At 34.7% G+C, this 52457-nt stretch overlaps 8 pseudogenes; all 8 read left to right on the forward strand.

Moving 5' to 3' along the window:
- Positions 1 to 19766: 19766 nt before the first annotated feature.
- LOC129232697 (small nucleolar RNA SNORD10) lies at positions 19767 to 19830 on the forward strand (annotated as a pseudogene).
- Positions 19831 to 20066: 236 nt separating this feature from the next.
- LOC129232702 (small nucleolar RNA SNORD10) lies at positions 20067 to 20130 on the forward strand (annotated as a pseudogene).
- Positions 20131 to 20366: 236 nt separating this feature from the next.
- Positions 20367 to 20430, forward strand: LOC129232704 (small nucleolar RNA SNORD10; annotated as a pseudogene).
- A 236-nt stretch (positions 20431 to 20666) lies between these two features.
- LOC129232701 (small nucleolar RNA SNORD10) lies at positions 20667 to 20730 on the forward strand (annotated as a pseudogene).
- A 236-nt stretch (positions 20731 to 20966) lies between these two features.
- On the forward strand, positions 20967 to 21030 carry LOC129232703 (small nucleolar RNA SNORD10; annotated as a pseudogene).
- A 1248-nt stretch (positions 21031 to 22278) lies between these two features.
- Positions 22279 to 22342, forward strand: LOC129232700 (small nucleolar RNA SNORD10; annotated as a pseudogene).
- A 243-nt stretch (positions 22343 to 22585) lies between these two features.
- Positions 22586 to 22649, forward strand: LOC129232699 (small nucleolar RNA SNORD10; annotated as a pseudogene).
- Positions 22650 to 22938: 289 nt separating this feature from the next.
- On the forward strand, positions 22939 to 23002 carry LOC129232705 (small nucleolar RNA SNORD10; annotated as a pseudogene).
- The last annotated feature ends 29455 nt before the right edge of the window (positions 23003 to 52457 follow it).

Raw genomic sequence — 52457 nt, forward strand, 5'->3', positions numbered from 1 at the left:
AGAGCAGAAATTCTGACCAGGAGATCATACTACCAGGACCCTACAAGTGGCATGAAATGGAAGGATCAGACATCAACGCGCCAGAGGTGACAACATCCAAACCCTTCATCTCTGCTACAACTAGACAGAGAATAGGAGATGTCTTGCTGTATTTGGGAAGCTTTTTTATACTGCTGTCAGTGGTCCTTCTAGCTATGTACGTGAAGACCAGTAACAACTATCACTCAAGAACTGGTAAGTATTTTTCTTTGCATCAATTACTTGATTGTAGGATATTATAGGCAGGGCCCCCCCCATTTAGGGGGGGTGAATCATGCCCCCCCCCTCGAATTTTAGGAGCAGGATATAACTATGCATTTGTATGTGAGTTTTTCCTCTTTTACCCCCTCGCCCGAAAAATTTTGAAATGATGGGCTCAATTACAGGATTTCTCACTAAAGGCTGTCCTATCAGTGAAGAGTATCCACTATTAAAACATGTTCGTCATATCAAAGTTTTCCAAGGGTTTGAAATGTTCAACGAAGGGGAGGGGGGTCAACTGATTGCCCACGTTGGGGAGGGTAGCTCATTAACTGATATTTATTTTGACAACTTTTTTGCGGATTCAGATGTTGCTTAATTTATTTCATAACCATTTCACAAAAATTTTATTTCATAACCTTCAATCATAAACAACACTGCTTTGTCGATATATACTGGATGAAAATTTTTGTAATGCTTTATTGTGTATGAAATTTTGAAAACCAATCTTTATTTGAAGTCATGTTTATTATTTTAGGTTACATCCCCTTCCTCAAAAACGGGATCCTTTCTCGTAAATTCCTCATTTATAAAATAGCTCCGTCGCCGCACCTATTCTATTGTTGTTGTAACATGTAACAATTGCAAATAAGGAATTTTGGTTGTCATCATTTTACAACTCATACTAGATGTGCTTTGTTCGTTATCCTTATTATTTGCTGATTTTTCTTTTACAATATGCATCTGATTAAGTCATCAGGCAGGTTGGTTCAAGATTTTCCAGAAGGGTTAGGGGGGGAGGGGTAACCTATATACATTATATAATTTAAGAAAGACACTAAACTACATACTCTTGAAAAAAGTTGTGTTCTTCAAAAGAGGGAAATTGCTCCTCCTCAACTCCCGAAATAACAGGCCAGAATGTCATGACTTATATTCTGCTTCAATTTCTATTTCCTAATTCAATGGGCTCTCCGTCATCACTTTTTTCCAACATCCTCTTCCTCCTCCTTTTCCAGAAAGTCACACTTCACCATACCCTCTCCCCACATATAACGTTTTAGTTTTCATGAACAGAAAATTTGCATGGTTTTCACATTTGTTACCGTCTCCTAAGGCCCCTATAGGGGTTCTACCCTCTCCCTTCCCATCAAAGCTTGACATCATTTGTGGATATCACCTATCGCTATTTCACTCGAGTTTATTAAGTACTCAAAGTTAGCGAAGTGAAATGTAAGCATGAATGTATCAATTCTTTACATGTGAGGGAGAATATTGCTTGGGGACACTATTAAACTTATTTGACGTGTAAATCAAACGTTAAATATGTTGAGCTTTGTTCGTCTGTCGGAGGAGCACGGGGGGGGGGGGGGTATCAGGGGTCTGTCCAGGATTTTTTACAGGGTCCGTTTTTTGTGGAAAATCAAATAATTTTGTGAAAAATGAATTAATTTTGTAAAAAAATCAAAAAATTTCGCAAAAAAAAAAAAAAAAAAAAATTTGTTAAAACAAAATTTTAGAATTTAGAGATGGCACAAACTGCATCAATTAAACTTAAAGTTGAGTGTTTTCCTCTTCTACGTCGAGAAAATCATTCTGGATTTTTTTTCTGATATTTGGCGGGGAGGGGGGCATCACTCTTTCAAGTATCAATATTTATCTACCATTTTACATTATGTTAAATTATACTAGATATATTTCTGTACACTACTTAAAATAATTGTAACAAAAATATAAATAAATAAAAAAAAATTCAGAATAGGGTTCAGCATTCAACTTTTTGACCCAAGACACTCTTAAAAAAGCACAGAATTTCGTTTAAAACTTTTTATTTTAACAAAAATAAAAAAATATTTCAATTGCTTACCTCTTAACAAAGCGTAATAATCATCAAAAATTCGAAAAATCGGATTCCCATAGCGGATGCAAAGAGATCGCAATTCTCAAAGTGAAGGCATCAAAAGTATAAAAAGGGCTTGTAAAAGAAATATTTTTGATAAAATTATTTTAAAATTACATTTTAGAGTCCTATGATAAACATATCATTAATATCTGTGGACACAGTTGACCCAAAAAATAAAATAAAATAAACCATCTATTCAGCATTTTAATTTTTGACTCATAACAGAAAATGGAATTTTGCTTTAAAAACTTGAGAGTTCTAACAGAAATTAAGAGACTTTTCATTTATTTGAATCCTAACAAAGCGAAATTAGCTTGAAAAAAGAACAAAATATGATTCTCATATCGGATGTTAAAAGATTGCATTTTTCAAAATGTAGACATCTAAAGAAAAAAAAAACGGTAATTAAAAGAGTTTATTCAAAGTTAATCATCCTTGTTAGCATCGAAAAAACAAAACCCATATAATTTTCTCCCAAAATAACAATTAAACATCGCACCGCACTCACCACCATAAAAACGCAAATATTGACAAGCTGGTAAAATGATGAGAATATTTTCTAATCAAGTCATTATAAAGGTTCAACGCCAGACGCTAAGTGGTAATAATTTTGAAGTTGGTAACCCTATCTGAAGCGATCATATTTTCCCCCCACCCTTACTATCCCATTGCAGTTATAAGTTCATTTCGCAGATATATATTATTATTGTTTATTAAATCATGAGCAGGGAGAAAAGTGCTTACCAATGCCTTTTCATAAAAGTTTACAACAACACCGCTGCTAATTAGCTGTGATAAAACAAACAACCATTATATTTATTTGGCAGTAGCAATTATTTATCGCTTGCAGGAGCATCCCAAGAGTGCCGGTTTTTTTTTTTTCCAAAATTAGCCGATTTTGTATAAGTTGATCCCTCTAATTTGACTTAAAAAAAGGTTCCAAAAATTATCGGTTTATACATAGAAATATGAGATATTTTGCTTTCAGATTTGCTCTTTCAATAAACAATTTGTGACAGATCCGATCTTGTTTATCAGAATTTTGTGAAGCGTCTGTTTTGTTTGATTGGGATTTTGTGAAAGGTCCGTTTTGGTTGATCGGATTTTTGTGAAGGGTCCGTTAACGGACTCAAATATCCTCTGGCCAGACCCCTGGTTATATACTCTACATTTTATGGGGGGAAAAAACAATATATACATATGAATAGTGACCTTTGTTTCAAAAATCAGGGGGAGGGGGAGTGGGCTTGATCCCTAAATGACAAGCCTGATCCTAAAAGCTTTAACGAGTCACATTTTGACTTCATGATTTTGCAAAGGTGTCCTCAATGGGCAATCACTAAAATTTTTAGGGAGCCTAAATTTTTCAGGTCTTAGTTTCTATTTGTACGTTTTTGGTAAGGGAGGGAGGGGTTCTCTGTAGTGTTTGAATGCGTGCGCCATCGCTCTTAGGGGGTGGGTGGGATAGGCACCCCTAGACTTTTGCGTGTAAATTGTAGATGAGACGGACTGAGCCCGGGCCCGAAGCGGGCTCGGACTCTAGAACCGAAAATAGGTTTCGGGCTCGGATTCAAGCAAAGATATTCAATCGTCAATCTCCAAACAAATTCAAAGCAAATAAACATTTCCCTACTGTGAGAAAATGAAAGGAACATTTAAATCAGTTCAATCAATGTGAAAATTTAACCAAAAAATTAAATTTAATAATCTCTTATTTATAGTGTTTTTTTTTTCTTCCGCGATTACTATTGAATTATGTCATACAGTAGTGCATTTGAAGTGGAGCATTTTGAAAAAATTCAGGTACTTCTGTTAATGAAGAACATTTGACATAACATTTTTCATTAACAGAGAGATCATATCAGACTCAGACTGTAGAAGGCTCGGTTTTTGATACAAGAAAGTTTCTTGCAGGCTCGAGGGGGGGGGGGGGGGGCTCGGATTTTGATCCGATTCAATTATCACCCGGGCTCGGTTACAAATTTTCGGGCTCGGGCTGTAAGTACGTGTAAATACGTTCTCTAGTGTAAAATACGTTTATGTGGTGGGAAATAACGTAAAGAAACGTGAATTTCAATGAATGTCTGCCCAAAAAAAAATTTTTTTGTGGAAGGCAGTTAAAATAATAAGTGATTTTTCACTGGGGGGGGGGGGAGGGTTGTCTACGGGAGGAGGAGGTCCATGGTGTGGAATGCGCCATTAAAATTTTCAGGAGGGGCATAATTTTTAAGTTTTTGACCACATAGGTGGGGTTGGGGGATGCTCAGTAGCATTAATAAAAAAAAGTAGTTTCCAGATTTTAAAAATAATACAACGAGATTGAACTAAAGCTCATAATTTTTCTCTCAATGCTCTCAATTTCCTTCTTAAATTTGAACTACGATCGTTTCAATAAATTTTTTACGAATCAAAGTGCGCCGAAAAAATGTAGATTACGCTTACAGTAGGCATTTTATGCAAATGAAACCCCATCTCGCTTACTCATGACTTCGCATCTGGGAATCGACCGTGGGAACCAGCAGGGCGGCCTTGCTGAACTTCGCTTTCCGCTCGTCCAGTTGTTGACACATCATGCCTGATTTATCAACGCATATATCTCTTCGTAGTTTACATTCGACGCTCTCTGGCCATCTGCGAAAGCTTACGTTGGCGAATAAATTTTCCGGATAATATTTACCCTGAGGGTGTCAAACATTTATTTGCTAGGAAGAAGCAATTTAAATTCAATGAAGTAGTTACCCATTTGATGGAATATTTTTATTCTTAGGAATCGGGTGTTTTGATTAGGTAAGTAGCTCCGCGAAGTGTTTTAGGAAAAGAATGCAATCAAAATCATCTTCTGTGGTGTAAGGGAGGATCCAGCTTCTGGTTTTCTAAGGAGTCCTTGTCGGAGGAGGAAGGAGGGGGAGGGATGTCAAAGTCTACTATTCAGGCACATATTGGGACTCCTGGGCACTTATTTCGAAATATGTCCCACAAATGCAGTTTTGGGCTGTATTTGGCCCATGGCCCTCCTTTGCGGGTTTTGCATTTTCCTAGGGAAAAGGGGGGAGGGAGGGGGGGGGGGGCAATTCTTAATGAGTGATGCCACACATTCTTACAATATTTTGACCTCCCCTTCCGCATTTCTCAAAGTCAACTTCTATCGCATGACACGCTACTATTACACAAACATAGTTCAGAAACTGAGGAATATGTTCTAAGTGTGATGACAACCCGGGTGGGGGGGGGGGGCAATTTTATTCAATTTGAAGGGACTTTCATAGCCCTGGGGGGGGGAGCTACTTCTGGTAGAAGATCGTATTTCGCATTTTTGTTTTTAAGCTCTTGTTAAGTGTTAAAGACACACACACACACCTGCATGAGTATAAAAATAAGTAATAAATATGTATGGGACTTATTGTGCATGAAATAAGATTAAAGATCAAAAAACGCAATTGAGGCAGTAAGAAGTAAAGGGATGTAAGTGGACATTTTCAAGTTTTGAGTTAAACGCGTATAAAGATTACGTCCTAGGTAGGCTTTCATTTATTTATTTTTTCTAAATCATGCTATACAGCAGCATTACCAGGGCTACTAGTACTCTTTCTTGCCCCAAGACAGAGGAGGGGTTCACCTAGAATTTGTACTGGTTATCTCCAAATTTTTAATTCCGCCATTTGCACCCCTTTGCTTCTCACTACCTAAATTAATATTCAATAGTGATTTTTTTTTTCAATGTAAGAGAGAGCAATTAAAAACAGTATCATATTACAAAATTTTAGGATTTGAAATATTTTGCTTTAAATTCTATCGTTACTTCTTGAGCATAAAGTATTCATTTGCAGAATAAATTTAATAATTTAAAGAATAATAAGAAAATTTTTTGCTTAAGAAATCACTCATATGTTTGATTTCTGAAACGACGAAATTTTGTTCATTTCCTATTATTAAATTTTTAATGAAATATTTTAGCTGGCTCGTGAGTAGCAAAATACCTGTTATTAAAAATATGGATACCAATAGATTTTTTTTTTTGTGACATTATACACGAATGCCCTGAACTTAAATTTCTGGGAATTGGGACATCTAAGGTTCTAAGGCGAAAAGCGATTCGACACCATTAAAAAAAAAAAAAAAAAAAAAAGAGGAAAAAAAAAGCAATACTGCACTATTGTCTCCAAATTTGCCTGATCGTAAGACACAATTTTCGGAATTAGGAAATTTTTTGTAAGGTCATAGCGACTTCTCATCTGACTCCCGTGCTCTTTTCACATAAAATGTCATTTGTATCGACAAATTGGTGAACCCCGAGAAAATGCTGTTTTAGTTAATTACAATAACGTTAAAAAACTTTATTATTTTTTGTTTACAAATAAATGGTTGCATTGCATAACTAAAACTTGTGCTTTATTGGCAAGCATTTTTTTGACTATTAGAATTAACTCAATCTTTCCCGTGTAAAAAAGAAAAAGTTTCCATAGGACAAATAAAACGCTCAAGGATCCAATGATATAAATTTTTATGATCAATTTTTTTTATTTTTTAATAGAATTGCTTACCGACACCTATCGCTTAAATAATTTATTTATTCATCCATTCATTTATTTATTTTGCTTTCGTGAGGAATAATTATTCATTAACGCACGATCGACACGTTTTTGGAAAATTAGCAGTGACATAGTCAACAAGCGTAATTTGAAAAACAATAGTCGTAGATTTGCACACATCCGAATTTAGCTTTTTTGTTTTGACTTCCCAAACACGTCACTCAGCAAGAGACCATGGATGATGTAACAGAATTCTAATTTCATGGCTTTGCTTGAAAGGCTTTGATGGCTATTACGAGCCAATACATTTCCTTGCAGACGATAAATTTACAAATGCCTGAAAAGCTAGCGACGCTCTGCCGCTAGCGCGTGAATGCCGAAATTAGAGCTGACCTCGTGGGGCAGGGAGGTATTGATAAAGAAAATTTTTTCAGATGATTTTTATTCTATGCATGTGCTACACAATTTGTTTATTTCTGCGACAGACCATACTGGGTCGAATGCTCGAGGAAAAGCTATATTTTCTTTGTAAGTTCCAATTCCCTCGTTCGCCATTTTTTTTTTCATTGGATGAAGCGTTTGATAATTTAAAAACCAATCGTTTATTTCTGTCAATTTGCGCCATAGATAGAGTTGAAGATTATGAACTAATCATATACATGAAGTTATTTAAAAATCTTATTTTCAAAGAATCTTAAAGGCTTGATACAAAAAACAAAATAAATAAATTTACCCTCCTCCCCTTGATTGCGATTCTGCAGACTCGCTTTCCGGAGATCCACTGAACTACACTACAACCCCCTCCCCCAGTCTTTTTTATGCATTATTATCCAAATTTACTTACTTTCAGTGGTGTTCTCATAGGGGTATACGCCGTATACTCTCAAATTTTTTTTAGACATATAACGTATACCCTCAAACTTCATAAATTTTCTTAGTATGACATACTATGTATATGATCACATACACAAATTGTGTGTAATGGGTTACTGGGAGTATACCTTCAGAAAATTTGATGGGAACATCACTGCTTACAATTATACAAGCAGGTAATCTTATATGTCTCATTGATTATTGATTAGAAATCATGAAAATGAAGGGGTAGTCCACAAATAATGCCACGATTTGAGGGGGATAAGCGGGTTCACGAAATTGAGAAATTGACAGTTTGTGATAAGGGGGAGGGAATGGAAAACATGGAAGTGTGACATCACGCACGCAACTTTTTACTAGAGTGTTTTATGAAAAACAGCGTGACATGTGTCGGGGGGGGGGGGTGCAAGGTGAAGTGTGGGAACTCTTTGATAAAGGGGGGAAGGGAGTTTACAATATTGAAAAAAAAGTGACTTCTTTGAACAGTCCTGTACTTCTTATAAAAGATCCTGAAGAATACTCGACCACATCGTTGCAGAGATGTAGTTCATCCACATACACAACTCCGTGGAGGCTGCCATTGGCCGCCATTGAACACAACACAAGAATCTTGACGTAATTGGGCAAAAGTGTGGCCTACAAGGATCAGAGACGAGGCTGCGACAAAAGTTATTTGCGCGCATACGCTTTTCGGACACTTGCCCGTCTACTTGATGGACTCCGGGTTCCCATTGAGCTGTTCTCGTTGTGTATCTATTTAATAAATACTTCATAATTCAGTTTTGCTTCTTTAACCAGACGTTAATTCAGCAAAATGTTGTGCCCAATATCTTCAAATAACGCCTGGAATCACGTTGTGTTATACCTAGTAATGTTTACTAACATTTATTTCTCAGCTGTTTAAGCCGCGCATCGTGACGCAAGAGATGATGTAGGTGATTAGCAGCGCGTTTCTAGTTACTCAATACGAAGTACTTCAGGCGCGTTTTTTTTTTTTTTTTTTTGATACAGATTATTTTCTCAATAGAAGTCATTATCTTCATTTCAGTTGCATTATCTGATGCTTAGGGGCTGTCCATAAATAATATCACTTTTTCATGTTTTTTGCTATCATGAAGTGAAACATTACACTCCACCGTCTCCCCTTGTCACATGTCAAACGCTATGCAGTAAACTCTCGATTATCCACAGGGGCGTGCTCAGGGGGGAGGGGGAGAAGGGAAACACGTTGGCCCGGGCCCGAGCCTGAAGGGGGCCTGCGATTTATAAAATAAGGGGTGAAATGTAGAGACATAGGGGTAAACAATATGGAGGGGGAGGCGTAAAAGTCATTTGTGACGGGCCCTAAAATTTCTGTGCACGCCCCTGATTATCCATAGAATTGAGTGACGGATGATGAAAATCGTGGATAACTAGAAAAATGGCTAAAAGGGAGGAGCAGACGAGGCAAAAGCTTTTCCTGCTCAAAAACTTGACTATTGATTTATAAAAGCAAGACCCGGCGTTGCCTGTGTCAGTAATAATTGTGAGAAACAATCGCTACTTTCTTTCGTTTTCTGTTTTAACTGAAAGAACTCAAAACACACCGCTTTGACGTGATTAAAAATTGAGCTTCTTCCTTACCCATACAAGTAAAATAGCAGTAAGTATAAAGAACGAACGAGTATTCATTTAGAAGCGAAAACACGAATTAAAGCATATAAAATTTGAAGAATTTCCAAAATATGAACTAACAAAGATCACTAAAAAAACCCTGCGCTTTATTTAATTAAATGGTACACACACACAAAAAGAAAAAAAGAAAAGCTCTCTACTATGTTTCCGTAAGTGTGCAAAAAGTAGAGTTTCCAAATGTTTAAATGACTTTAAACTCATGTTTGGCTCCGGAGAAGCCTTGATTCAAAATTTTCATTATGATTACTTTTAATATTGCTGTTGTAAGGCAACGAATTTTCGTAACAATGGGTTTTATATTTAATCATTTAATGGGGGAATTACATGAAATTTACTGTTTTCCATCATAACGTTTTTAAACTAAGTTTTTTAGAAATACATTATAGCCTAAGTTGCTCCCAGATAATGTAGCTATCTATGGTGAAAAAAAGGTTAAAATCGATGGAGTAGTTTTAAAGATTACCTTGGATATACATACTTACAGAAGTAGCCATTTATGTATAAAGATTAACATGTAAGTTTTAATGTTTAACTGACATTGTTTTGTTTACATTATTGAATTGTTAGTACAATAATAAGAATAAAAACAATGCAGTAAAAATTGTTTGTGTTTTATGGATAATACTGCCGTGTGACGTAAAGGCCAACATCTGCAAAAATGAGTTTTTGAGATAGCTGAAGAAACGCGTTATGATTTCAATTCAAACAAAAGGGAAATGTTGGAGCAGACGTCTTTTCGTGCTTTATTTTCAGCGAAAGCAAAATAAGTGGCTGTCCTTACGTGATGTCACACTTTTTCTCCGTTTGACCCTCTTCCCCTTTGTCAGAAAGTAGCACACTTCACCTCCCCCCCCGGTCACATGTCACCCTTCTTTCAAAAACATATCCTTTCAAAAATTCATGAAGTCACACTTCTAATTTCCACCTCCTTCGACTTGTCGCAAACTTACAATTTCACAACCCCCCCTCAAAGCATTACATCATTTATGGACAGTCCCCTCGCAAGCTTGTACAATAAAGCTTAAGTAAATAGATGATACAAAAGCAAAAAAAAAAAAAAAAATGCAGATACTGCTTTTTACATCCCACACGGTAGCAAACATTCAAACGATGAAAATGAAACAATAACAACTTCTATAAAATTTACAATTTTTCGAAAAAAAGTCATTGATTTTTGTTTCTTGCTGAAAAAATACGTTGTGTTGATTCTTGATTTACAATCGGATGTTCAGGATTTTGCTAACATATTGTCAAGATGTCCACAAATGATGTCGCGGGTTTAAGGGAAAGACGGGTTCGTGAGATTGTGACAGTTTGTGACAAGGGGGAGGGGGGGGAGTGACATCACTCAATTTTTTATAATTATATGTTTATGAAAAATGGCGTGACACGTGACAAAGTGGGGATGAAGTGTGACTTTGTAACCAAGGGGAGCGGATCTACATTGTTAATAAAACTGGAAAAGTCAAAATGCCGGACCTGTTTATTTTATTTATTATTATTACTATTAATTTTTTTTATGCAAAATTTTTCTTTCGTCAATTGGCAATTTTGTTTGTGTTTTGATTCTTCAAACATTTTCACTCGGACTGCGACTTTTTTCATTTTTACAGAAAAAAATAGTTTCTAAAAGAATTTGCTAAATTCTTTTCGAAACCCAAAAGAACTGTTAGATTTTGAACATAAAAAAATTGAAACGTCGTATTATACAAAAAAAGATAATACTATATTTTTAGACCTTTAGAGTAATTTAGCCTATTCTTTCACAAGTTGAAGTTCAGAACAATTTGCACTTTTATTTCCGAGTGAAATTATTTAGGGAAATTATTTAGTGTTATTTCCCAGCGCTAGAAAAATTTGAAGCGTTGCGTAGTGTACAAATAAAGAAAAGTGTTAAACCCTCACTGGTTTCACCTATTTAGCCAAGATTCCTTTTATTAGACGCAGTCATTGACGTTGAGTGATATCTTCTGCGACCATTGTATTTTTAATTTCCAGGTCTCCGTCCTGACGAAACGTGATGTGCATGTGTTGATTGAAAATGTGCTTTGCTGCGCATGTATTGATGTTATTTTAGGATCAGTTATCTGCGGGCCTTTAAAGGTTCATTTGTATGGTTGCAATTAAGCTGTCATAATATTTTTTTTTTCTAAATGAAACCCTTTGTAAATGTACATAAAGAATAGTGGTAGGAAAGTTTTTGCCATAACAATGAATTTTGAAGAGAAGTAGAGATAAACAATGTGATTCTTTTTAATGATCCGTTCAATAGAGGATCGTTCATGTTTGTCCCCCCGTACGCTCAACTCGTTCATTTAAAAATTTTTTTGGCAGGTGATAACTCTCTACTTGACTAACTTACGTACATTGAAAATGTTTTATTGGTTTCATTTTTCGTTATATTCTTTCAAGATAAAGCGACTATCTAACACTTTGAAAACATACCAATAAAAATTTTAATTAAAAAAATATTTTACTTATGTTTAGATACATAAAGCAATTATAGTTCTTTTTGTAAACTATTTCTGTGTAATCGAGTGCCAAGACGTATTCCAAAAATCGCAGGTTCGATTCCTGCATGGTAAAAAATAGATTCAATTTTATTTTTTAAAAAAAATTGACAAGACGTCAAAAATTTTGCGAAATTGATTTCAAGAGAAAATAAATGAATAAAAAATCGCCGAATACCACCCTAAAACTAATAAGAAAATAAAGCAAAAAGAAGAAAAAAAGATTTTGAATGTGTAAAATGAAAGTATCAAAACATTAAAAATAACTAAACAAATTAGAAATTAAATGAGACTGAGAGAACCATATAAAACAAATATCATCGTTCAAAGGTACGACCGATCATTTTTTTATGAGACCATATTGCATTGTTCATTTCAAAGAGTCGGTCCTTTATACCCGTTGGTTTATGAATGACACATCCCTAAAGAGAAGGGAAGTAAATTTTGCTCACTACGTGAAATGAGGGCGATGAATTGCATGTTTTGAGTTTGCTACTGCATAAATATCTCGTAGTAATTAATGTGAATAATAAAAATAATGAAACTTTTGAGTCGATGGAAAAAACTAGTTTTCTAGTTTTTTTGATGAGAAATTTTTTTTTTTTTACAAATTAAAATGCAATTTACTGGTTTATTTTCTTTGACAAAAAGTTAAATATTTTAAAATATGTATGCAGTTCATGTTACTTTTCCTTTTTTATCAGAAATATGCACCAAACATTTAAACCTGTTGTAAAAAATAGCCCGTAACTTTCTTTGTTCAAAACACCAAAGATTATCCAAATTATTCCAATTGTCAATTTTGAATAAGTTGTAATTTTAGCAATTCAATATATATATATATTTTTTTTGAAATTGAGGTTTTAAACACAGGTTTTTTTTTTTAGTGAGTTACATGCATGTGTGTATATATATATATAATATATATATATATATATATATGTGTGTGTGTGTGTGTAAAGGTACACACCCATCAATTGAAATTATGTATTACAAATTTTACTTCATCATTTCCACTCTTTATTTATATTAACTATTGATATACTTATTCTGTCCTGTGTACGTGTACATGACAGTTTTAGTGAGAAAAACACAAATAATACTTTGGTGAATACAAAATTTGATATATCTTACAGAAGCTTGCATTGTCAAAGTTTTCTTGTGCTATACTGAACATAAAAAGCTTTCTGAACGAAAAAAATAAAACCATAGGACTGTAAATTACTAAATGCATTTTGTGCCAGAAATATCGAAATCTTCAACTTTTCCTGGTTGGCAATAAACCCCTTCGTAAACAAACGAAGAAAAGCCCCCCCCCCCCCTTCCCCAAACCGTTCCCAGCTCTAGTTGTAAAACATTGCTTGCAGATGGGTCAAATTTAACGTATATTTTCAAAATTGTTATCTTACTTCCAAGTTTTTACTAATTACAGACGTTTAACTCTGAACAAATAATTTATTTTAGCTATTAAAAATGTAAAGAGAGAGAATTTTGAAATGAATTTTTAATGAATGCAATAACCTTTGAAGGGCAAGAATGTGATATGCCATATGATGTGAATTTTTCAGTAATGCCAATTTCCAACTTGTAAAAAATATTTGTAGAATTTTTCAAAGTTATTATGCATTCTATATTCTGCAATGCTAAAACCAAATATGTTTTTCTCCAAATGACATAATCCATTGTCGTGTTATTTCAATTTTAGTTATGAGAAACAAAAAAATTTTGATCGAAAAGTTACTCCTTGTGGCTTGTCACATTTCTGCCCTGAGCCCTTCATTTGTATTGTGCTACATACTTATAAAAAAGGTTAATCAAAGGAAAACAAATTAGAGTTATTAGTTTTTGAAATGTTTGCAACAGCTGGGGATTCAGTAATCCACATCTGACAGTACTCTTGGTCCTTTTAGGAAATAAAATGAGAAAAAAGAACAGTTGTAAAATTTTATGAAACCGCATTTGTAAAAAACGATCTTTATATTCAGTAGTCATGTGTTAAAAAAAAAAAAAACTCCCAAAAGGGAAATGTTAAGAATAGTTCAATTAAATTTGTACAACTAAAGAAAAAAAGTTGTGCATGGAAGTTAATCAGTCCAAACCACCCTCAAAAACCTCCAGACATTTTCCCTCAACCCACCCAGCTGCTTTCCGCTTTTTCGTGATAAACCGCCAGATGCGTTACCGAAAAATACAAAGGAATAAAATAATCGGAGAGAACGTGGTGACCACCTGGCGAATTCGACGACTTCTTTCTTTACCACAGCATCTGCCAAACCAGTTCTTCTAGTTTTGGGATCGGATTTGGGACTTCGACTTCGGACCTTCTCCAATGCATATATTATTTATTATTCATTTATTCTCATCCCCATGAGTCTTTACCAATGATATGTAGCGCATCTTCTGTCCATCAATCCGCTTTTAGAATTATCTGAATTGTGTGTTTTGATAGTTCTGAATAGCAGGTACGCTCATAAAGGGTAAACAATGTTTTTTTTCCCTACTTATATTTACCAATTGTTCGGTTTGGACAAAAGGTTGACTAAAAAGGAATGCATTCACTAATGTTCTTTAAAGCGAACGGGGGAGAAAGGTAGCTGTCAAGTCTTTTAATTCTAGTTTGTAGGGCCGACTTTTTATTTTGTGTTGACTGAAAATATTTTTCCTTTTTACTTCCTTTTACAAAAAAAAAAGGAAGTATTGTATTCGCGAAAAAAATTTCACTCAAAAATCGGCCTTAATTTCCATTTTTCTCACCCCCGACGGAATGTTGAGATTTTTTTCCGACCCGATCACACGTGGATATATGCCTAGGAACGTACAGACACCCGAAATATCGATTTTGACGACCCCTGAGTTAATTACAACGAATTTTCTCTTGACGTCCGTATGTACATATGTATGTGTGTATGTATCTCTCATACCTCAAAAAAGGTATGTCCTAGAAAATTGAAATTTGGTACGTAGACTCCTAGTGGGGTCTAGTTGTGCACTTTTCCTTTCGGTTGCATTCGGATGTTCCTGAGGGGATCTTTTGCCTCTTTTTTTGGGGAAATCATTGTTAATTTCGATATAAACTCAAGTTGTGTTATAATTTGTCGGACACTAGGCGATATATCCCCAGTCTTTTGGTCGCCAGCTTGGCGACAAATTTGGCAATTTTTTTTATTTAAATTTTGTTTCAGTTTGTCCACTGTTGGTGATATTTGGAGAGTAAACAATTGAATCACATTAAAATTGCCTATAATGGGGAAATGACATTAAATTGGAGTAAAAAGAAGTCATGTGATACACACGTCAGCTTGTTTTATCATACGAAATTAAAAAGGCAATAAACGAAAAAGTTAAGTTGATAGGTATAGTTGTTTTGATTGCTTTGTTTTCATGACCAAGTAACTAGTGATTTAGTCCTCGAAATATTGAGGAAACGCTTTCAGTTGCCAACGTAAGATTTATTGAAATTGAAAAGGAATTAATAGAAGCTTGGGTCAGAACAAATTATCTGAGTAGAGCCTTTTTCATAAAACGTCCAACTGGTCCGAATTTTTGATTATCCGAATGGGCTCCGGTTCCAATTGATTCGGATAATTGGAGCTCTATTGTACTACCATAGTCGTCATAATTCCTACATTTGTATTAACTGAACAAGTACATGCACGGCTAGAATGATAGTGGTATAAGTCAAAAAGAAAAAAAAAAAAAAATCACAATGTGAGTTGCGCATGGATTTAGGCTCCTCTCTGCGGAGTTGGACTGATTTTGGGGTAATGGAGTCTAGTCGGGAGAGGAAGATTTTAATTCCAGGAGTCGGAGTTAGTTTCCCCCCTCCCAACTCCGCAGCCCTGAGAATGGGTGTGATGTTAGTTTCCAAGTCGCTGATTGGAGCAGCTGCAGGATTTTCTTTTTATTTCTAACATTTACAGATTGCGACCGTATATGTGATTTTTATTTTCTTGTAAAAACGGTAGCTGTACCTCAAGCAAGTACATAATAGGGACTCTTGCCCATCTACCTGTAATTAATTTTTATCGACTTCAAAAAGGAAGCGGTTTTTCAATTCATACTGTACTCTACAGACTCGCTGACCGGTGGTGTTTTTTTATTATCATCTTTTTTGAATAATAATAATAAAAACTGCATTTGCGGCCATTTAAAAAGATGTCGATACGTTACGAAGAATTTTGTTCAATGTGAATTTAGATGTGAAAAAGATGAAAAATTTTGACTCTGAGACCGCTAAACACTTGTGAAAAAACGTTTGCGAACGGCTGAAGTTTTCTTTGATTTTTTTACCAGATAAAATAATAATAAATGAATTAATAAATATACTGTCAAAACTTTACTTGGTGTTAGAGAACTGTTACAAAACGAGCTGATGTGTGCATCACATGACTTCCTTTTACTCCAATTTAATGTCATTTCCTCATTACTGGCCATTTTAATGTGATTCAATAATTTACTCTCTAAATATCACAAACAGTGGCCAAATTAAAATCAGATTTAAAAAAAAAAAAATTGCCAAATTTGTCGCTAAGTTGGCGACAAAACTTGGCGACCAAAAGACTGGCGATATATCGCCAAGTGTCCGCCAAATTATAACACCGCTTGAGTTTACACCGAAATTAACAATGATTTCCCCCCAAAAAGGAGCAAAAGACCCCTTTAGAAACACCCGAATGCAACCAAAAAGGGAGGTACACAGACAACTAGACCCCACTAGGAGTCTGCTTACCAATTGAGTTTGTCTCAAAAAAGATTTCTCGTAATTTAGGTTTAATTAATTTTGTGTCTAATATTCTTCCTGCTGATGTTCTGTTTATTTTATATTTTTCTTTGATAAATTCAGTTCTCAATTATGGTGTTCTTGCTTGGGGCCAAACAACTAAAAATAATCTAAATAGAATAAATATTTTATTAAAAAGATTTCACAGAATAATTAATAGAGATAATATTGTGGGTAACAGTAATAGGAGCTTTTTAAAGACCGTGGAACAAATTTATAAATATAATGTTGGTATTTTTATGTATGATTTAGTAACAAATGGTTTGAATTCAGAAATAGTGACAATCCGTGAATTGGTTCATAACTACCCCACTAGAAACCGTGAAAATATTATACATATAAACGCAAAAACAAATCTATTGTTTAATGGCATTAACTCCTACGGACCAAGATTGTGGAACACCTTACCCAATTGTTTAAAAACCATTAATAATCGAAATTTGTTTAAGAATAGGCTAAAAAATTTTATACTCAATTCTACTGTAGCCAATTTAGGATAAAGTAGCATATTCGTAATAGTAAGCCTCGGTTCTGTTATAAAATTAGACGTACTTTAATTACATTACTTGTGTTGTGTTTATGTGTTCTTTGTATGATTATGCATTTATTTTTTGTTAATTTTATATTATGTTTTAAACTGGCTCTAAATTAAGCTCTTCTCTGAGTGGTGGGAGCTAGTCAGGCTATTGTATAGCCTTTACTTCCATCTACTCAATCAGGGATTCTCAATTCGACAGAGAGAAATATATTTCTGTTGGTAATTTCTTTTTATTTTATATGTGAAATGCATATTTGTAAAATATATGTATGTGTATGTATGTATATGTGTATATATATGTGTGTATATGTGTGTGTATATATATATATATTTCCCTGATTAAAAAAAAAAAAAAAAAAAAAAATTTCAATTTTCTAGGACATACCGTTCTTGAGGTATGCGACATACATACGCACATACGCATACATACGTACATACAGACGTCACGAGAAAACTCGTTGTAATCAACTCGATGATCGTCAAGATGAATATTTCGGGTGTCTTTACGTTCCTAGGCACATATCCACGTGTGGTCGGGTTGAAAAAAAAAAAAAAAACTCAACATTCATTTGAGGGTGAGCAAAATGGAAATTAAGGTTGATTTTTGAGTGAAATTTTTTTCGCGAAAACAATACTTACTTTTTTGTAAAAGGAAGTGAAAGGTTTAAATGCAAAAAATAAGATAATAACTATTGTAAATGTAATAAATATACATAAGTAATCTTAAACATTGCTGAAAAATCATAGAAAATCACGAAATTGAATCAAAAACACGTAAAAAAAGTTGTTTAGTACATTTGTTATTATTTTTATTGTGGTAGATTTTTTTTAAAATCTCTAAAGACCAGTCAAATTTTTCTGCAAACCGGTGCCGGACCACCGGTTCAGAATCGCTGGTATGTTTGTCCTTACTGGTTGAACAGATTTAAATGATTGTTTTTTTAATCGGTAGCGGGTGCTCTGACTTCTGATCCTTTCCTTCATTTTATACTATATTTGTTCTTTAGCAACAAACAGAAGTTATGACTGACAAATCAGGAATTTTCATGTGAATAATAAGGTTCACTTTGATATTTCCTTATTAAATAATAGTTGAGGAGGAAACTCATTGTTCAAGAAATTGTTTGTCCTGAAACAGTAATATTAATAGTAGTTTTGAATGAAGGCTTCATTTACACGAACATGAAATTCGTTCAGGCTCTGCTCTTTAGTGATCCCCCCTTCTTATTTCGAATGAAAGCTAGATAGGTTGCAACTTCATTCTTCTGCTTAAAATAAACATCATCTCTTTTTAATCAGCGTACCTAATGACAAATTAAAGTTTTGCAGCCTTTGAAATAAATTAACACAAAATAGAGCGTAGTAAAGCTATTGAGTTTTGCGAAAAATAATTTCGTTTTTTTTTTTCCTCGACAGTATTTCATTGTATTTTTTCACACCAAACTTCACACTTGCGCCGTATTATCGTTATGTATATTGAAAGCTTATGTATCAAGGCTTACTTGTGACAAAGTTCATTTGAATCTACGCAGTACTTTTTGATTAATAACTTGTCAAATATGAAGAATGAAATTAGAATTTTCATCGTATTTTACTTTTTGCTATCGAAAAGTCAAAACTTCTGTTCAAGAAATAAAAAATAGCCAATGTATATAGAGCAGATACATTGACAGCACGCCAGTACCAAAGCTGGTTCGCAAAATTTTAATTCGGCAATTTTGGTGTTGAAAAATCATTCGAATCATCTGGTTAGGACAAATCTAATTCATTTTTCTGAGAGTTACCATAGTGGCTGTCCATAAATGATGTTTCACTTTTTTCCCAACATTTTTGACCCCTGTCACTCCTTTAGTACATGCCACGCTATTTTTCACAAACATTCTTATAAAAAAGACGTGATGTCACTTGCTAACCTCTCCCTTGTCAAGAACTTTCAATTTCGTGAACCCCACTCCACCGGATCCCCCCCCTCTCAAAAGCATGTCATCATATGTGATCAACCCCATATTTATTTTTACGTTTGATGTGGTCTCACTGTTTTATTTTCAAGAAGCATGATCATTTTTCTAATGTTTGTTGCATGTTTAGGTTTACACAGCGTCGATGATATTATGTTCCTTGATGAAAATTATGCGCGTCATCTGATTATACACAGGATAATTCATTTTTCTGAAAACTATCATATTACTATTTCACAAATCTAGAACTAAGCGTTTGAGGCATCAATTATTTGTTCAAAGAGTTATATTATGAATATTATTTTGTAATTTCCATCACGTATTTTACATTGGAAAATCTTGCACTGCGTTTTCTTTATTTTTATGTTTTATCAGATCTCACTTTTTTATTGTTAGGAAGCATAATCATGTTCCCAATGTTTGCTGCATGTTTACACAGCATCTATGATAAGTCCCATGATGAAAATCATGCGCGTCATCTGATTATAAAGAGGATGATTCTATTTTCTGAGAACTATCACATTAGAATTTGAATTTTTCACAAATCTAAAACTAACCATTTGAAGCATTAATTTTTTGTTCAAAGAGTTACATTATTTTTTTGTAATTTTGATCTCATGTTTTATGTTGGAAAAACCTGCGCCGCGTCTTCTGATTTTAAAAGAATGATTAATTTTTCCGAGAAAAGTCGCATTTTGCTTTGACGTTTGAACTCGTTCGACTATTTCTTACACTTCATGTTCAAACACTGTCAATGTCACGTTCAATGATGAAAATCATGCGCGTCATCTGATTATAAAAAGGATGATTCATTTTTCTGAGAACTGTCATCATCATTCACAAATCTAAAACTAACCATTTGAAGCATTTATCATTTGTTCAAAGAGTTCCATTATTATTTTGTATTTTGTAATCGCTCGTTTTATGTTGGAAAAACTTGCGCCGCGACTTCTGATTTTAAAAGAATGATTGATTTTTCCGAGAAAAGTCGCATTTTGCTTTGACGTTTAAAATCGTCCTACCATTTCTTACACTTCATGTTTAAACATTGTCAATGTCACGTTCAATGATGAAAATCATGCGCGTCATCTGATTATAAAAAGGATGATTCATTTTTCTGAGAACTGTCATCATCATTCACAAATCTAAAACTAACCATTTGAAGCATTTATCATTTGTTCAAAGAGTTCCATTATTATTTTGTATTTTGTAATCGCTCGTTTTATGTTGGAAAAACTTGCGCCGCGACTTCTGATTTTAAAAGAATGATTGATTTTTCCGAGAAAAGTCGCATTTTGCTTTGACGTTTAAAATCGTCCTACCATTTCTTACACTTCATGTTTAAACATTGTCAATGTCACGTTCAATGATGAAAATCATGCGCGTCATCTGATTATAAAAAGGATGATTAATTTTTCTGAGAACTGTCATCATCATTCACAAATCTAAAACTAACCATTTGAAGCATTTATCATTTGTTCAAAGAGTTCCATTATTATTTTGTATTTTGTAATCGCTCGTTTTATGTTGGAAAAACTTGCGCCGCGACTTCTGATTTTAAAAGAATGATTGATTTTTCCGAGAAAAGTCGCATTTTGCTTTGACGTTTAAAATCGTCCTACCATTTCTTACACTTCATGTTTAAACATTGTCAATGTCACGTTCAATGATGAAAATCATGAGCGTCATCTGATTATAAAAAGGATGATTCATTTTTCTGAGAACTGTCATCATCATTCACAAATCTAAAACTAACCATTTGAAGCATTTATCATTTGTTCAAAGAATTCCATTATTATTTTGTATTTTGTAATCGCTCGTTTTATGTTGGAAAAACTTGCGCCGCGACTTCTGATTTTAAAAGAATGATTGATTTTTCCGAGAAAAGTCGCATTTTGCTTTGACGTTTAAAATCGTCCTACCATTTCTTACACTTCATGTTTAAACATTGTCAATGTCACGTTCAATGATGAAAATCATGCGCGTCATCTGATTATAAAAAGGATGATTCATTTTTCTGAGAACTGTCATCATCATTCACAAATCTAAAACTAACCATTTGAAGCATTTATCATTTGTTCAAAGAGTTCCATTATTGTTTTGTAATTTGTAATCGCTCGTTTTATGTTGGAAAAGTCTTTTTGTCACGTTCAATGATGACAATCATGCGCGTCATCTGATCATAAAGAGGATGATTAATTTTTCTGAGACGTGTCAACAGACTTGTTTGACATTTAATGAAGTCTGATGTTTCATATATTCATTATATTACTACTTATATAAGTATTTCCGATTGCACATTTTCTGATGAAAATTATGAGCTTAATCTGATTTTAAAACTATATGATTGACTTTCCTGAGAACTGCAGTATTTTAAGTTTGGTAGTATAGCGAGTATGAAATTTGACGTACGGAACTCATTCTTTCAAAGTTAATTTTTAAAAATTTGTAATCACGTTTTTAAGACTAAAATCATGCGTTTCAGCTGATTATAAAAAGGAAGATTTATCCCCCCCCCCCCCCAGCACATTCTGGTTAGTTCATAAAGAAGTCTCAACTTCTTATTTCTAAGTAATTGACCTTTCAAAAAGTCTAAAATTTTATATATGCATGAAAAAACTAATCAGTTATTAGTTTTATATTAATTTTAAATGCTTCCGATCTCATGTGTTTATAAAAGTTCATGCGACTCGTGATCTGATTATAAAATTACTATTTATTTTTCTGTGAACAGTTGATCTTTTATCAGACGTTTTGATTCAATTTGAACAAATCTGACTATGCTGATAGAAAAAAAAAATCTAAAATTTACATCACATTTCTGCAGTCGATGACATGTTTCAAGATAAAAATCTGATCAAGAACATGATTCCTTTTGCGTAGAACTAACTTTCCGGTTTTGTCTTGTTGGCCGGAATCCTGAATGGATCATTGCCTAAAAGCTCGGAAAGTAATTATACTGTTTTTGTATATTCTAGTTTGACCTTTGATCAAACCAATAATTTGACCAATATTACGGAGAAATAACTGATCATTCATTAGATCATTCATCTCTAATATCATTTAGAGTTTCATATTACTTGGAAATATTTTCTATCGCATGTTTTATGAGAAAAATCATGCGCGTCATCTGATTGTAAAAAGGATGATTCATTTTTCTGAGAACAACTATTCAATATAAAAAAGTAGTTTTAACTTTTTGAACAAACGTTTTATTTCAAAAAATATTTATTTTCCTAAAATTAACATCCCCTTAAACATTGTCGAGGACACGTTCCATGATGAAAATCATGCGCGTCATCTGATTATAAAGAGGATGATTCATTTTTCTGAGAACTGTCATATTGTAATATAAAAACTGAAATTTTAGCAGCTTTCTTCAATAGTGTAACCAAAAATCATTTGTGTAACTATTTTGCGGCCTTGTAGACAACTGCTTACATGCCTAAAAGCTAAGGAAATAGTTAATCTATTTTTACATATTCTAGTTTAACCTTTTCCCAAGTCCTAAATGTTGATCTGTATGCAGTTTTTATCATTTATTCAGAGTTTCAAGACTTTGAAATATTTACAATAGCATGTTCTATGATGAAAATCATGCGCGTCATCTGATTTAAAAAATGATGATTCATTTTTCTGAGAGCAGCTGCTTTAGTTTGATATTTTGAAGAAGTATAACTTTTTATTCAAAGAAATTATTATTCATTTTCATGAAATTCGCATCGCATTGCAACATTAGTGATAACATGTTCCATGATTAAAATCATGTGTGGTATCTGATTATTAAGAAGATAATACATTTTTTTTTTGAGAACTGTCTTTTTTTGAGTTTTAGATAGTGAAAATTTTGCTTAAGTACACAAAGAATTCATTATTTTCTCAAGGATTTACATTGCACAAAACTTTTAGCTGTTTCCGATTGAGTGTACCATTGTTCCATGATGAAAATCATGCGCGTCATCTGATTATTAAAAGGATGATTCATTTTTCTGAGAACTGTTACTCTGTAATCAGACGTAATAGGACGTAGACGGAAAAATAGATGGACATTTTGTGCAAATCTGATGTTTTATTTAAAAAATAATTTTTTTTTGTAAAATTTTCATTTCATTTAAGCATTGTCAAAGACATGTTCCATGATAAAAATCATGCTCGTCAGCTGATTATTGAGAAGATGATTCATTTTCCTGAGAACTGTCACTCTCTATTTTGACGTTTTAGCCAGTCTAAAATTGTATATGAAGAACCAATATAGAATTTACATTGTGTACTTCTGTTTCCGATCACATGTTGCATCTTGTATATCATACGCGTTAGCCGATCGTAAGGAGGACGAAATTCATTTTTTGAAAATTATACCCTTATATGAGTGTTTTTATTAAAGTTATTAAAGCACAGAATTTCAAAGGGTTCGTTGAGTGAACAAAGCTTCTTTTTCCAAAAAAAAAATTGATTCTTATCTGATTGCTTACATTCCATAGAGAGAGTTTACAAAATTGCATTATTATAGGAATCCTTTGATAACCACAAAAGATTTCTGCAAGACTTGCAGTACTATTGCAATACTATCTGCAGTTTTTGCTTTTATCAATTTGATTCTTCATTAATTTACCTTAAATACATGCTTTAGTATATACTTCGAATGACATCCCTATTCCGTTTACACTATTCATGCTTTTACTAAAACGACGCCGCGTAAATTTTTTTCATTAAGAACTGGATTGTTCGAAAGAAAATGTTTTTGATGTTATCAATACATTATGGTGCGAGTAAGCGATAACCTGCTTGCCGTACTTGTGATTGTGACTTAACTGAAGAGCCTCCTTCGATTAAAAATGTATGTTGTCATGCATGCCAAAACATTATCTTTCTTAATTTTACAAGGAGAGAATTTTTTTTTTCTTCTCCATAGCCGAATTTTTAATAAAGCTACAGGGTTCGCGTTTCAAGCTATAGTGGGTTTTTTACGCAGATTCGTCGGAAAGGGGCTCAACTTCTGTGTAGATCCGGGTTCTAGGGACTCAGAAAAACCCATACAAAAAGAACCCCCCAAAATTGGGAAAATCCAGAGGATCCGCTTACTTGTGCTTTTACGCTTTAATGCCCAAGAGGAATCAACGGAAAGAAATAAAAAGAACCCTATCTCTTCATCAGTTCTTATCGTTGACCAGTCAGTCGAATTTGGATTGGACAGGAGATTACACTGACCTCCTACCGAGCTGGGGGAGAAAGATTCGAAGTTCAATCATAGCTCATTGTATGTACTGTATTCTAGGAATAAGCTCTAATTACACTTCTTGGAAAAATCGCTGACAACACCAAAAGAGTGGGACACCAATGAAGTGCAGTTTTAAGTCATCTTTTAGGATTATTCTAAGACAATTTTATAGTAAAAGCTTATCAATTTAGCCGAATCTATGCAACCAGAGTTTCTTGTAAACATCATTATTTTTCATCCCCAATAAAAAAAGGGATGGGAAAAAATTTTTTGAACATTTTCCTGATCACACTAAATTCTAATTTCTGAATTGTCACACCTTTTTCTTTTTAAATTAGCATATGATTATGATGGTGAGTGCAAGATTACAAACAATTCCTGCAACTTTACATTGTTTTTCAAAAGATTGATTAATAAAATCGCAGAACAATTATAACAAAACTGATTCGAGAAAATAAAATAACGAACGGGGGGGGGGGGATTCTGATATACGGTCACGTATCTACTTGACGTCAAAAACAAATGTTGGCGATATTCCAGTGAAAGTTGAGTGACTGGACTGGTGTGGTCGGTTCTCCACCTGTGGGAAGAGGCTTTCTCGGTTTGGAATTCAACCTTGTGCCAATTTACACTCAGCGGAACGGAAAATTGGAACCGAATTCATCCACCTGTTGATGCCGCATTGTTATTACGCATAATACAATTCACAGCTATTTTATAATCAAAACGTAATCTCGCCTCACTCGTTGACGCCTTTTGGAATGAATGCATTCGACGGCCATCGAATCGCCGAAACAAAATTCTTATAACTCATTTGAGTAGCAGCAGAAGTCTTTATTACGCATTTTCGAACAATCATTTGTGTAATTTCCTTTTTTTTTTTCAATCCTCCACATAATACGTGGAATTATAGTTCCTACATTTTAAATTAAACTTGATTTGTATGTATGTAATTTATTTTCCATTCGTATGGTTTTTAACAAATGTTAGCATTTAAATAAAACTCATTTTTTAATCATATTTTCTAATGTTGTCTTGTGCCAGCTAGGCTGCCCATTCGAGGCGCGTTGCTTCACTTTTCCCATTGTACCGCAATTTGGAGTGAATTCCATAGTACACTTATACTATAAAAACTAGGGGCGAATCCAGCTTCTGGTTTAGGGGGTCATTATTGAAAAGAAGGGGGTGAAAAAGTGCAATTTCGTGTTCTGGTCTGGGGCGATTTTTTTAAAATATAGGTCCTCAAAATATAACTTCAGGCAATATTTGATCGCGTTAGAGGGGGGGGGGCAGTGCCTGATAAGGACTCGTTTATAGGGTAGGCAACCATTCACAGCATAGCAACACATTCACACAAAAAAAGGAAGAAGACAGGAGGGTGAAAGTACCTCCAGATCAGAGCTGGGATTCGAACCCAAGACCTCTCCATCGCAGTCAGACTACTCTGAGCACTTGAAAAGGCGTGAAAAGAACTAAACATTCAACTAAATCTAAATTATTTACTAAACTTCGAGGGAGATAAATTGTCTTTTGAGTAAATTGCCCTGAAGTCAGTTTAAGACTTCACAAAATCTCTGACAAAGAAGACAAGTCAGTGATATATCAAGTCAGGACATTTTAGAGGTCGATTGGTATTAAAAAAAAAAATCTTGAAAAATTTCCTCCACTTATGAATTTCTAAAAATGAAATTTTTGGCTATCTTTAATGATAGTAAAAATTATAAGTTTGATTTTTTTTTTCAAGTATGACATAAACATATTTTTGAAACATACAGCCGCAATAATTATTAGTATTAATTAATTGTTTAGATAGATATATAAAAATAGTATCTAAAATTGTGTTCAATTTACTTAAGTTTGAAAAAAAAAAAAAACCTCCGAACATTTGTATAAATGAAATTTAATTATTACTGTCGTTTTTTATTATGATCGTAATTTTTGATAGGCTGGTGTTTGAAATAAGAATTTAGTGTAGAAATATGGTTTTTTTGATTTTTTTATGACCCTTCGTTTTGTAAAACCCTTAACAGGCTTCCGATGCAGGAATAGTTAATTTTATGGTCCTGTTAACGAATTAAGTTCATAGTATTGTTTTCGAGGGAGAAAGTACATCCATACCCGAGCCGGGATTCGAACCCAGGACCTTCTCATCGCAGTCAGACTTCTGAGCACAAGACAAGGCTTGAAAAGAACTATTTAACATTCACTTAAACTTCGAAACTAAGTTTTTTTTTCTTATGTCAATTTGTTTAAAGGACTTTTACCTGTATATGACGGCATAAGTTCAAGCCAAAAAATTGTAATCATCTATTGTATTACTTTAATACCACATTATCCTGTGCCCACTTATGCTTCTGAAAAGGTTACGAAATTTCGATTTTGTAGATATCCCGTGGAGGTTGAGCAGACAAAATATAAAATGGAAAATTGAATCAATCCGCCAGCATTTAATGCTGAATTGTAACTCTGCTAAAAATGCAGACAGACTGTCTCGTCGTCTATAACTCGTGTATTAAGTGACAGATGGTTTCACCCTTTGGTTTCACTCCCATTTAATAAATTTTCCCCCTGCCCATGGGAAAGGAGAGGAAATTAACCACTCATACTGAGATTGCATTATTGTAAGCGATTCTATTGTATCATGAATTATTTCAAACTTTTTTTCTGTACTTGCGACCGCACATACGCAACATAACACGCTGCTTCTTAAAAGATTATAAAAGTTCGCTGCTTTATTGTACTAATCTGCGGAATTCAATGATACCGAATAATTGATATCGCACAAGTTAATGTGTGCTGTAGATTTTATAGTTTTATATATATATATATATATATATATATATATATATATATATATATATATATATATATATATATATATATATATATATATATATATATATATATATATATATATATATATATATATATATCTCCTTTATTTCGCACCATAAGCTTTTTTTTTCAAATCAATCGTGAAGATGATTGATCTTTACAATAAATTTTTCTTTTCACGCTCATGATTGCAGTAAGCCATGTTCTAAAAAGTTCTAAAATTACAGTAGAAGTTCTCTTAACCGGTTCCCGATTGATTTGATCCCCTTTTTAACCAGTAAAAAAACATGTTTTCCCAATCGATGAATGGAAAATAGTTGTTTTCTTTTATTCCCATGATATTTTCACTGTTGTTTAATTTTTCTTCATGCATGCTTTTACCAATGTCTTTGCCATATGAATGTCGATGATCACCGGCGATTGACGACATTTACCGGGTTTCAGTCTTCAGTGGCGTAGCGAAATTTTTTTTCATGGGGGGGGGTTTAGGTTCTCTTGAAACTTTTCGAATTTAAAGGCCAAAAAGCGCTATATTAGGCCCTTGCATGTGCGCTCATACATATTGTTACAAATTCTGTAAATAGTAATTATTGTAGGAACGTAACCTGTAAATAGTTTCCCGTAATGAATATACAACCCCTTTTTCATATGGCTAAAATATACGACCCCTATTTTATTTTTCTTTTCATTGATAACGGTCTACGCATTTCGGGAAGCCGAAGGAAACGTGTAGAATGTTGTGGAAAATTCTTTTCGGTGTATTTAAGCCGTTAGCGATGGATAAACAGTCAGTTTCGGTTGATATTTCGAACTGAGAACATTTTGCTCTGTTCATAGCGAGGCATTTCGCTGTGTTGTTTTCGTATTTCGAAGTAAATACGTGTGTAAACGTTGAGTTTACGGTGTTGTGTGATAATTGCTTAATTGCTGATGAATAATTTAGCAGTTGTTGAAGATCTTTCCTGTACATAGTGTAAATAAATTTCCTGTGTTTTTATCAAGAACTGTGTTTTCTTTTCAAGAAAGTGGAAGTCGCACCGAATCCGTTACAATTTGGCGCCCAACGTGGGGCTTCTTCTGGACTTTCTTGGAGTAAGTGTGACTTTGGACATTTTTTTCATAAAGACTTTTTTTGAATTTGGACTTTAATTTTATGGTGATTACTCGCGCAATGGATGAACAATTAAAACAACTTCTTGATGCAATCAACTCTGTTAAAAATGATATGGCGGCTAATCAAGAACAATTAAAAAATGATATGGCGGCTAATCAAGAACAATTAAAAAATGATCTGACTGCAAGTATGTTGGCAAATCAAGACCAGTTAAAAAGCGATTTAACGGTGCTGAAAAAGGACTTAACGTCTAACCAAGAGGAAATTAAAAACGACCTTATTTCGGTAAAGACTGTGATGGAAAATAAATTTAATGACATAGAGCATCGAGTTGATGCTATTGAAGAAAAATTTAATACCGTTGAAAGCCGATTCAATGCTGTAGAAAATAAATTTGAAGATGAAGATAGAAGATTTCATCTACTAAAAGAAGAGATCTTTAAGGACGTGGAAAGGAGATTGGTGACCGCGGAAAGCAGCTCTGTACAGTTTGGCGCTCCCACATCGGTTGCTCGACCGTCCATTAAACTTGCCACATTTGATGGGAAAACTTCGTGGCAGGTTTACAAAACTCAATTCATGATAGTGGCGGAAGCGAACGGATGGGACTCTGCTACCAAGGCCTGTCATCTTGCAGCATCCCTGAGAGGTGACGCAGCGGACATTCTCCAGACCCTTCCGGACAGCCAGCGCCTGGATTTCGCCGCCCTCACATCTGCGTTGGAGCTTCGCTTCGGTGAGAAGTGCCAGAAAGATTTCAGCCGACTCCAGTTGAAGTCCCGTTTCCAGAAAACCGGGGAAACCCTGCAAGAGCTAGCGGCGGACGTCGAGAGATTGTCTCATCTTGCTTTTTGTGACTGTCCTGCGGACGTTCGAGACAACCTGGCACTCAACTACTACATCGACGGGGTTCGAGATCCGGAAATCCAGAAAGCTCTACGGATGGCGGATGTCAAAGACCTGAGTTCTGCTGTTGTGTATGCGATGAAGTTAGAGGCCGCCCAGCAAGCAACCCGCAAGGATCGCCATTCAATCCGCGGCGTGAAAACTGATGAGCCTGATCCGGTTTCGTCACGTTTTGCTGATCTGGAAAAGCAAATAAAAGAAATTGCAGGAATCCTCAAAAGGAATTCGGCTCCCAAGGACCATAATGGACAATCACTTAAGTGCTGGAAATGTGGTGGCGAGGGTCACTTACGAAGAAACTGTGAAGCTCGTCAAGAAACCAGAGGGAAGAGCACCTCTCCCTCGCAGGTCCAGGAAAACTAAGCCATGGCAATCTCGCGGGGCGGAGGTCGCCAAATTGGAATGAGCCCCATCTTAAAGTTTTCCAGATTTCATCGACGAGTGGCGGCAGTAATGGACTGTTTGTTTACGCATATGTAAACGGGTTTCCCTGCGAACTGATTATTGACACTGGAGCCAATGTTACGATCATTAGAACAGATGTGGCTCGTCAATTTGGACTTAACATTCTGTGGACGCCGCCCTGCGTTACCCTCCAAACTGTGACAGGTGACAAGATCGAGATTGAAGGTAAAGTGAACTTAGAAATTGTGTTTGGAAATGCCATTTACCATCATACCGCATTCGTTGCTGCTATCATAGACCCCTTCATTCTCGGATTGGACTTTTTAAAGAAGTATGACTTCAACCTCGACTTCAAGACTAACGAGCTGCACTCGACGAGAGAAGACATAGCAGTCTTTCCCGCAGAAAGTGATGTAAAATCCGCTCATCAAATAATTGCCCAAACAGATTTATCAATTCCTTCAAGGTCAGAATCATTAATACCCGGCTCCATTGAAGAAAGCAATAGTTTTAGATTTGGACTCATTGAATACCCCAACTTAAGCAATAACCCAAAAGGAGTGCTGGTGGCATCTACGCTTGTGGATCTTTCCAAGGATGTAATTCCTGTGAGAGTCGCCAACGTGAGTGAAAGGCCAAGGAATATCCGGAAAGGCGAAGTGTTAGCAACTTGTACTCCCGTAAACTGCATCATTAGAAGAATCAATTCCCCCGAGACTGTGTCTTCTGAGTCCTTGACATCGAAGTTAATTGGGAGTGCACCCTTATCGAAGGATCAAAGAACTGCTGCGGAACAATTGGTGGACGACTTCAAGCATCTGTTTTCATCTACATCGGAGGATGTGGGCCGGACGAATTTAACGCAGCATAGGATCTACACTGGAGAACACCCCCCTATTAAACAGCATCCAAGACGACTACCGTTCGCCAAGAAGGAAGAGGTTGAGACCCTCCTGAAAGAGATGAAGGAGAATGATGTAATCGAACCTTCATCCAGTCCTTGGGCCTCTCCCATCGTCTTGGTCCGAAAGAAAGATGGCTCCACCAGATTTTGTGTCGATTACCGACGACTGAATGAAATCACCAAGAAAGACAGTTACCCTCTTCCACGGATAGACGACACCTTAGACACTCTTTCCGGACACAAGTGGTTTTCGACCCTGGACTTGAAGAGCGGCTACTGGCAGGTTGAGATACACCCTGATGACCGAGAGAAGACAGCGTTTACAGCTGGACAAGGCTTATGGCAGTTCAAAGTGATGCCCTTCGGCCTCTGCAATGCACCAGCTACGTTCGAGCGTCTTATGGAGACAGTGTTAAGAGGACTTTCCTACGAATCCTGTCTGGTCTACTTAGACGATATCATCATCGTGGGACGCAGCTTCGAAGAACATCTGGCAAATCTTAGGAAGGTGCTGCAAAAGCTTAAGGAAGCCAATCTGAAGTTAAGCCCGTCCAAATGTAATTTGTTCCGCCGGGAAGTGAACTACCTTGGTCACATCATCTCTTCTGAGGGTGTACAAACCGATCCAGAGAAGGTATCTGCGGTCAGGAGTTGGAGTCGTCCCGAAAACATCCATCAGTTGCGAAGTTTCCTGGGGCTCTGCACTTACTACAGGAAGTTTGTGAAGGGTTTTTCCAACATTGCACGACCTTTGCATAAGCTGACGGAGAGCAAGCAAAAGTTTGAATGGTCAAAAGAATGCGACGATGCATTTCTACGACTGAAGGAGGCTTTAACATCAACGCCTATCCTCGCCTATCCTCAGCCTGAAAAATCCTTCATCCTGGACACTGATGCGAGCAACGAGGGAATTGGAGCTGTTTTATCCCAAGAAATTGACGGAAATGAACATGTCATCGCTTACTGGAGCAAATGCTTATCAAAGTCGGAGCGAAATTACTGCGTCACCAGAAAGGAGTTACTGGCCATAGTGAAAGCTGTAGAACACTTCCATCATTACCTCTACGGCCGAAAATTTCTGCTTCGGACAGATCATGCCTCGTTAACTTGGCTTTTGAACTTCAAGAATCCAGAAGGCCAGATAGCCAGATGGATACAGCGGCTCCAGGAATATGACATGGAGATCAAGCATCGAAAAGGGTTATCTCACGGGAATGCTGACGCTTTATCAAGGAGACCCTGTCCTGAGAACTGCCACTATTGTTCCCGAATCGAGAAACAGTATGGAACGACTAGCCCTACCGCCTATCAGGTGACAGTGACTCCAACATCATCAGAACCTGATCCATGGAGTGATGACCAAGTTCGAAAAGATAAACTTGAAGACCCCGACATAAAACCAATTTTAGAGTTCATGGAAAGTGACAGTCGACGCCCTAGCTGGCAGGACGTTTCCATCTTCAGTCCTGCAACAAAAACATACTGGGCTTTATGGAACTCACTCCATTTACGGAACGGCGTGCTACACCGGAAATGGGAATCTGACGACGGCAAGACATCTAGGTGGCAGTTACTACTTCCTCGATCCAGGATTTCAGATGTTCTGAAAGAAATACATAGTAGTGCGACTGGAGGACATTTTGGTGTCTTGAAAACTCTCAATAAAGTTCGGGAGCGCTTCTTCTGGAGCAAGGCGAAGGATGACGTGGAGAAGTGGTGCCATTCTTGTGACGCCTGTGCTGCTCGTAAAGGACCGAAGAAGAGAAGCAGAGGGAAGCTACATCTGTACAACGTTGGAGCTCCTTTCGAACGAATTGGGATCGACATCCTGGGTCCTCTACCAAGAACTGCTGATGGGAACAAATACATTCTTGTTTCCATCGACTACTTCACCAAATGGCCGGAAGCATATCCCATTCCAGATCAAGAGGCTACTACCGTAGCAGAGACTCTAGTCCAACATTGGATCTCAAGATACGGAACACCTTTGCAGATTCATTCCGATCAAGGGAGGAATTTCATCTCTGCTGTGTTTAAGGGCCTATGTCAAATTTTCGGAATTGAGAAAACTAGGACAACACCACTACACCCACAATCGGACGGCATGGTGGAGAGATTTAACCGCACAATCCTAAATAATCTCTCGCTTATGGTATCCAGAAATCAACAGGATTGGGACAAGAAGTTACCTTTGTTCCTGCTGGCCTACTGCAGTGCTGTCCACGAGACTACCGGATTTGCCCCATCTCAGATGCTCTTCGGACGAGAGCTTCGGCTACCTTGTGATCTCGTCTTCGGTCGTCCTCCGGATGCGCCTTCATCGCCTGAGGAGTACATCCAGGATCTCCAGGCCCGGTTGGAAGACGTTCATAACTTCGCACGAGAGCGAATCAACATCGCGGCGGAGAAGATGAAGACCCGATACGACACAAGGTCTACTGGACATGAATTCAACGAAGGCGACAAGGTTTGGTTATGGAATCCCATCCGACGGAAAGGTCTGTCACCCAAATTGCAGTCGCATTGGGATGGACCCTACAAAGTCGTTAACCGACTAAATGACGTCGTAGTGAGGATCCAAAAATCACCTAATGCAAAACCTAGGGTTGTACATTATGATCGGTTAGCCCCATACTATGGCCATAGTTCATGAGTATTACGTAAACAACCATGGTTGATAACATAAAAGTTGTAGATAATTTTTGCTTTTAATGTTTAGTAATATTTCTTGTTATTATTGTGTTTTCTGTATCTGTTAGTTATAATTTAATGTGTGTAATTGTGAACTTGTGATAGAAGTTTGGAACCCTTTCTGGGGATTGTACTGCCCGGGACGTGCAGTCCTTAGGAAGGGGGCAATGTTACAAATTCTGTAAATAGTAATTATTGTAGGAACGTAACCTGTAATAGTTTCCCGTAATGAATATACAACCCCTTTTTCATATGGCTAAAATATACGACCCCTATTTTATTTTTCTTTTCATTGATAACGGTCTACGCATTTCGGGAAGCCGAAGGAAACGTGTAGAATGTTGTGGAAAATTCTTTTCGGTGTATTTAAGCCGTTAGCGATGGATAAACAGTCAGTTTCGGTTGATATTTCGAACTGAGAACATTTTGCTCTGTTCATAGCGAGGCATTTCGCTGTGTTGTTTTCGTATTTGGAAGTAAATACGTGTGTAAACGTTGAGTTTACGGTGTTGTGTGATAATTGCTTAATTGCTGATGAATAATTTAGCAGTTGTTGAAGATCTTTCCTGTACATAGTGTAAATAAATTTCCTGTGTTTTTATCAAGAACTGTGTTTTCTTTTCAAGAAAGTGGAAGTCGCACCGAATCCGTTACAATATCTTGTTGTTACCTCATTAAATGGGGGAGGGAGCCTTCCCTGCAAGCCAAGCCTTGGCTACGCCACTGTTGTTCTTTGAGAGTAATACAGATATTTTTACATGAAATACACCGCCAGCTCAGTCAATTCCAGCCGAGGATTGCAATTTCGTGCTTATTAGCACTCATCAGCCCGGCATAGGACTAACTGAGCTGGAGGTGGAAAACCTCTTAAGGAAGCCAAGAGGGCACAGAATTAGCACTGACCAGACGAGTGACCGAAACAATGGTTCGGTTCAACTCGAATATTGCAGGCAAGGCAGTTATATTCAGTAAATTACCGCCCTATAGCCAGGGCCAAGGCAGAAATACATGAAATACACCGCCAGCTCAGTCAATTCCAGCCGAGGACTGCAGTTTCGTGCTTATTAGCACTCATTAGCTACCAGTTTGTTTAGCACAATTGGCTTCCTTAAGCGGTTTTCCACCTCCAGCTCAATTAGTCCTATGCCAGGCTGATGTGTGCTAATAAGCACGAAACTGCAGTCCTCGGCTGGAATTGGCTGAGCTGGCGGTGTATTTCATGTATTTCTGCCTTAGCCCTGGCTATAGGGCAGTAATTTACTGAACAGATATTTTTGATATTTTAAATGAAGGTGTCATCAAAAATAATGAGAAAATGTTTATGCTTTTGCTGAATTATATTTTTATTAATGCGTGTTAATTGTTTTCTGTAACGGGGAGGTTCTGCTGCTTTTGACAAATTTTTCTGACGATTCAAAATCACCATCATTTGGCGAAATTTGGGATTATATTTGACGAAATTATCATCGTTCGGTAAAATTTGGGGTTTCATTCTGCAAATTAAGAATTTCCACCCTCCCGAACATTTGAGTTCAAGGCGTCCATGACTGCCTGTTGCTTTTTTTCTGCTGCTTGCATAAGTGTTATTACAATTATTACCATTAAGTTTGTAAATAGGTAAAGGTAAAATGGCATCAATATGTGAAAAAACAATTTTTACGATTCACATAGTCAGAAAACCCATAAAAGTGAATCTTACCCCGCACGCACAAAATGAACTGCTTAGAATAGAACTTTAAAATCACCTTCATGCACCTTAGTTCTTGTTTGATTTTTCGCCCTGCTGAATTGAGTTCGTGTATTCTATTTGAACAGAAGGCCAAGGTCTCGAGTTTTGCTTTCTCTTATTCTTAAACTTGTTTGTTTTGATGTGTAAAAAATTCCAATACAATCGTTTGGAGGGAGTTTCGGAACAGCTGTATTAATATTTGCGAAGCAAACAATGCATGTATATGTCCAATTTAGAACTGCACTCTCCACGATTTTTAGTTCAGGGAGACTTTTAGTACTGTAGCTTTTGTAATCATTTGTTTAATTTGAAAGATAGATGGAGTAGGGACAAAAGAAAAAATTCTTTGCTTTATTTTAAAAAAAAGATTGAATGTGTTAAGCTAGCAGTGTTCTGTTAAATTGTAACTTTTTGTTTCTGTATTTGCTGTCTTTTGCATCCTTCCTGTCAACAATTTACTTACAGAAAGTGATATTCCCCTGTCATAAAATTTCTAATAGTATTACGAACAAGGGTGAAGTCTATTACAAATGTCTTTTTTTTTTATCAATGTTTTTCAAGCTGTTTAACAGTTATGTTTTTTTCATTTGAAAATGATACTGTAATTATGAAGTGCACTAAATAAGAACTTCATTAAATCCCAAATTTGTTACATTATAATTGCATTATTTTGATTCAAAGTTAAATTAGGCAACATTTTAGGGTGGTGAACTGTTTTTTCAAAAAAAAAATAAAAAAATCTTAGCAGTATTTTAATTGATCATACCACATGTGCATTCAGTTTCACATGCATTAACTTTCAGAATTCAGAGTACCACCGTTAATAACACAAAAGATGATTATACTTCTAGCAAAAAATAAATAGGATAATATATAATTAATAAGTTACCAGGGGTCTGGCCAGGGGAAATTTGGGTCCGTTAACGGACCCTTCACAAAAATACGATCACTCAAAACGGACCCTTCACAAAAATACGATTACTCAAAACGGACCCTTCACAAAATTCCGATCAACCAAAACGGACCCTTCACGAAATTCCGATCAACCAAAACGGACCCTTCACAAAATTCCGATCAACCAAAACGGACCCTTCACAAAATTCCGATCAACCAAAACGGACCCTTCACAAAATTCTAATCAACAAAAACGGACCCTTCACAAAATTCTAATCAACAAAAAAGGATCTTTCACAAATCATTTACTGTAAAAGCAAATTTAAAATCAAAATAACGGCTAATTTTTCAAAAGAAATGTCTGCATATTTCTGTGATGCTTAGTGTTTCTTTTATCACAGCAGAATAAAAATAGCCTGCAACGATGTTGTTGTTATAGATTTTTCTGAAAATGTTATGGCCTCTGCATATTGATATTGCTGCCTCAGCACCTTTCTCCCTCTGCTCTCAATCTAAACAATAATAACACGTATCAGCGAATTGAACTTGGTACTACAGATATGGTTACCAACTATAAAATTAACATTAACGCTAAATAAATAAACGTCTAGTAAACCTTTCACAGGGACTTGGAAAATATTCCTAACATTTTCCAGCTTGGCAATTTTTGTGCCTTTATGGTGTGATGTTTTAACGTTATCTTAAGAAGAAATTATATTAGTTTTGAATTTTTTATGCTAACAGGGGTGCTCGTGTATCGGTTATAAACCGGAATTCCTGTATTTTTTTCCTATGTCCATATCGGGAATCTGGTATTGTCCATTGTTTTACATTACCCCACCTCTTTTTTTTTTTTTTTCTTTTCTAACTACGAATTTTCGGCGAAAATGTCGGTGGTTATCAATAGTATTCATCATGTAAACCTTTTAAAATGCAATTCTAAAATTGTTTTACTTAAATAAACTCTTTTATTTGCTGTTTTTCACTCTTGATGCCTTCATTTTGAAAAACGCGATCTCTTTGCATCCGGTATGACAATCAAATCTTACTCATTTTTCATGTTAACTAAGCTTTGTTACGAGGCAAATAAATAAAAATTCTCATTATTTTTAGTGAAATCATTAGTTTAAGCAGAATTTCGTGTTCTTTTAAAAGTGTCAAGACGGTTCGATGGTTTAATTTTATTTTTGCTTCAACTATGTCGATAGACATTATCAATATGTTTATCATTAACCTTTAATATGCAATTTGAAAAGATTTTACTAATATAAATTCTTTTATATTCCGTTCTTATACTTTTGATGCCTTCACTTCAAAAATTTCAATCTTTTTGCATCTGCTATAGGAATGGAATTTTTTGCATTTTTTTAAATGCTTACTACGCTTTATTCAGAGGTAAACAGATAAAATTTATACTTATTTTTGTTAAAATTACAAATTTAAAACGAAATTTCGTGCTCTGTAAAAATTCCATGCGCCAAAAAGCTAAATACTGAACAACTGCCTGATTTTTTTTTTTTTTTTCAATTATTTTATGATTTTACTCTTTATACAAAATCTTCAGAAAAAATTTCTAGTACAATTTAACAAGATGTGGAACGGTATATAGATACTGATACATCTAGGTTGACCATCCGCTGGAGAATGATACCTCCCTATTGCTATGATAACCTTCGAAAATGCCCCAGAAAAGACAAAAAATACTGTAAAACTTCCAACAAATTATTTCAATGCCGTAGTTTGCTCCATGAGCCTCCCCCTCCCCCAAACGCATTTATTAATGTTTATAAATTTAAATTTTTCGTTTTTACAAAATAATTTTATTTTACAAAAAAAAAAAAACGATCTTTCATAAATTTTTTTTTTTGATTTTTCACAAAAAAATTTCGTTTTTCACAAAAATATTTAATTTTTCACAAAAAACGGACCCTGTGAAAAACCCTGGACAGACCCCTGGTTACTAATAAAGAAGGAAAAAGCATGAATGCTCTTAAAAATCATGCATAGTTAACAAACGCTTTGGTTTTCAAAATAGCTGTTCGAAAATTTGCGACAGAAGTGTTAAAATCTTCATTTTTCATTCTATTGCTTTTCAATCAGTTACGTTTTCCAATGGGAGGAGGAAGAGGGAAATTTAACTACTTTTTTCATTAAGGTAAAAATTTCTCTATATAAACCTCAAAATCGTTGTTTCCGTTATATGTTTCTCTTTGTTTTGATTTACTCAAATACATTGATTGCATTTTAACAAAAAACTTATTCCTGATTAAATGTTAAGTAGTTTTACATGCAACTGTATTCTTAGAACGTTTTATGCTTTGAAAGTCAAATATCAAAACTCTTTAAAATTAGAATTGGTTTGCAAATTTGTACTCGTATTGTCAAAGAAATTATAAAAGTTGGTTTCAATTTGGAGCGTTACAATGATTAAAATCATTATTTATTGCAGACCTAATACGTTCCCCCCCTCCTCCCTTGTCAACAACTGAATTTCAACTTCGCTATTCTGAGCTTTGACACTTATATAAAAAAGGCCGTAAAATTTAAGACAGAAACAAGGTATTTATATGCAGTAGAATACCTAGCAAGGGTGACGACGCCAGGGGTGGCAATTTGTGGTGTCACCCCCACCCCCTTACTAACGCAAAAAAAGGTTTTCATATGCTATGACAAAATGAAATTCATCCAATTTTCAGAAGCAACTACATTTGTGTTATAACGAAATTTTTAAGTGGGCTAATGTACAAAAGACAAATAAAAACTAGGAATGTTTTTATAAAACTTGCCGTAGACGCAAATGTGTAGGCTTTCGAGAGGTCAAAAAGTAAGGGGTGTATGCAATTAATGGTCTTTTAATTATTTCAAACACAGAAAGAGATAATGGGGAAAGTCATTAAAGTATTGATAATATTAACCTAATCCTGAATATAGTATTCAGTCCATGATGCAGGGTGGGACAGAGGGGTTCCGTGCGTATCTCCTCGGAAAAATTTCAAATTTGCAGTCTGAAAAATGAAGCTTAGCTTCATATTTTTTAAAAACGACGGGTGGCACCCGGGACGGACCCCCCCCCCCCTCATAGCAACGCCACTATTTATATGCCAACAGCAAAGAGTGCCATTTATTGTTAAAGATTCGTTTCTTGAATTCTATTGAGCTTTCCAAAAAAGAAAAAAAATCCCTCGTTGTCTTGTCTTTCTTACAAGTTTTTTTTTTTCCCCAGCAAGGGATGGAGATTCTTAAGACGTATTTAAATTTCAGACTCTTCTTAAATTTTTTGGGTAAATTACAGTTTTTAATCAAAAAACTTTTAACTTCGGTACATTTTCTCTTTTAATTAAGCACTTTTATTATACTTGGCCTGATTGTCACGGAGAAATCTGAAGCCTGGTTTTGCTTATATCTCTGCAACCCCAGTGGCAGAAACGCCGCGAACGGCGACGATGTCGCGGACAACGGAACCCTATCGCGGACAGTTCTGTCCGCGCTAAAAAAATAAAAGTTGTCCTCAAAAAAAAAAAAAAAAAAAAAAAAAAAAACTGTCCGCAGTGAAGAAAAAGAAAAAATAAAGCTGTCCGCAACTGTCGGACACGGACTGACTCAGGGAGATAATGATCGCACATGTGATTGTTCTTGTTCGCAAGCCTGCCACACTTATAAACCAAAGCAAAACGATCTTTTTCAAATTATTTGCTGGAAAAGCACAAATCTGAAATCAAAATAAAGCATATTTCTGTGTACAAAAAAAAAAAAAAAAAAAAAAAAACTTAGCACATTTTCTGTGATGCAAGCGATACATAACTAACATAGCGAATAATTTTGCTTGTTTGTTTTTATCATATCGTTAGCAATGGTGTTGTTATAAAGTTCTCTAAAAACGCAGTGTAAGAACTTTTTCTTCCCGCTAATGACTTAAAAAAAAAGAAAAAAAAAAGCATTTATCAGCGCATTGAAATGCGATCGCTTCAAATACGGTTACCAGCTTTAAAATTATCTTTAAAATTATCGCCATTTAGTGTCTAGCGTTAAACCTTTACTCATCCTGTTTTTTTTTTTTTTTTTTTTTTTTTTTCACGACTCCGAATTTTCGGTGAATATGTCAGTGACATTAATAAAATTTAATATGCACCCCTGTTAAATGGTAATTCTAAAATTATTTTATTTTAATAAACTTTTATTTACCGTTTTTATACTTTTATTGCTTCCATTTTGAAAAATGCAATCTGATTGCTGATTGCATCCGATATGAGAATCTAAATTTATCTTTTCTTTGAACCCAACTTTGCTACATGAATTCAAATTCATGAAAAGTCCAATAAAACCATCATTTCAAGATTTTAAAACGAAATTCTGTTTTTGTTTGAGTCAAAATCTTAAATGCTGAATAGATGGTTTAATTTCAGTTTTGCTGCAACTGTGTCTATAGATGTTAATGATCTGTTTATCATAGGCTTCTAAAACAATTTTTAAAAAATTAATTCTTTTATGAGCCGTTTTTATATTTTCAAAAAATGAATTGATTTTTCACAAATAAAATGGACCCTGTGAAAAATCCTGGACAGACCCCTGTTCAATAGCCAACGCATGTTTGCAAATGTCAGGTGCCCACCAAGGACAGAGGTGAGGGGTCATCAGATTGCACCATTGCAACTTTTAGGGGGAGGTAATTTGAAAAAGATTTTGGTCTCCGTTTGGGGGGGGGGGAGGTCTCTTTCTTGAGAGGAGAGTGATTCAAAGAATTTAGGAAAATGCACCATCGTCTTTGGGGGGGGGGGGGGGGTTCTGCCTTATTTCAAAAATAATTATTTAAAAAGAGATTCGTTTATTATTTTTTTTTTATTGAAACCACGCCGGAAATATTGCAGGCAGATTATGAAGTTCTAAAAGTTTGTCGCAGACAGCTACAAAACTTTTGCCGCTGGGTCTGCAACTAGACCACTTAAGAGACTTCTTGATTTCAGTAAATGATTTGCTTAATCTTAAGGTTCAACTTAGGGCTGAGAAATTAAAATTCTAGAATAAAATTATTATTTCTGGATAGAAAACAGCAAATTTCATGTAACTTCCATATTAAATGTTTAAATCGAAAACACATTGTTACAAGTTTTGTGGCTTGGCAACAGTAACGTTAAAAGCAATCATAATGAAATTTTTGAATCTTTTGAATCAAGGCCTCTCTGAAGCAGGTATGAAATTAGCAAGCATAAATCCTAGAAAGGAACAAGGATTAAATTTTTGTGCCAACTGCTTAAAGTTTTAGACACGTATATGTTTTTTCCCTTTTAGTACCAAGCATTTATATGAAAAAATAAGCGGAAGTTTCGTGAGGGTAAAATTATTCTATTTCTGAAATACATTTGCACTAAAAAGGATAAAATAACAGAAATTTTTTAAAAAATACTATGCTCTTAAAAAGGACAAAAGAACGTATCTGGGTCAGAAAGGACAATTTAAGAATTCCTGTAGTTTTCGAAAATTCCAAGAAAATGACACCACAAAGAAAGAAAAGTGCGTTTCTAGTCATTTCAAACCAAACTTTCCCAATAAGAAAAATATGCATGTTTCAACACTCCAAGTTATGATAAAAAGCTAGATAACTATAAGAAATTCTCTTCATGACTTGATCCGCACTTTTCTTCGTTTTTGGTGTCACTTTCTTCGACTTTTCGAAAACTACAGGAATTCTCAAACTGTCCTTTCTGACCCAGAAAAGTTATTTTGTCCTTTTGAGTACATTATGAAAAGTGCTTAGTATTTTTTTAAAAAATTCTGTTATAAGTTTCTGCTCCGTTATAACAATGATAGGGGATCAGGAATTTATTTGCAATTAAGTTTTTGGTGTCCCCCCCCCAGTTTCACCGACACGAAATTTCTCCCCCTCCTCTCTTGTTTTTAAGTTTCAATCTTACCTTTTGATGTACGTAGGGAGGGGGATTTTAACTGTCGGTGAAACTGGGGGTAAACCAAATTATTTTGACAATCTTTTTTTTATTAACAGAAATAGTCTGCATCTTTTATTTTGTTTTTTTGTTTTTAAAAAAGTATGCCTGATTGTTTTTTGTTTCAGAATCAAATCTCAAGCTTTTCTTTTTTATTTTGTGCAAAATTTGGGTTTTAAATGTATTGCACTCTCATTCCTCTATATGGATGTCTCTTGTATTTTGTCTATTAAAAAAAAAAAATCTCTGAGTAATCATCTTTTCTGTAAGCAAAGTTTCTTCAGTTTAACACGATTCTTCGTATCTGGGCAATCCAAGCGATTTGAAACGTGTCTGGGCCAAGGTCTGTGTTAGGGCTTGGAACTTGATCAGCAAGATAAGATTTTTCCACCCCCGGAAGTCGTTATCCCTGATGTCCTCTTGCTTTATAGCCTCTCAGTTTTACCATACACCATAAAAGAAAGTTCCACTTTTGCTGATGAATCATTGCACTCGATATCGTCTACTACAGACATGGGAAAAATTATAAGGGCAAGCAAAAAGCCACCAATTCTGGGCGCCGCACAGTGGTTCAAGGACGGAAAAATAGCCATTTTTAAGTTTTAAGATAAAAAATATTTCATGCCGTAATTACTGAGCCCTTGAGTTGTAGTAACTTACTTCAAAAGAGTTTTTTGAAAAAAAAAAAAAAAAAAAATTCGTGTATACAAAAATAAGCCGAGATTGTTGAACAATTATGTTTTTACTTTTTCCGGACGTACGCTTTATACTTCAGTTTTAATTCATTCGTTCAATAAGGAGGACTAAAATTTAATAAAAGTCATTTCTGATTGGTTTTTTACACTCATAGGATACATATTACATCGTAATTAAAAATTCATCAAAATTGAAAACTACCTGAAATAAAAAAACATTATTTTCTTTAAAATATAATGAAAAGTATTGTGGAATATACTTTTATCGGCGACTTCCGGTGGGCTAAAATTTACATATATCAATAGTTTAATCCTTCCTGTAAATAAACAACAACATTTTAGCTGCGACCACCTGCGACTGCAGTCGTGGCAGTTGTTTTTGTTTGATCTTCGCTATTTATCAATACCAATATAGTAAGTTGGAAAATAACTCCTAAGGGTATGACGGGGGTAAATTGCTTTTTTTTATCAAAGAAATTGGTCATCAAATTTGACATGCTGCAGACTAACATATGTCACAGTTTCACTACTTTGCAGGAGAGCCTAAAAAATGTTTGTTTACTGTTTCCACAAGTTGGGGCTTTTGAAACATTCGTCAATAAATAAGAGGATTTTTTAAAAACAGATTTACGTTGTTGTGGCTTAATTCGGAGCATTATTCTACATGCAATGCAGTAGTAACCTAAAAATAACAATTTTCGGATCCGTTTGGCTCTAAAAAAGATACATATGAGAAAGAAATTTTTGAAACTCATACAGAATTCTATAGAAAAAGTTAAATAACCATTCTGTTCATAAAACAATGAAATTAGAAAGTCATTAAACGTTTAAAATTTCTGAATTCCTTTTCGAAATCATTCTAGTATAAAGCTGTTCTCAGTTTGTCAACATTGCCGGAAAATATTGTTCGAGGGTATCAATTACAATAAATAAATCTTGCGTGTGGCATACGACTGATTTAAATTATATTTTTCACTAAAAACAGAAATGAATTTGAACTACAGAGAAACCCCGATTTCACGTTTCTCAGAGACCTTAATCAAACATAAAATACGGGAAAACGTCAATTCAAATCCAAAAACATAAAATATGGGAAAACGTAAAATGCGAGAAATGTATTGTAACGGATCCGGTGAGACTTCCAACTTTCTTGAAAGGACGACACAGTTCTTGATTAAGAATACAGGAAATTTATTTACACTATGTACAGGGAAGATCGTCAACAACTGCTAAATTAATCATCAGCAATTAACAGGGTTCATACTCTATTTGGATGAAAAAATTCCATGACTTTTCCAAGACTTCATAAAAATTTTCATGACCTTGTTACATGAAAAGAATAGTACTATTTAATATCAAACTCGCCTTTTTTTTTTTGGAAATGAGAATTAGCAAAACTGCTACCTGAATGCCACTACCTCATCGAAGCACTTACTTATGATTGAAAAAACATGTGTGAGTGTACACCTAAAAAATTAAACTATTCTTATTTGTCTTCATCTTATAAATTTAAGTAAAGCAAAAAGACAGTGAATGGAATGTAACGATGCTTGAATGTCTAATATTGTTTTTTTTTTTAATTAACGGGCAGAATGATAATAAATGGGGAAAAGGTTGAATGAGTCATCACTAAGTTTCAATAAATTAGCTTCAAAAGTTGCCTTTTAGTGTTAAGAGTGTACTTAATTATCTACATAACTTGACAGTATTTTGGTGCTTTAAAGTATAAAGTCACATTCTTTAGTAAATTTATGTTTCTAAACCAGATATTTATATTTAAAAAAACATTTAGTAGTGAATAGATCTTCTGATTCTTGTACTAGTTTACTAATTTGCACATTTTCAAATGCATATAAATTAAGAGATTCAGAATTTCCAGAACATAGTGTTTGATTCCCGACATTGAGCATAGCAGGGGGACACATGAATTAGTTTTACGGGTCGCTTGTTGGGCACTACTCTTTTTTAGAGTGTTCAGGTCCCCTATTTCTCTGTTCTGTCGCCTGAATTAAGATCTTAATTTTCTAAAACCTTCGACAAATTGAGATAAACAAGCAAACATTTAATAATAAAGTTTTTACGAGTGATGGAAAGGAACTTGGATGCAATTGGCTTGTGTCTTTTGAGTGGGCGCGGCAAAATCAAGACCGTGCAAGATCGTTAGTACAGAACATAAAATATATGAAGTGTTGAAAATAATGGTAAATTCAAAATGAGTGATGTCCAAGCAGTAAAATCTCATTGCGAAAACAAAAAAAAAAAAAAAAAAAAAAATGTGCGGCTGCTATAGAAGTGGATGCGAGATTTAAAAAAACTCAAGATTTATTTTTGGAATCGTTTAAATTTTCAGCTGTAATAGCTTTTATGTGCAATACTGTTGAATCACTCAAGATTTCTAATGCTGTTTTATCTACTGTTACTTTCTTTTTGCCCAGGATATTTTTCCATGACTTTAAATAAATTTTTATCACTTTGAATGAAAATTTCAATTTTCCATGACTTTTCCGGGTCTGAAATTTGCTTATTCTTTTTCCATGACTTTCCAGGATTTCCATGATCCGTACGAACCCTGAATTAAGCAAATATCACACAAACTGTAAACTCAACGGTTACACACGTATTTACTTTCAAATACGAAAAACAACACAGCGAAATGCCTCGCAATAAACAGAGCTAATACACTCTCAGCACAAATCCTCAATCGAAACTAACTTTTTATCACGCAGGACGCTTTTATAAACATCGAACGAAATCTCTCAAATATTCCACAAGATTCCAAACGCTTCTCGAAAATAGTAGACCGTTATCAAATTTTATCAATGAACAAAAAAATAAATAGGGGGTCGTATACTTTAGCCGAATGTATAGGGGTTGTATATTCATTACGGGAAACTATTTACAGGTTACGTTACTACAATAATTACTATTTACAGAATTTGTAACAGTATAAAAAGCAAAAATCAGAAAAGGAAACAAAAATAGTTGTAAAGGTTGCTACGATGACGCTTATAAAATGTAAAAATGCGATATTTTACGAAAAGAACATTATTGTACACACCAGGTTAGATCATTCTAACACATTAAGTAACGAATTCGGGCGTTTAGGTTGAGAATTATCAGTAATATTGAGTTATTGAATCCAAAGTAAATACAGCATCTTCCAGGATTGGAACACTTTGCAAAGTTTTTTCCTGGTCTTTATGATAAAGAAAATAGTTTTTCACTATTATTAAGCTCTTAAATGCAGTATTGAAAGAAGAGACGAGTTGTGCTTCCTCTTCTACTTGTTCATTGGCGGCCGAAAAGTCCATAAGGTCAGCTACGGATGGAGCAGAAGCGTTTCTGTTTTCATGGATTAACTTTCAACAGAGTGGATTATGTTTAAAAATGCACAGAGGGAAACACTTTTCTTAATTTTAAAACATTTTTTCTCTTTTTTTTTTTTAACTGCCAAGGAAAAACGTAAAATGCGGGAAATTCATAAATAACAAACTTTCTATGCGGGTTAAATACGGAAAAACTGGGACCTGATGATAAATAACGTAAAATGTGGGGAAGACGTAGATTCGAGCGACGTAAAATCGGTGTTTCGCAGTGAATACGATCAGCAAGCATGAAGATAAATATTACCTACCATGCAACAATTTTAACAATTTTCCGAAACATTTTTTGAGAATATTCAAAGTTATTGAACTTTTTCCGCTTTTTTGTCGTTTTGAACCACTGTGCGCCGCTCCGTGCTGCGCCACTTGGTTAGAAAAGTATGCAAATATTTTCATCTTAAAAATGCATGAAACAAAGCATTTTCAAACGTTGCTATGATTTTTTAAGGTTATACTATTTTGTCACTTGGAAAAAATTGTAAGGACATATCTTTATTTTGAGACCAGGAACAAAAATTTGCACATTTTGTCGGACCATAGGATTATTTACAATAACCCAAAACTGTTACGCATTAAGATAGTTTACTTTAACTCGTTCTTTATCAGGCTGAATAACACACAACTCTATGAATAGGAAAAGTGACAAAGTGTTGCTTACAAAAAAAATGTAGAATGAGTTCACACGTGGGGGGAAGTTGCAAGAAAGGTAAACAGATTTCAAACAATAGTTTATGATTTTTTGAAGAATCCAAAAGAGTACGGCAAGCTTCTCACTCTTACTAAGGATCACAAACAAGCAATTATTCATGGAGCTTGCTTTAATAAAACACTGTTCTACTCGAATTAAAAGATGAATGTGCATCGCACTAGCCGAACAGTGCGCAATGTTTTTCAAAAGAATTCCAATATTACATTACATATGCTAAATTACGGTCACATTCACCAGTTACAATGGTTCAAAAGAAACTTCGATTGGAATTCGCTAAGAAACACGTTTCTTTTGGATCTCGATGGAAATATGTCGTATTTTCTGATAACAAAAACTTTTATTTGCAAGGACCAGATGATTTTCACCGTTACTGGCATGATTTCCAAAACGAAACCTTTTTTGTTTTTCCAAACGACAATTCGGAGCCAGCTTTGTGATGGGTGTGGGCAGGTTTTGCAGCTAATGCAGCACCACCAATTGTGTCTATTCGAGATCCCTTGAATTCAAAATCATATGTTGATATACTAGCTGAAAATTTATTACCTGAAACACCCCTATCGCCAGTATTGGCCAGATTGGTCCCAATGTTCTTTTTTTTTTTTTTGAAAAAACCCATTATTTAGCCCATTTTTGTTTTTTTAATTTTCTGAAAAAATTAATTAATTTAAATATTTTCACAATTTAAAATTTTTTTTATTTGTTCTTCACTTTAGACAATGGACATAAAAAATGAACTTTGGACTTGAATAGTATTTCTTAACTCTTAACGGCATTAAAAAAATACTTCAAAGATTTAAAATAAATATATTTAACTTTTTTCTTTAACTGGTCAATAAATAACTCAAATTATCTTGACTAAAACCTGTCCTCTCTGATTTTCTCAATATTTGTTGATTGTGCAAATAAAACTACTCTAGCTAAAAAGGCTTTCTTGTGAATTATTTTCTGCAAACCAACACGTTACAAATCTCGAATAAACAAGGTATATTTTTTAGAAATTAACAGGTTTTACAGACGGTCGGACAGAAAACAATAGGATGTACAGTATTTTCATTATCTTACGAAAAAGTTTAATATTTGTTACTCTTTACACAGAAATAGAAAAACAGGCAATATAAAATTCAAAGAAATGTCTTGATTAAGCTGGAATTGAGTTAAAAGGGATTTAAATTACTTGAGGTTCTACAGTATTGCATAACAAAATGAAATACAATAAATAAAGTAAAATGCAAAAAAAAAAAAAAAAAAAGTAATAGTAATTAAAAATGAACAATAGATTTTATAACTCAAGAAGTAACTTTGCCTTAACTGTTGGGTAATCATGGAAACTAAAAAATCTGAAACTTCACAATTCTTGAGTTTCGTCGTCTTTTATACTTTTCTTCAGAAAACGCTGAATTTTAGCTAGTTTTCCAGCCTTTTTACCCCAAGAAAGTTTTTGCGCTTTGTCCATATACTTATGTTACAATATGCTATAAATACCCCACATTTTCCCTAAAAAAAGACCAAAAAAAAACACATTTCTTTTTTCGGGTTTTATTTAAAAAAAAGGCGATTATTTGTTTTACCAAGACAATGCAAGTAATTGCCTTGTATCTTTTGGATCACATCTATGGTTTGAGGCCAATTCATTGAAAATTTTGAACTGACCCGCAAGAAGTCTTTATTTAAGCCCTATAGAGAATCGGTGGTTCATTTTAACTAGAAAAATGTCTAAGGATGGGACACAATATGGAAATTATGACGAGCGGACGTCATCCATTGAATTGTCATGTAAAAACATTTTAAAATAAGCTTTTAACGGAACTTTGAGTTAACGACTGGAGGATTGATAAGGGCAATTGAAAGTAAAAATGATTTTATAGAATAATTATTTTTTTTCGGGATATATTTGTTAATGTCCTTATAATTTTTTCCATGTTTCACCTAATGCATTTGTGTTAATTTGTGGTTTAACAATCATATTGTAATTTAATTTCCAGGGTTCGTACGGGTCATGGAAATCCTGGAAAGTCATGGAAAAAAAATAACAGAATTTCAGACCTGGAAAAGTCATGGAAAATTGAAATTTTCATTGAAAGTCATGGAAATTTATTTCAAGTTATGGAAAAATGTCTTGGACAAAGAGAAAGGGACAGTGGCTAAAGGAGAATTAGAAATCTTGAGTGATTTAGCAGTCTAGCACATAAATGCTATTAAAAGTGGAAAATTGAACGTTCCAAAAATCAAATCTGAATTTTGAAATCTCATTGCATCCACTTCTGTCGCAGCCGCTTGCTATTTTTGCGATGTGATTTTACTGCCGGGACATCACTTATTTTAAATTTTTGTTATTTTCAACACTTCTTATGTTTCATATTCTGTAGTAGCAAAATTTCACGTTCTTAGTTTTGCCACGCCCACCCAAAACAAAAAAAGCAATTCAATTGGATGCGAGTTCGATTCCATCACTCGTAAGGACTTTATTATTAAATTTATCAGAGTTTATCGTAATTTGTTGAATGTTTTAGAATAGAATACAGAAAAAGAAGAATTCTAATGCTCTAAAACAGTAGTGCCCAACATACGGCACGCAAAACTAATCCATGCGACCCACTGCTACGTTCAATGTCGGAAATTAAACGTGTTCTGGAATTTCTGAACCTATTAATTTATATGCATTTGAAAATATGCAAATTTGTAAACAAAACATATATTTTTTGAATCAGGAGATTGATTCATTACTGAATGGTTTTTCCAAAAAAGATCTGGTTTAGAATCATAAAGAACTAAACTATGAGGCTTTACTTTAAAGAACCAAAATCCTGTCAAGTTACGTGGATGATTAAAGGCACTGTTGACACTAAAAGGTAACTTTTGAAGCAAATTTATTGAAACTTAGTGATGACTCATTCAACCTTTGTCCCATTCAATATCGTTCTGCCTGTTTTTAAAAAAAATATCAGGACATTTAAGCATCATCATATTCGCTTCGCTGCATTTTTACTTGACTTAAATTTATATGATAAAGATAAATAAGAATAGTTAAGTTTTTTAAGTGTGCACTTATATTTTTTCCATTAGGAGTAACGGAGTAAGTTTCAATGATTCTGTGGCATTCATATAGACGTTTTGCTAATGCTCATTTCCAAATATTACCAAGTTTGAGATTAAATAGTGCTATTCTCTTCGTGTAACGAGGTCATAAAAATTTTCATAGAAGTCATGAAAAAGTCTTGGAAAAGTCATGGAATTATTTCATCCAAGTAGAGTATGAACCCTGAATTTCATATTAACTGGTTTCTAATGTTTCCTATTTTACAAGTATCAAATTATGTTTGATTTTGTTTGCAGTTGATACAGTTACTTTCGAACCTAACATTCATATTTCGACGTGTTCTTATACTTTTTTCCATGGCTGTATAGAATTTTTATAGCTTTTAGAAGGGGGAAAAAGAATGGAAGGAAGAAAACGTTATCACATTTCTATTTTTTGTAGCTTTACTTGCCTAAATATATTTTTTTTAAATGCATATCGGTATGCTTAATTCATTTTAAATCCAAAGGATCCATTTCCACTCGGGAGAAATTGCAAATTTTAATTTCCCTTGCACAAAATAATGTTATTCCAGAAATTTCCTATGCATTTTTTGTTTTAAAAGTTGCCTTCAGTATCCCACTGTCCTACTTGAAACCATTAATTTATGCAAGCTGTAAGATAATCTAATTGCCCTGTGCATGCACCCAAGCATTATTGCTATTTTCTCACTAATATTCGTTTACTAGGGAAAGACAATATTATTAATTAGTGTTTAAGTGAAAATTTCATTATATTTTCATTTTATGGGGGTGCATGTAATTCTAAAACAAAAAAAGAAGCAACATTCTGTTTAAAATCTCACTGTTTACAAAAAAGAAAAATCATGCTAGCTTTTCACAGAAATCACATGTTATCCAAAATTAACGGTTGAGTGATGATTAGAATTTGGATTTTTTTGGGGGGGGGGGTATTTTAAACAAAGAAAGCAACTGATCAATTTTTTCAATAGGTTTAAAATTTTGGTGTACATTTCTGTTCAAAAGAAAAATAATAATATTGATTGCATGTGTATTTTTAAGTATTTCTCATTTTTATCTTTTCTAAGAAAATGTAACTGACGAACTACATATTTATTTGTAAAAAAAAAAAGTTCTGCCCAACTCAAAGTTTCCGAAAATTTTACATCTCTGAAAATGCATACACTATACACTTCCCACAAAATACTTTCTAATGCGTTTTCTACCAGGAAATCTGAGCACTATATTACTTAATGAGCCCTTTCCTTTTATAGGTGGGTGATACTATCGTTGAACGTAAACTCTAACTCTTATCGGGATTTTTCATAGCCCCCGTCGAGTAGTACATCCGTCCAACCCATTTCCCTCTTTTGCTTGAAGTGATTCCATATGGGCTGTGACAAGTGAGTTGCTTTCCCTTCCTATCCACTTATATAAAACTAAAGCTACTGTAGACCAAAGGCGCCCATATGCAAAATTTTAAGGGGGGGGGGGGGGCTCAAAAATTTTCCGCATTGTTTCACTGAGTCCGCTTCCCCATGGAAACCATTTCAGTACAGATTAGAGATATTGAAATTTGATATTTTTAATATCTTATTCATTAATGGGCTGGAAAGGAAATTTTTATACATTTTTGCAAAGGAAAAAGCACTGAAAGCAAGGAATTCTCATTTCTAAGAGGTGGGGGGTGGGGACTTGAGCCCCCACTTACCCCCTGTATGGGTATCCTTGCCATAGGCACCTTCGCCAAATCATGTAATGGGGTTCTGTTGAAAAAAATCCCCGCAATGCGTTTTTTACCTTTTTTATAGTGAACTTAAGGGATGATGAAAGAGTTGATTTTAAATAAGGGTTTACTATATCGTATTTTGTCAAAGAATAGATGAGGCTGCAAGAAGCAAAGTAATGTAAGTAGGCATACATTTTGAAAAGACTATAAAACATGTTCCAAGTTCTCTTGTCCCAAAACAGATGAGATTTTCTTCTACCACCTGTTCAAAATTTGGCACTAACTCATTTTTCCTTCTAGGTTAGGCAAGGGTGTCCACCTAGGGGGGGGGGGGGGGCTTGGCGCTGACTGTGTCATTGAAATTTTTAGGGGAGTATTTTTCACTTTTTTTTGGGGGGGGGGGACTTTTGTTTTTTGCGCCTTTGCTCTTGGGGAGGGGGGCACCCCTGGGTTAGGTACTTCATATCGGATCGTGTTGATTTGTAGAAACTACGGGAGTGGCCATCCAACCATAGAATTTTTGGTCTTCCTCTCGGACGTTTGCAAGTTGGTCTTGCATTTAGGATCTTCATTTCATTTTATTAAAATTTTTATTTTTTGCATTAGCCTTTTTGTTACTGCGATTTGGAGGAACCAGGCAAAAATCCCGATAATACCAAGTTTGAAAATTTTCTGATTTACCAAGAACCCAAGAAAAACACCCTAGCCGTAGAAAACACGGAGTGCTTTAAAGTGCTTTATTTTAATTCCTATTTTCGAGTGGGGACCCTCAGATTTTGCCTCAATCAATGTCCGACTAGAAAGCTGTTGCACATTAAAGGAAGGAATGGTCCTCATCTTCACTGATGATAATGAAATTAATGTTCTTAAATTTTATTTAATTAGAAGTATTTATAGTCGGGGCAACCGTAACCTGGCAGCTTCGTAATGCCTGTGATTGGGATCTGCGCAGCCTTCACAATGCTGCCAGGTTAGGTTTTCCCCTACTATAGGTGTTCTTTCGAACAAAAATTTTCAACGACAGTGAAATTTCTACCTACCAAATTTGTAGTCAACTAATTGAAAGACTCGGACCACTAAATATAAAGTAACATTTATCTTGTGAGACAAAATTTTTTTTGTCAGTGGGAAAATTGGGTAACGATTATTGAGAAACGTTAAAAGGTTGTTTTTTCTTCTCGGCATTTATTACAAACTTAACGTTATTTGCGTTCGACATTTTTACAAACAAAACATAAGCGAACTTAACGATTCGCTTATGTTTT

Source organism: Uloborus diversus, unplaced genomic scaffold (genome assembly GCF_026930045.1).
Source record: "Uloborus diversus isolate 005 unplaced genomic scaffold, Udiv.v.3.1 scaffold_1309, whole genome shotgun sequence".
NCBI classification, from domain to species: Eukaryota; Metazoa; Arthropoda; class Arachnida; order Araneae; family Uloboridae; genus Uloborus; species Uloborus diversus.